Here is a 70,105-nt window from a genome sequence, read left to right as displayed (position 1 = left end):
TGCGTCTCAAAGACTTTCGAGAAGCAGAGCAGATCTATCCTAGACCGCTGCTGGCCCACCTGCGACTGGATAGGAGCTCAAAAAAATAAAAAAATGCTAACGATTCGGGTGCGATTGATATCTGCAGATATTCTGGCTCTGCTCTCGGGGAGTTCTGTGAAACTCCCGCGGCGTGGGGCCGTCTTACCTGCACGTCTTCTAAAGAATGAGGTATTCCGTGGATGGGGATAGAGTCCGTCAGTCCAGAATCTAGTCCGTGACCCCCCGGTAGGAGGACTTCCCTCCGGTACTCTCTACACAGCTGATGGGGCAGCCCGCGGTGCTGATGCAGCAGGCTGCTCTCCTGGCTCTGTCTCTGCCCCGGCCAGCCCGGGTGCTGTGGCTGAGGCTGGGCGTGCAGCGGGTTCAGGGAGTAGTGGTCGTTGACGTGCGAGTAAGGGTCCTGAGACTGGGGGTAGATCGGCTGGTACGGTGGGGGGAAATACGGAGGCTGGAAGTCGGAGTTGGGGGTGTGGGAGAGCGGCGGGGCGCTGGTGTAAGGCGACTGACCCACGCTCCCCAGCTGGGGTAGCCGCGCCGCCCCATTGCCGGTCCCGTCGTGACGATCCTGGAAGGAGACAGCGGTTAGAAACACGTTCTTGCGGGTTTTTGTTTTTCCTCCCTGTTCTTTCTTGCGCGATAAAGTACATCTCAACGGTCGTTTCTGGAACGAATGTCAATTGATAAAATTGCAGGAAAAAAAGAGAGAGAGAGAGGCTGAAAATAGAGAAAGACAGATTTCAGGTGCCTAACGTCCTGATTTGTTTTGACATTTTTGAAAAGCTGGATATTTTGGGCTGGTTATAGTGTATGAAAGACCTTTAAATTTCTCTTTTCCCCATATTAGAATATATACCCTATATAACACTAAAATATTTATATATCACGATTGGCAAATCACTCCTGAATATGAGATAGGCTTTGCATAGATTTTACGGTACCAGCGTTTTTCTGCTATTTTATTACTATTATTACTAGGCGTAGTAGTAACAGTCATAACAACACTACACTAAATAATCATCATAATCATAATAATAATAATACAAATAAAAAGATTGCAACAAATATCAGCAGAAGTGCGTGCGAAATTGCACTTTACAAATAAGCAAATAATATTTCTATATTTTTCTAAAAAAATCTTAAGTATTTTCTTTACAAAGGGGACGAGGCACTTCGAAACTGCCAAATACTGTATGAGAAAAGTAACAATTTCGATAGATCGGTTTTCTAAACAATTCTACAACCATTCGTAAATGCTAAAATGCGGTGAAGACGTTCGGAGTAAAAAAATCAGTTTCATTACAAAACACAATAATACAAAAGTTTTTTTTTTTTAAAAAGAGGCTAAATTCTAAAAAAAAGAGCCAACAAAAGGAGTCTAAATGCCAAACGAAGTCTTGGGATATATTCTTTAATGCAACTCACCATCGCTGAAAAACTGTGCACTAACATCTGCGAAGCGGTTCGAACAATTCAAGGTGTAAGAATTTCAGAAAAATACGAGATAAAGCAGTAAAAATAAATAGAACAAACAAAATAAGCCCAGATCAACACTACTGCAAGATCACAGCGCCAATGTTCATATATGCACCTCCGAAGCACAATAATCCATCAGAATTTGGTTAAATTCCTGCCGCCCTTCATTTGGGTTAGAAATGCAGTATTTTGTTTCCCTGCAGATTATTATTTAAAGTTTTCTTATATCCTTCTTCTGTCTTCCCGCTCTATCACTGAGCTGCTGCCTCACTTGAGCTCATATTAGCAGAGATCTGGTTCCTCTCTTGGATCCCTAATAGCAGATATTCATGACTATTAATATTACACGAATACTTAATAAGGGAAGAATGGTCGGAAATCGAGCGTGAAGCGAGGAAGCAACTCAAGGCAGAGTCTGTACTAAATGACGTCCATTGAATGAAGAATCAGTGTATCTAATCAGAGATGGAGAGAGAGAGAGAGGGGGAGAGAGAGGGAGAGAGACAAAAAGAGGGGACATTCTCTCGCGTCTGACGAATCACAGAGAAGGGGGAACATTTTAAAAGGTTCGAGGGCAAGCAAAAGTGAAAGAAATACAGAATGAGGGGAGAAAACAGGGAGAGAGGAAGAGGCAGGGAACAATGAGCACCTCTGAGTCTTGCGAAAATCCGGTAAATGCTAAGGGCACCTCGACTGGCACATTTTTAGTGCTTGGAGAGCGGCCGCCTGCGCTCTCTGTCCCCTTGGTTTTGAGATCAGCTTCAGACGGTCCGCGCCCTGTTGTTCTCCGGGCTTCACTGATGGATTCATCCATGGCTAGCCGCGTTGAAAACCAAACACGCCGGCACTGCTACAGATTTAGGCTCGGAGTTTAAAAACGCTCCGCAGATCTCGTTCGTCTCGGCTCACTTTTGCAACAACAACAACAGCCAAAAAAAAAAAAAAAAAGTCCACTCCCTTCCGAGCCTACTTGCGCGCTAGAAACGCTTGAACCGACTTGAAAAACACAGTCCGACAAACAGGTCTGCCTTTGAAAACACCGTTTACACAGCTTTTCGTCGAAAAAAGATCGAACTATTTCCCCGACAAAAAGAGAAAAAAACAGAATCCAAGCTGGGTAAAAGTGAAACCATCCAACATTTGTTTCTTCCAGCTCCTGGCGTATCGCGTCTTCTAGGCTCTAGCGTAAACCCGTTTGACTGGCTGTACAAGTCCTAAACAACTCCCAAATATTACATACTAAACTTTCCGTATCTGCTGACTGAATAGGGTTGTAATAACAGTCACTTAGACCTTACTGCTCACACAAAAACGCCACTCGTTAAAACTACAGCGATAATCCTGCGCTGGAAACGAAACAGAATAGGATTTAATTCAGCCGAGATGGACTTTGGAAATGGGAATAGCTTTTGTGTTTAAATAAACATTTTCAGTTTCAGTTGAGATGGCTATTCTTCGTAATTTTTATTATATAAAGAAACCAAAATGCCCGACAGAAAATCGCATGAGTGTTTAAAAATAAGGCAAAACGTGCAACATTTATTCGACCGAGAAAATGCCATATAAATGACTGAAATACGTTTTTCAAATGTTTGGGGAATTCGGAAATTTACGATGAAATTAAATTATTTTTGAACTGTTTTTCGAATCAGTGAATCTTCGTGTTTAACTTCGGGATCGTACAAATCACACATTCAGACATAAACTCAAGCCGGAGTGGAAGTCAAGAATTAATTTCGTGTTGTTATTAAACACCACTTCTTAATAGCTCTTGAAAATGATAATAATAATTGTAGACTCGTTTTGTTTAAAAGGTGTAAATAAAACATAAAATTCAACTAATTTGCTTCAACACAGTGTACACGAGAACGTTATGATCAATGTAATGACAACACATTCTTGATCAAGACGGATTTTTAATAGTTTTATAACGCGTCACATTTAACCAAAATATAAATGCTTCTTTATATATAGTCTGTTTCTGTTGTGTGCATATACAGTATATACCCGCAAACATACACAATCTTTTTTTCCATTTACAGAAGCCGGGATACGTGCGAAGTAAGATTATGATATCTAATTTTGTTTTGAACACAATTTCCCCAAAATGTGTTTTATACAAGAAACCTTGAAGTTTCTAACTAAACGCCAAACACAGTTAAACAAACACACACACGCCAAGAAACACGAACTCTTCTTATCTGCCTATAATACAAGCGTAATGTACTCAGTTTTTTGGAAGGATGAAGAAATATATATATATCACAATAAACGACCTCTTACCTCACAGTCTTCGTATTTAATATTATCCGTTAATTTCCAAAGCATTTTCATGGGTTGTATTAAGAGTTAAGATGGGGTTTTCCTTGTTTCACAAAGTAAATGCTGCTGCACAGCTGAAATTATTTGATACTCGAGCTCCTTGTCAGCGCTCAGAGATCTCCCTCTAATGGCCAATGTTAAGAGTCCAAGCTTCAGTCCTATAATAACCCGCGTTCCGTCATTACCATATCAACAACAGCTCGATTCTCACCCAGACGTCTCCAGTGGACACAGGTAGAACTCGGGCAAGATTCTCAAATCGAATTCAATCAAGTTAAAAAAAGTCCCCCTGCATCTTGATTCGTTTGTTCCGTCACCAATTATACAATTGCTTTTTTTTAAAAAAAAAAAAGGCTCTGGACTACATATTTAGCTATTTGTATCTGTATGCTATCCGCGTTAATAAAGATGAAGGCATTTTAAAGACAAAATAGCGGAATCTCTCATTGGGGGGTATTTTCTATGCTTATACATTGGTAAACAGGCTTATATTTAACATAAATGATAGGTTTACTTCGAGTTTTTCGTAGTTCTAAGTATGGAATATAGTGTTCATATTTCTCCTTTTTCCTTTTTTGTTATCTATGGGAGTTCGTTCAGAAACAACAGCCGAAAGCAAATTAAAGTACGGAAAGATAAATATAGTAAGGGGTCTTTGCCCTTTCTAAGACGCATACATTGATCAGTATGAGAGTTAAAACACTCGAACCATCGCCCATGAGATCAGGGAAGCCAAAGTCAATGATCGTGCGCGTATGTAAGGTTTTTAAGACGTTTTTCACGTTATTTTCTTCAGAGAGTGTGCCAACAGCAGCCTGAGCGAAACAAAAACACGAGATGTTGTCCCCTTTCAGACTACATGCCTGAATATTCTTCTCTTCTTTAAATGACAAGAGAGTTGTTTTAGTCCTATTGAGGATCAGGAATTAAGAAGCACCTTTCTCAGTGTCATGCAAAACAAGGAGACTATGTTAAAGTCGACACATAGGGTTGGAGTTTTAACTTCGAGACATTTGAAGTTTTTTTTGTTTTTAGATCATTTACACAACAAAATGGATTGTTCTAAATTTGAAAGCAGAACTGCGAATCACGGGTTCAGCTAAACGCATCTGTAGCAACACCCTGTGTTGTATACGCAGAAACAGGTAGTTAAGACTAAGGCGTTGACCCTAATAATCTTTATTACCATTTTTGGCGGAGCAGTATCTAAACTTCAAAACCTGTTGTCATTAATGAAGGGATGACAATACTACAGTGGTAAGGCCGCAATTAAGTAACCATGTGTTGGAAGAGGGGCGGGGGTGGGAGAAGGCTTGTTTTAATCTTTAAGTTAAAATTAAACTGTCACGAACAAGTGTTTTAAATAAACCACGACTGACTGTGATCAACTGTGTATGTGGCGGAGAATGGGACAAAGCCGCCAAAAGCCGCAGAAACATATATAGATCCGTACATAACATTACATGCCACACCGTGATGCCAACTCCTAAAATGCAAGGTATGGTGCAAACAGATATTGAATTAAAAAGCACATTCATTTTATCCGACATGCCCGATTGTCTTCACAAATTAAAACTAGCAGTATCGTTCGACACTATTCCCAAATCCATTTTCATATTTCAAAGTACGAGTTTTCGGCGTTTTAGTTAGTATTCTTTTGCATTTTGAAGACTAGAATGTAAAGTTTTTCTTGTATGTTCCACAGTTCACGACTTTCAACTTGAAGTGTCGATTTTCTTCCATTTCTGACCCCGTTTCATAATACTGCTAGAACTGCGAAACCTCGTTCAAGATGTATTTGACATATGTATTTGAATTTAGATCTGAATTAAAAAAAACCGAAATATAACTCCAGAACTCATTGTTCACCCTTTTGTAAGCACGTTATTGGCTATTTTGTTTCCCAAAATTAAAACGGAAAACGTTTGCTTTTCATCACAAAGATTACCAGCCCACCAAAGAGACTATAGTTGTACCTTATTAATATGATTTTGCGTGACTGCACATGAAACGGGCCTACATTACAATTACTGGGCAACAATTTAGATATATACTATTAAATTCATGCACGTTTAAAACTAAATATTTGTTTTACTGTACTTGTCATGGTTTCATAATCTTTTTGACCAATTCACTTCAGCCGGAAGGCTAACTTCTTTGTGTGCAAATGAAGGGGTTTAGAAGGAAATTTAGACAGAAAACGGTTAAAACGTTTCGGTTTATTTTTGAAAGTGCGCTTTAACTGGTCCCGACCACACGTGAATTTACATCCCAGTGTTTTGTTAGTGAAATCATAATATTGTGTCTGAAGACAGAGCATTTCACCTTCTCGAGCATCCAACAGAGCACATTCAAGAAACGTTCATACGAATTCGAGTACATACGCAATCCGCAATCCTTTTGAATTAAAAAAAAAATCATTAACTTTGTATCTGCTGCACTGGGTCACGACTTGCCGCCTCCCCAACAGGAAAAAGCGAAAAATGGAAAGTTACTGAAAGATTGCTATAAGATATCAAGAAGAAAAGACAGTTGTTTTAGAGTATAGTCATCGTATATATATAATATTTTGCTGACGCGCTGATGTATTCAAACAGTATTACACCTGTGCGCAACTATTCTCCAAGTGATCCGAAAGGCAATAACACCTACCTGCCAGTCTCCCATTTTTGCCATTACTGACATTATTTAGCCTTCTTATTCTATGTGGCGATCACGCAGCGTGGGATCTCCATGAACCTCTGATCTCAAAGACAATTTGTGCTTTCACCTGAACGGAAACATCTCACCTGGTCATAAAAAAAAAAGTTGGGTGCTACCTGGGTGGCGCATGCGCAGTCCGCCGGCCATGTAACTCTTTTCCCCCTCCCGAAGTATTAGAGAAAATATAACCAACTTTCTAGCTCGTCGGCCTCAAGGTCTCTGAACCACAACCGGTCACCTTAACGCAACTGCACTTTCGGGACCAGGGCAAAGGCAGATGTTGCCCACTTAGAAGACTCCGCAGTTCTGTCGGAGAGAGTAGCACGAGAAAAAGGGCCAAACCGCGTTCTCCCCAAATAATGAGGATTTCGGCCAATTAATTCACATGCGTGGTGTTTGTTTGTCAAGGGCACGCACGACAGAAGTGCTAAGCTTTTTTTGTTCTTCAGCGTTATACCTGCTGCTCGCGGTTTTATTTAGTTACGACTTGGTTTGGCAAATGGCTGCTTTCTCCCTTTTCCGTTTATTCCTTCAACAGCTGGATCTTTTTTTTTTAATAACCCGAAAAAAATGCGGTTTAAAGCTGAGTGTATTTGTTTAAATACTCTGAGTGTATTTGTTTAAAAAATACTCTTCCCAGAGAGTTTGGTGATATATTCGATTGGATTCTCCATCGATTTCAGTACTTTTGGATGCAATAATTACGACCACAATTCATTACATACATATAGCGCTTTTTATCCCTAAGAATCTCAAACCGATTATCTTGTTTTGTGGTGTGGTGGCGTGTTTTCACATATACTGAATTATTTAGTATTAACTAAATCTTTATTAACGAGAGAACAAAACTGTTTTTTTTTTAACATAAAGGTTCATTTATATAAAGTATGATAGGCTCTAGACCTACACTCTGCACTTTCGGGCTTTGAAATCTTTGAACTCGACGTTGTTCGATGAAACTTAGATGTTACAACTATTGCTTTGAAAACCTGTACGAAATCGAAACTGTACAGTATCGGTGGCTTTATAAATGTCTTAATTTCTCAGACGTCCCGCGAGGCCATTATAATTTGAAACACTTTTAGGCAAAAAAAAAACTATTTCATTTAATGGAGTAGATGGCTCCATTAAATGAAATAGTTTAAATGAAATAGATGGCTCCATTAAATGAATAGTTATAGGAAGTTGAGAAAAATGTAAAAAATCGGGTTGTTGATAACAATTTGATAAGAAGATTTATCGACAAAAATGTACATCAGCTCATCGTGTGGGCGGGATGATAAAGTTTTTCAGCAGGCAATACGGGGACTTTCAAGGGGTCCGAATAAGATGGTGGGGTTGTTTGGGGAGATTTTCGTTTTTTAAAATGAATCTCCACAGGACACGATTTACTGGGACGTGCTAATTGCCGGGATGGATTGCAGTTCGCATCATAATCATTTGAAAAGAAGATTATTCGCTGCGTTCACATAGAGCGTTCTTACCCAAATAAAGCTCTGCACTTGCGCCGGATCAATAGCCGCTGCAGACACGTCTAGTGCACCGCGAGTTTACAAGACATTCCCGTACTCTGGAGCCCAGAGGGAGGCGCTTACTTAGCGTAATGAAGCATGAAACGGGCGATTCACACTTCACCGAAGTACACTCGAGTAACTTTATACATCTAGATTCGAATTACACATTCTAAAACAGCTGTAAAAAAACAACCTATGTTTCCATCAATCACGTCCGATCAATCCATGCGCAGACTGCGGGTGGGTCGCATCGCTTAAAATCTGAACCTAATGAATTGCTGCTAATGAAATGGGAGCAGTCGGCACTTCACAAAAGTCCGTCACTGTAATAGAACACATACATACATGTGCAGATCAAATGTTCATCATTTAAACATGACAGAAGAGAGACACACTATTGCATATGTTCAAAACCTGAAGTGAAAGTAAATATTAGCACTCTTATTGCTAATTTTTGGAAGTTTTCCATGTTTTGGTGAACATGGCGTTGTTGTTAGGTTTTGATAAAATATATTACTAAATAACCAATTTTATTTATGCCAGGAGTGGGTGAGCTTACTTGTTTTACAAACCGCCCCTTTGGAGTAGGTATCGTTATAAATTCAAGTTAGAGCAACATAGTGAAACGGACCGCTTAATACCCAAGCTCTTGAAAACGACCATATACTGATACGCTATAATTTACACACCAAAGATCATTATTTTCTAACCGTGGTGCCGGCTTTTGTGCAAGTGTGGGCGCGCCTAAGCTGTTACAACTGACACAACTTTTTTGTACAACTGATGCGAAAGGTAAGCAACGGGCTGGGCTCGGAAGACGGCATTAAAAGTTATGTGGTATGTGAGAACAGACGTTATGAGGAACAGTGTGCTTGAAAGCGATCTGGTAGGCAGTGGAATTTTAATCCGCCCCGAAGTGAAACAATGAAACCCATACTGAAAAATGCTACAAATCTTATAGCGATCTTTGAATGGAGTATCTTGATACCTCAATGACAAACCATCTTGTCAAAGCCTTGCTTTCAAAGCAACCCTCAAGGCTCAGTTGCTGTGAAACCAGGAAGGCTGTTTGAAAAATACCAGCAGAGGACGGATAATGACCCTTTAAAAAAAACTAGTTGCGGTCGAATCTAGATGCGCATTAGGCATTAGTCAGAGGAAATTGATGACATACAAATATTACCCCCTCCCAAAGAATATCGAGAACACAGGCACAAGCACAAGCACCCCAGCACTTCCTAGGAGATACGATTTCTTTCAACGCGCACACTTTTCAGTTGTCTGTCTTTCCTTACAGTCAGAAGTCCAGAAGTGGGGCACATCTGTACCAGATAAGCAGCTGACGTCTGCGTTATGAATTCAAAATCTTTCTTATACCTCAAAGTAAAATGTAGACAGCATACTGTTTTCATGTGTGCCTATGTCCAAAAAGTGTCACATATCTTCTTAGTATACAGCATATCAGCGCGCATTGTATATTCTCGTATATGGAGATTAATTGCAGTTAATAGGTACCAAGGAAGTTAAAAAAATGATCACAGACGCTGTAACACGTAACTGCAACCTGATGGTTGTAAGGAAAGATTTTCAGAATTTTCTTTCCTCAAAACGTAGTCATAAACCTCTGCTTTCGTGAAACTATAGCTCTCGGGAAAAGGCGGTATCAACTAAATCTTGAAAAGCGAAGGGTAAGTTAGGTTCAAATGAGGCACTGGAGGTTTCCCCCCATAAATTAAAAATGCTGCGCTTAAACTTATAACAAAATATAAGTTGAAACCTCGTTAAATTATTTTTTGTTTAAAATTCTTTCATAACGATTTTTTAAAACAAAAGTTAAGCGATTTACCTGTTCAGTAGCAAAAAGGACAGCGATTAAAAGTTGCTGCGGTGCGATGTGCACTTGTTCTTTAATCCACAACAAACCCATTGACAAAGCAATGCACACACATTATATGTAATTATTATTTACGCAAATGAAGGCCTGGGGTTATTCTTTGCTTCGGATTATAATTATGACAGGTGGCGTTCATTAGGTTTTTACTAAATCCAGTATTCTTATGTGTGGTACCTGATTCGAATGAGCATTTTTGCATCGTTAACAGTATTTTTAGTCCTTTTAATACCAAAAACCCCACACCACGCAACGTCCTGAAAGTTGTAGACAAGCTACCTACTGAACGTTTGTTTCCCCTTCAGACCTTCTTCTGAACTTTTTTATTCTTTGATTTCATGAGTTTTACCTCTCTTGGTGCCCAAATTTGGATTTCACCTCTGAAGAAATTCCTTATTAGCTTTCGTATGGGTTCAGTAAACGTATGTATGGGAAGTGTTCGACTGAGTAACTTCACAAATGACGTTACGTGGTGCACGGAATCACAATATACTGTGTGATGATGCAATTATAATGAAAAGTTATGAGGAGTATGAAGTTTTGCACAATTTATATACAGTATACATATAAGCTCTGTGCACACTAGTGTCTACACGGCTCAGAAGTAACTGAAAGTACATCTTTGCCTGAGGTGTGGCTCCACTAGAAGATTATGGTGTGATTAGAATCACAGTCTGCTTCGTCCTCTAAGGAACTGTTTTCCGGCTCGTCTCTAAGACAGCACTGGGCAGCAATAGGCAACATGAATCAGTATTTCAGGCAGTTACAGCGTATTACTTGTCGTCTTGCGCCATCATCTGGTGGACCAACGCTACTGAACGTCGGTGTGGGATAACAGGGAACTATTTAAATTTATATTGATTTTTTTTAAAGGTAGATTAGTAAAGGTATATAAAATACGTGAGTTCTTCTACTGTTTCTATAGGCATTTTTTAATTTTATATTAACACATCGAATCATCAGGTCAACATGATACTGAAGCAACACTGAAAATGTCTTGGACCTGCAGCTTTATTTCATCCTGAAAGCCCATACAGGGTCACAGAGATTTGCCAGTTGACGCATCCTCCTCTCTGTTCCTCCTGAGTGGAGTCTGCATGTCTTCTAGTGCTCACATGGGTTTTCCACCATTTCCCCACACCTGGCCACGAGACCCTGGCTGGGTTAGGTCCGCTGGCGTCTCCAAATCGTCCCCGTGTGTTCGTGTGTGTGTGTGTGCTTGTGCACGTGTTTGTGTGCCTGCGTGTGTCCTGCAACGGACTGGTATCTATACAAAGCGTAGTTTCACCTTGTGCGCTATGCTTCTGGGACATGGAGAGAGGTTCCCGCTAAGCCACGACCCTTAGCAAGAATCAGAAACTTTACGACAGTGGGTGAATAAAAGCCTGTGCTGAAGATTCTTATGTGAAAATATGTTGCCTGTCTCCTGTTTCTTGCTGACCCCCGGTGTCCTATTCCATGGCTGAAATCACTTTATCGTCTGCATTCCTTATCTGTCAGACGGGTTTCTTGATAGTAACTGGGGCTGAGACTGCCTATTATAGCAGATGGGATATGGAGTTCAAAAGTTTCTTTTGTTGCTTTTGTAATTTTTTTTTTCAGAGCAGCACAAGTTGAAATAATCCTCCTGGGTATGTCGTAGTAAATTACACCTTTAAAGTACATACATATAATCGGAGAGGAGGATGTTGTTAAGATTAACTATGGAAAGAAAGAATGTACAGTAGTTTTGGATACACCTCCTTCAATACTGAAGCACCGTAAAAAGAATCCGGAATTACCGCCTAGTCGTGACAAGTCGTTTTTCGCTGGTCCTCTAGCGCCATCATGCGGACTGACCGGATATTTCAGTAATTCACCTTTAAGGAGCTCTGAAGTCTTGAGAGTGTGGAGGAGGCAGTGAGTGGGCCTACAATGGTCTACAATGCACTACACCCCACATTCGTAAAGACGACACATTTTGTCTGGATTTGTTCAGACTGTCAATCCCCATCCCCAGACCTGTAAGATAATCACAGACTCAGAACTTGATGCCAGGTTTCCATTTTGTGGGAGAAAAAAGACTCCATGAAATAAAAACCTGGGTTCAATTCTGGACCAGGGATGCTGTCTGGGTGGAGTTCACATGTTCTCCCTGTGTTCGTGTGGGTGTCCGTCCTCTGGGTGCTCTGGTTTCCTCCCACAGTCCAAAGACATACTGGTGGGTTAATTGGCTTTTGGCAAAATTGGCCCAGGTGTGTGTGTGTGTGTGTGTGTGTGTGTGTGTGTGTGTGTGTGTGTGTGTGTGTGTGTGTGTGTGTGTGTGTGTGTGTGTGTCTGGCCCGTAATGGACTGGTGTCCCTTCCGGGTTGTAGCCTGCCTTGTGCCCATAGCTTGACAGGACAGGTTCCGGTTCCCCTGTGACCCTGGATTGGTTAAAGCAGTGAGAAAATGAATGGATGGATAGTGTTTATTTCTGTCATTTTTGAAGCATTTTGAAGAGGTGTTTGGAAGGTGACTCGAAGCTTTAGAACCAAAAAGGCAAGCAAACGAGATCTCGTCTTGCCTGAGGATCTTGTCCAGGCGTCTTGGAAAGAATGTGAGTCATTTTTTTACAGCACGCCCGGGCAGCTTGTTCCAGACCTACACAACACTGTCACGGACGTCCAAAGGGACTAACCGTGGGGAGCAGGAGAGCGGAAAAGACCCATATGCGTAGCGGCGAGACGGGAAAAAGGCCCGGGCTCATCAGTGCAAAGAGTTCAGGAATGCCGTACAGAAACCTATGCCCTCAGGGAGCGGACGTGGGGCGCCCTGGTGCTAGGCGGGTCTCAGGACATCCGAACGTCAATGCTGAGCGAGGACAGAGTGCAAGACCCGGAAATATATAGCCCAAGGGAAAGAGAGGGACAGGAAGGACAGCAGACCGGAAACTAGGGACAGGACAAAGAAGGAGCGCCCTCTGGCTGCAGAGGGCGTGACAAACACTTTGTGTCCAGACAAGCCTCTTGCTTCCAATCTTAAATGCATTTACCTGCAGTTTCCTCTCGTGTTCTCGGGCTTATGTCTCCCTGCTGGACATCCTCAAGATGTCCAAATATGCTTTTGAATATACTTCTAATATTTTGGAATCTCTTTTTAACTTGAACAGTAGGACATTCTCTTCAGCCTGGTAATGTGTTTTGCTTACTGTTTTCTCCTCTCAATCCAGCCAGTTGTATCTTTTTTTAACATGGGAAATCATATGCAGCCAGCGAGGCAAGATTTAACTAGGTTTTAAATTCTTACACTCCTAAATATATATCCTGACATACTGTTTGTCTTTTTATTGCTTCCCCACATTGTCTAGGAAAGGAAAATCACTCAGCATGAATACCCTTTTCTTTTTCAGAGATAGTTTCTTCAAATTCAGTTTCCCATCCTCTACTCATAGTTTTAGGTTTGTAATCTGGACCTGCAATGGGGTTGATTGGGTACCATCTTTGGCTGAGAAACATGCTCCAGCAAAATACAATTTGCATTAGATCTCACTCTTGTTGACTTCAATCAGCTCATTACTGGCTTTATGAAACCGGTTTAAATGTTTTACCCAGCTCTTCGCTTGGTTCCTCTCTGAAGACACCAAGCAAACCCATAGACCAGGAATCTCTAGAAAAGTTGGAAATTGCTAGTCCAGCAGGTTGTGTAGGTCATTGCTTTCTAAAGAATCTGCAACTCACAACCGGCAGCCCCCTGAAGCTCAGCAGGTGTGAGCCTGGTCAGTACCTGGATGGGAAACTACGGTTGCTGCTGGAAGAGGTGTCAGTGGGGCCAGCAGGGGGCGCTCACCCTGCAGTCTGTGTGGGTCCTGATGCCCCAGTATAGTGTGATGGGACACAATACTGTAAAAAGGCGCCATCCCCTGGATGAGATGTAAAACCGAGGTCCTGACTCTCTGTGGTCATTAAAAAAATCCCAGGGCGTTTCTTGAAAAGAGTAGGGGTGTAACCCCAGCATCCTGGCCAAATTTCCCACTGGCCTTTACCAATCATGGCCTCCTAATAATCCCCATCTCTGAACTGGTTTCATCACTCTGTTCTCCTCCCCACTGAGAGCTGGTGTGTGGGGAGCGTACTGGCACATCATCCAGGTGGGGCTGCACACTGGTGGTGGTGGAGGGGAGTCCCCATTACCTGTAAAGCGCTTTGAGTGGAGTGTCCAGAAAAGCGCTATATAAGTGTAAGGAATTATTTGTAATAGTAGTAGTAGTAGTAGTATTTAAGATATGGAACAATTCCACTGTGACCAATTTAACAGGTGGTTTGTTATATTAAGTCATTTAAAGATCATCAAAGTCTGAAATCTGTTCTTCTGTGCTTATTAAAAAGTTCGCTTCCTTGATTCCTCAATAGCTCCCAGCTGTTGCCAGTCTTTTAAAAACAGGCCAGCTGGACTGGAGCTAACCAGGACCAGGGTCTCTTCTGGGTCCAGCCCTGGCTCCAGTGTTCACAGAAAGCATGCTCTAAACATGGAATAGTTAATAGGAAACGTGAAGAACCGGACTTCCCCAGTTCCTGGCCATGAGGCAGAAATACTGTGAATAATTGTTAATAATTAGTCAATCACACTTGGGGATTTTACAATACATTCAAAAAATAATTTAAGAGACTGCCAGAAACACGGCCAGTGTGTCATAAGTGTGGCTGATGGATTCATCGCCTTTTTGTTTTCCTTATTTGCCTCCATCCATCAAAATTCCCACTGCAGGCAGGGTGCTTGAGCAGAGAGCTGTTTTCTGATGACTGTGGTTCCTCTCTGGGCTGTGGACCGATCTTCACTGGACTCACACCTGCTGCACAGACACCTCCTTAGAGGTGTGTAAGACATGTAGACTTCACAGTGCCGTTGCAGGGCTGTAAGATAGGTGAAGAGCCCGTCTTCTGTGACGCAATAGGCATGTTTACATTGTTGAGGATCTATTGTGTATTTAGGGTGCTTAGATAAAATACACACAGACGCACACACATTGTAGCACTCTCGGGTTCACGTGGGTATGAGCCCCTCCCCACCTGCTGGGGACTCGAACCCGGGCCTCCGGCGTCACTCAACACGGACCCAGCCAGTTGAGCTAAAAAAAAAAACCTTTCATCAGCCCGACGGCTGCGGTCCCTGCTATTCACAGGGAAGGGCGGAGACGTCACCGCACTCCCACAACCTGCAATGTCGGCCGTATGCGTTACAATATGATAACGGTTCATCAGCCAGGCTCTTCACAGCTGGGCACTGCATAAAGTGAAACAGGTAAAGTGCATTTTTTTCATCATTTGTTAATGGGGTTTTGCTAGTGGCAAATGTAGGAATTTAAACGTATCCACTGCATGGAAGATCCCGGTTTGTGGCAGCAGGTGCCCCCCCCAGCACACATTAATAACCCCAAACGATCCAAGTGGATTCCTGCCTTTATTGATACGGTTTGTTCAAAATAATAGATCATTCTGGCGATTAAAGAGGGCAGCTGCTATCATCTCTCTTCTACTTTCATAACTACGAACTTGTATTGATCACACTCCCGTTACTTACTAACCCGCGGGCGCACACACACACAAAATACTGCCAAGGGAAGAGACGCACGCTGTCGGCCGCGGGACGTGCTGAGCTGCTTCACCCCTGACGAAGGCTGCACAGCCGAGGCGTCGTGTCGCTTTTCCACGGCAACGTCCCGGTGCCCCGAGGAAACCAGGACTTTCCCCCAAAATCTCTTACGGAGTTTTTTTCCCCTCCAAATTAAGACTTATTCTGCTTTGCTTGCGTGTTTTGCACGTCTGTGGGAGAAGCCAAAGACAAAGTTCCACAGCAGTGGACAATAAAGTATCCCTCTTTATCTCCACTTCGCTGCTGCACTGCCGTATTACTATTTCCTTTCAGCAAGACATCAACCTTTATCTAATCCTTTGCAGCCTACGCATGCTGATGCAGCTGCCTACTTCCAAAATACACACATAGACTTTCTTTTTTCAAAGCATTTTTACTAAAGGGAAGAGTATTTTTGCAAAGAAAAAACATAAGTAAACAGTATGCCCAGCACTGGGTTTCAAGACAGACTCTACAACCAGCATGTGTGCAGATGCAGAACAGGTTCATGTGTAAATGTCCCAGCAAAATCATTATTAATAATGTCATTAATAATGATGATTAATTATTATATCACTATGAGTTTGTTGGCTGAACTCACAGACATACATACAAGTGGAAGGCAAATCTCCTCCGAAACCTCCAGGACAGTTAGTACTCTTACTTCTTCAGGTCCCTTTGTGCCATTTTCTTTTTTGAGTAACGGTAGTTTACTCAAAAAACGTTTTGTATTATAGGAGGTATTGTTTCCTTCTGCTCTCGCGTGTGAAAGCGCACCTGTTCTCTCCAGTGACGTGTGCCTTTAAGGGTGTACGCAACAACAGTAGGTTTCTAACCACTGAGATTACATTTCTCAACTGTTCGTGAGTATACACTGCCTTCTCAACTTCCTCTGAGAGGATTTTTAGCACTGATTTTAGCTCAAACATGATTAACGGTTACAGAGGTTTCTTCTTACTGTTTTCAGTAAACAAGGGCCTCAGTACGGTCTCCAGGAAGCCATGTGCCACCGCCCAGTGGTGTGTGTGTACTGCATACAAGCATGTACAGTATATAATACAAATTTCATCTTTCCAGCCACGCCTTGAATACTATTCAAATAAGGCCACACCCGTTTGGAAAGCACTAAAATGAAACTTACAGGAGAAAATGAAAGTTATGTTTAAATGTTCTGTTTATTTCATTTGTTTACTGTGGTTTACATTTTAAAGTGTAAAATTAGTATTTTCTTTCATAACTGTGTTAATCACTAATAACAGATAAGAATCTATTAGATAAACAAAGGCTTCTGAAAATCTTCTAGGTCTACCTCTAAGCCAATATTTTAGAATAAACAAATTAAAAAGTTAATTTATCAAAAGAAAAGAATGCAGACCAGTAATATACGTAGCTCTGAAATGGGAAGCAACAAAAAAGGACACAAACGATGAAGAAACTGAAGGGAGTTGTCTCTTTGTAGGTAATATTTTAAATGTATCCTGTCCTTTAAACAATCAATATTAAATAGTTCCTGAGTATATCAGCCAGTAAAAGTGTAATCCTTTCAAGCATAGATTAAGACTCACCGTATATATCAGATACCACTGGACTTTGCCTGGGCTTGCTCAGCCCAAGTCTACCCTGTCATGTACACAATATGAGGATCACTGGGATAAATAAACCGCATTGACAAGTTTCTCATGCAGGTGCCAGTCGAGGCAGTCTTTTTATTTCTCAAGAAATTCTGAAAATAGTTTTTATTTATAAAGAAGGTAATAAGAAAATGAAAAGTCCTTATTGCCAATGTATCAAGTTATTAAGATGTCCAAAATAGTGCTTTGCAAAACATTATTCATACTTGTTCAGCTGGGTAGCTGCGTCAGCATGCGTAGGCTGCAAAGGAACAAGTAATAGGTTTATTCCATGCTGAAAAACAGAAGAAGAAAGAGAACACAACGTTTCGGCCGTGGAGCCTTCTTCAGGTGTGTGTTACTTGTTCCTTTGCATTATTCATACTTACCTTCAGTTACTGGCACCTTAAAACACTCTCACTTCGACTGGCTTACAGAAAGAAGATCTTAAGGAGTGAGCGATTTTAATGTAAATCATATATTGAATTTAACAACCATTATCCCTTTCTAAAATGCTTCTTTACAGAAACACAACATTACATTTCTAGGTTCAAGCCCTTAAGCACAAACACAGCATTTTTCTATAAATGTGCCAAAACCATGTCAAGAAGCCTGAAACATATTTATGGTATATCAGCATGTTATCATAAGCAAATAGTTTCTTTTTCGAATGCCAATGGTAAGCACAGTTTTGTTCTTGCACAGCAAACTCATTTCATCTGATGGGTGGTGCTAAAGTTCTAGTGTTCCATTTATCATTTCAGTTTGTAAAAAGAAACCTAACCTGGGACATTATTCACGAGAGAATCACAAAACCGCATGACTGCCTTCGAGAAACAGCACTACAAGCACTAGCTCAGAAGGTTACTTTTTAGCATAGAAAATGCTCAGACAGCTCCTGAACATTCGATTACTTTTCATTTTCACTCTTTGTGGTCTCGTCACTGTGCTCTGTTACTGGGGACAAACTGCCGATGACACCCAGAAGCCGAAGAAAGGCGAGTGGTCACAGGAGTCGGAGAGTTTGGAGAAAGCTTGCAATGCCATTGTGCGAGGATCAAAGCAAGAGACAGAATGCAATTTCCTGCGACCCCTTCACTTGAATATCTCGTGCAATAAATACATCGCCGACAATCACTTCATAACCAAAACATTGTCTTCGGAGGAAGCAGCATTTCCCTTGGCTTATATCTTCACCTTACATAAAGAGTACGAAACGTTCGAAAGGACATTCAGGGCTATTTATGCCCCTCAGAACGTGTACTGCATTCACATTGATGAGAAATCTCCTGTGGAATATAAGATGGCTGTTGAAGCTTTGGTAAATTGTTTTCCCAATGCTTTTCTTTCCTCTAAAATGGAGCCCGTTGTTTATGCTGGAATATCCAGGCTCCAGGCTGATGTCCACTGCTTGAAGGACCTGGTCTCGATGAATGGTCCATGGAAATATGTCCTTAACCTCTGTGGACAGGATTTCCCCTTGAAGACAAACCTTGAGATTATCCGACATTTAAAGACATATAAGAACAAAAACCTTACCCCGGGAATTCTCGACCCAGCCCACACCAATTACAGGACACAGTCCGTCTTCCGAGAACGCCTTGATGCTCACGGTTCTGGTGTTATCAGGACATCCAAAATGAAATCCCCTCCTCCTCACAACCTCACCATTTATTTTGGCACTGCCTACTACGCATTAACACAGGAGTTTGCCCGCTTCGTTGTGGAAGATAAAAGAGCGACAGATTTGTTGGAATGGTCGAAAGACACCTACAGTCCTGATGAACATTACTGGGTGACCTTAAACAGACTTCCAGGTAAGCACGTTCTGAAAAGCAGTTGATAACAGACAACGCTATCTGTATAAACTTCTTATTTCTTGAATGTAGAAATAAGAGATTACTGACAGAATGAAGCATGTGGCACTAGGCATGGAATGTTAACTGCAAAGTGCTATCCCCACCGCGATTGTGTTTCTTGTTTTCCAGAATAGTCTTTCCACCATTGCAATGGGGATACTACGGGTTCTGCTGAAGATGTGGTTTCTTCAATAGGCATTAAGAGTTTGTGAAGCAGATGAAAACACCGATTGGAATTTCCTGATACAAAGTGCTGTGTTACTTTTTAAATCTTTTATGTGTTTTTTTTAATCAAAGCGTTTCTGTGCTAGCAAGCGCTCATGAAGATTGAAAAACATTTTAAAAAATTATCTACAAAAGCGTGAAACCACATTTCTACTTATATTAATATCATATTATATACTAATATTTAATACCTTAATAAACTGCTCAACCAAATCAAACAATTTTGTAACTATCGTAGAAAAAAGAAAGTAGAAGTAGAGGTGTTCATACTTTTCTTTCTGAGCAAGGAATGGGCGATCGCTGGAGATGAACGCGAAAGAATCCATTTTGAAAAATCGTTATTATGAAAATATCTTTTAAGTTAACGTGTTAAACCAACACAATAACTTTCATTTAGTAAACAAATCACCTTTTAACCTCATGTCCAGACCCAGTTTAGCGTCCCAGTCATACTGTACTTTAGTGAAGCGTAACTCGTCTTTCATCCTAATTTCTCTCTGGAGAACACGCTGTGGCGGGATTGACTGCCCAGTTCACTGGCGAGCGGCAATGGGCAAGCTGGCACTGAAATGACGATAGATGCGGTTAATGATTCCTCAGAGAATATTTCTCAGGTTGAGAGAACACCTGACACAAAGGTTGACTGGCTCACAATAACGATAACTGCGAGCGCTGTAGCTGAACACGCCACCAAGCAATGTTGCAGGTACGGGTTCCCCATCCTTACCCTGGAACAACGGAGCGCCGCCAGTAGCTGAAAAAAAATTAGTATTTTAAAATGAAAACGCGTCTCTTCTATTTTTATACTTTCCTGTTCTGTTTAATTATGAAAAAAAAACAGTAATTCCCTGTCACAGTTACAGAGGTTTGTCAAGAGAAAATGGTTGCAGTAGTATTCTTACTACCGAAATATTATGAATGTTTCCGTATTGTCCTGTGTCATTATTCTGAGAAGAAGGAATCGCTTCCCAACATATCCTCCCCTTGACATTCGTTTGTTCTATGTTACAGTTCCGAGGGCTTTGCCCTGGTGTTTAAAGTCAGTGCCTCTAAGCCATTTCACTTTTCCTAGGCAAGTTATTGTGTGAAAATACCTGGAGGTTTTTGTTTTATAAAGGAAGGCTGGCTGTTTAAGAATATTTTTTTTTCTATTGAAAATCTGCTGCTCTTTCTTAGATCTTAGATCTTCAGAGAGAGAAATCAGCCGTTAATGATGTCCTGGACATGATGCTTGTTTTGAGCTTTTCACAACTTGAATCATATTTTCTTTCTACCGGTGTTGAGAAGTCATTTTTGGTGTAGACTGCAATCTGAATGGAATTTGTAATTCATTCAACGATAGTCTTCGTGTTTCACTTTGGACAAACGCCTCATAGCTCTGACAAGCCTATTAAAATGCCAGAAAAAAACCATAGAAAACAGTTAATCATCTTGTTTTTAAATCTGTTGTTTACAATCTATGATCTAACTTATAATGTTGATATTAGGGTAGCACTGAACAGCACAAAAGTCGCTATTCAAATTACATTCTGGTACCACTATGTCGATGCAATACAATTTACTGAGAATTACTCTCATGGGAACATTTTAAATGTTTCCTTTATAAAGGGGTTTAAATCAAATGAACTGAATATATCAGTCAGTTGTAGAAAAATAAATAAAACTTATATTTATTTTTTGTAGCTGCACCAACCTCTACATCACCATGCCTCCCCTTTTATGTAAATAGAAAAGATGATTCTTGTGAGAAACTAAAAAACATAAACAGAATTTCTCGCACTTCAAAGATGTGTAAAAGGTGTGCAATTGTGGTGTTGAAGAACTGTGGTATTTCCACATTATTGTTTTAATACAGGGGGAGTCAACATGCTTTCTAGGTCTGATTAACCTTTTAATGTTTCCTGTAAACCTGGGAGGATGTGACTCTCCTGCACCAAGGCTCCAGACCCCCGGATTAGGTCAATACATCCTCTCGTGGGTACTTTGATCAATTAGGATAAAAAGCAGAACTTAAAATGATCTAGGATCCCAACTTAAGTGCCATTCTCCTGTTTTGGCCTTCCTAGTCTATTTGAGGGAAACACGAAACAGCAGTTAGGGTCAGGAATTGTAAGGGTAATGCTGTGGGTTCAAATTGCAGGTTGCGTACTGCTGTTGCACTCTTGAGCAGGGTACGGTCCCTCACCAAGGCTGCTCTAGTAAAATGGTCTGCTGAAAAAATGAATACGAACCGGAGTTGCTTTGGCTAGTAGTATCAGCAAAGCACATGCAGCATTTGGAGTGGATGACGGGTGGCATGGTGGTACAATAGTCAGCACTGCTGCTTTGCACTGCTGGGGCCCTGAGTTCAATTCCTGGGGAGCTGTCTGTGTGGAGTTTGTATGTTCTCCCTGAGGTCAAGTAGATTTCCTCTGGGTGCTCTGGTTTCCTCTCACAGTCCAAAGACAGACTGGTATATTAATTGGCCCTGGTGTGGGTGTGTGTGCCCTGAGAGGGACTGCCATCCAGGATGTCCTGTGGCTTGACAGGATGGGTTCCGGCTAACGGGTGACCATGCATTGGATAAAGTGGTTCGAAAGCCAGCGTATGGGAGTTGATGATATTTGCAGGAATGTCCTCTTGATTATTTATATCTGTCCTCACAATGTCTCTTTTCTTGATTGCAGATGCTCCCAATTCTATGCCAAACGCTAAGTGGGAAGGATGTACAAAAGCCATTATGTGGTCAGATCAACAAGGGAGTGTTTGTCATGGTGAGGACTAAACCTCTGGCTGTGTTAGAATGTGCTGGGTGTAGAAATGAGCACGTAAAGGCTATTTGCACAATGAATTACGTGGGAAGTAGGAAGAAGGAACACAGAGCTTTGACTGTTGAGTTTTTACAGGTGTGTCACATTTGTTTACACCTGACACAGCTCCCCACTCAATCCCCTCTGATGTAGTATAGGACGTATTATTTAACCAGCAACAAAATAAACATCAGGTGAAATGGTCTGACCTTGATTTTCATATCAGTACAAAGAAAGTACTGTTTTCATCTTACTGTTTTAGTACTTATGAAGTATTACTTATCATTATTAGTTTGTTGGCTGAACTCACAGACATACATACAAGTGAAAGGCACTCAGCTGCACACCATTGTAGAGGGGAATACTAAATTGCTCTAAGTAATTAAAACTTGTGACATTTTATTTGCACTTCACTTTTTACACTGAAATGTCAAAGGAAAACCATAGTAGCACAAACATGTTAAAGAAACTTTAAATGAGATACAATATGAAATCACTAATAGACAATATTCCTTGCCAAAAGTTCCTGCAAGTCTTCACACATTTTAGTTGACTAAAATGCATGCAGACACCTTCACCCATGTTTTTCTTTCTGTATAGTATTTAACCCTGTCTTCACTGCTTAAAACATGCTGACAACAAAATGTACAACACTCCATATACAGTACATCACTGATGGAATGAAAAATGTGGTGTTGTATCAGCAAACCCTGGAACAGAATGTCAGACTATCATTTTGTCAGCTGTGGCTGAGCCGTAAGTGGGTCATGCTGCAAGACAACAATCCTAAAAATACAGTACAGTGCAAACAGATCTACAAATCAGACCCCACTGAAACGTATGGCAGGACATGCAGCCATCACCGACTGTAAGGAAGAATGAGACACAAATCCTAAAAGCTGATACAGTGTCAAATAATTACAGAAAATGTCTAGTTGGCATCGCTGCTGCTCAAGGAGGTGTCACCAATTATCTACGTGTTCACAGTCCTGTTCACACAAGGGGATTTACTGTTGGATCATTTTAAAGAAATAATCCAAATATATCTCATGTATTTGTTTTATACATGTATTGAAATTATCTTGACCCTTTATTAAGACTTTTGTGGAGGTCTACGTACATATTAGGTCTTAAATACTATATATGAGAGTAAGGAGCAGCCTTAGGAGCTCCTAAATGTTTTCTCTGCACTGTAAATCTCATGACTTTTCGACAGCGAGTGCAGAGGAACGCAGGCTGGCGCAGGCTGGTTGCTGAGGAAGGGTTCATCAGTGAGTGCCAGAACCCCGGTTGTTTTCTTTTTTCATGTGTCAGCCAGCAGGCACAGGGGTCCACCAGATCCAAGGTTGAGAACCCCCGTTCTACAGAATACGAAAAAGCATGCAGTACAGTATGTTCATAGCCTAGAGCCTTTGATTTACAGTATCAGAGCCACATTGCCTTACTCTAAAACCTTGTTATGTGTTGTTATTTCTTCTAGAATGAGTGTAAGCTGATGTGCTGAAGCAAAAGAAATGTTTGTCACAGTAGATTCATCGTGACTCTTCCCCTTCTTATGTTAAAGCTGTGTTGCACGATGAAAGACAGGTTTCAGAGATCGCTGAACTTCCCTTCTTTCATAACATCTGTTTCCTGAATTGTTGTCCTTGTCCTTAGCAGGATTTATGCCAAAGGGGGCTTCCTGGAAAGACTGTTTTTTTTTATTATTATGTTCCAGGGCGCTATCAGCGACAGATCTGCATCTATGGCACTGGAGATCTGAAGTGGCTGAGTGAACATGAGTGCATGTTTGCAAACAAATTTGAATTGAACGCTTACCCACCCACCCTGGAATGTCTGGAGCTGTGGTTGAGAAAGCGTGCCCTTAACCAGAGTGAAATTGCTGCTCACCCAAACTGGTATTTCTAAAATGTTATGTTACATGTAATCATCTGTGGTGGGTTTTTGTCACATTACATGCCTTTAACCTTGATGATGGCCAGTTCCGTTTGTCACTTGAAGCTTGCTTGTGCTTCACTAATGAAGACAGTGAGCAGCATCTCAGTTCTGCTGTTTAAAGATGTAGTGTATGTGCAGGAGGCATCACATTCATTTTCCAATTGATCATTGAGACGGTCAGTTCCTTAGGTAAAATGGTATTGTTTGCAAGAGAATAGGGATGTGTGATCACAACAATCGCATGATGCTGTAATTAAATACATCAAAGAAAAAAGAAATATTGAAATCATTAATAAGAGTCTGTGCAACTCTTCCCTCCTATATACTGACACTTGTGTTGCATCGTTGTAAACCATTACTTAGGTGCTAGCCTGCACATGTGAAGCTCAGGGGAACTGCTGTTGTTAATTTCTGACTACTAAGAAATTTATATTTTCATATATCCATGACTTTTATACTTAGAGGATAACTTCAGTGCTGGATCTAAAACATATTAAATATAACCAAAGGGTTTACCAAAATATGTTGGTGATGGGTTGCATGAGAATATCTGTTTCCAGGTTAAGTGACCAAAAGCTCAAATTGGTGATTGTTGGTGTAGGTTGGAAAAGAAATCTGCACTTTCTGTGTACAGTTTTCTGTTTTTCTACATGTCCATATAGTGTAGGTGATTTTAAGGTTACCTCATCAGATAGAAGGGAGTGTACCAATCACTGCAATGTACACTTTCTGATTGCTGACATTAAATAAATAAAGATTTTCTCTCCATTGTGTCTGCAAGATTTGACTATTTGTCATCACAGCTTAAATATTCTGCTACAGGTTGGTCAGGAGCAGCAGGTTCCAAACTCCTCATATATGTTTTGTTTGGTTATGCAACCAAAGCACACAGTAGTGGGAAGGTAGTTCATTCCCTAACTGTGTTCCCACTGGTTTGAATTACAGAAACCAATATAAAAAAGTAGCTAATACATTTGCAGAAAAGGAGGCAGCTCACACTTACATTTCTTTAATTATGCACTCTGGCAATAGCAACTATGAAGCCACCAGAAAGTCACACTGAAATCTCTCTCCATCCATCAATTTTCTAACGACTTTATTCAAGATGGAATCACAGGGGAGCTGGAGCCTATCCAGACAAGGCTAATCAGAGACTACAATAAGTTAAAGAGTAACAGGTATCTAGAAAATAAGGAGGTATAAAAGTCAATATGCAAATACATATAACTACAGCTACGGGTGAAAACAGATCAATTACTGATGTTGTATTTTGTACAAGAAAGATAAAACAGAAGGGACTGAGTTCAGTGTGGCTCTAATGAAGATCTTTGCCATGCATATCATTATTTGAGAATAAGTGACAAAGCAGTGATACTAGTGTCATGGGTATACTGTATATAGAGTAATCCCAATATGCAGAAAATGCAGGAAATATAGGTGACTTTGCCACCAATCAATTTTAAGGTGCTAGGACCCTTCTTCCCGCAACAGATTAATTATATCTTTCAGTGCACCCACAGGCCAGCACTAGACAATTATGCTGTATATGTTTGTTTTTTATTCCTCACAATTAAAATGGCTCTCATGGTCTACACAATACACAAAACACAGTAAGAAAAGTCTCCACAAGAGACATGCACAGAGAAAAACAAAAGCACTCCATAGTCTCTAGCAACCAAAACCTGCAGTCTAAGACAAACCGAGGGCACACTCTTGTGAATAAAGTCCTGTGCAGTTTCCTGGGGCAGCTCCTCTTGCTGAAGAAAGAGACGAGACTCTGCGCAGTCCCTCGATTGCCCATTGAATTCTGTCTTAGGCTCACCTGTCTATCTCCCCTTCCTGCCCGGAGCTGGCGGACTGGACTGGGGGCGAAGGAGTGCTCGCGGGGGGGGGGGGGGGGGGGGCTAATTAAGGAACCGCTGATTGGGTGAAAAATCTATGAATGTGTCGTTCAAACTTTGTTGCCCTACTGTCAGCACCGGTACGCTCCTGGCACCAGCGGTGGGTTTATGATACACAGTACCTGTGACCAGGTAAGAACAAAGTTGGAGCAGACCACTTGCTTGACTTGACACCCGCCAGTTACCCCACAGTGGGAAGATCGCTGACCTTGGTTACTGGGAGAAATCCCGAGAGAAAATAAAACACACCCGACCTGATGAAAGCACAGGACAGGACAGAAAGGCCATACAGAGAGTTGTGAGGTCCGCACAGAAAATCACTGGGACTGAGCTACCCTCCATCGACCGGATATATCTCAACCGCTGCCACGACCGGGCTCGAGCTATACTTCGGGACCCAATTCACCCTGGCCACGATCTGCTTTCATCCCAGGGTTCTGGTAGGAGGAGAATAGATTCAAAATCAGTTTCTTCCCCCAAGTAGTCCGCATCAGGAACAGCTCAAATTAGCACCTGCACTTTAAGGTACTGCACTGTTTGCACTATGTCCTGTCTTGACTGTATTATAATGTCTATTGTCTAAATTTATTGTCCATCTCTATTTGTCATTTGTGCCTATTTTTTTTTTCTCTAATGTTACTGGGTACAGCTGAACGAGAAAGCCTGTTGTATATGGCACATAAAGAAATCTTGAATCTTGAAACAGAAAGTGGAGGAAGCTGAAGGAGTATGAGAATGTAAGTAGTGAGGAGTAAGGGCTGCACTGAGACAGAAGTTCATTAAAAATTAATACAAATTTGGGAAGGACTTTGATTGTGAACTACTGATGTGAGGAGTCCTGGAATTCCATAGCAGCAATGGGAAACAGCAGCGTGCTGTACAATCTCTGCGAAGAAATTATAAATCACAACGAAAAGACGGATGTGTTTGAAGAATCACAGTTGTAAACGGTATTACAGTTAATTAATGATGTATGTCATAAGTGCTGTGCAGAAAGATCAAATATTGACTTGGAGTGTAAGAACAGAAGATAAGCGTTTTGGTACAAAAAAAATGTTTTCTTTGAGGAACAGAGAACAGTTCTGTTCACACTTTCTAAAAATGATTGTATAAGCAGTAGTCAAAGCAACTTCATTTTCAAATTCTCAGATGATACAGCTGTGCTTGGCTTAATGCATAGAGGTAGCAGCTCATCTGTGCACATGTCAGAAATCCAAAGGTTTGTGCAATGGTGTGACAACAATAGCCTAATTTTGAATGCTAAAAAAACAAAAGAGTTTTCAGTCCCAGAGCAGTTGGTGATCACTCACAGGTAGTAATCCACAACGAACTTATCACTCAGGTTGATTCATATAAGTACTTAGGTGGACACATAGACCATAACCTGTGCTGGTCTACTCATGTTGAGATTGTTTGCTCCAAAGTTCAGCAGTGCTTATATTTCCTGCGAAGACTAAGAGTGTTTGGGGTTCGACTGGAAGTAATGCTACTCTTTTACCGTGCTGTAAGTGAGAGCATGATCAGACATGGTATTTCAGTGTGGTTTGGTAATCTATCAGTTCATTTTAAATTGCAAATTAACCGCCTCATCCAGACAGCTTTGAAAGTCATGGGAGTGAAACAGCACCCCTCCCTGCAGACAATCTTTGAAAAATCCATAATCAAACAGGCAGTAAAAATTATATCAGATCCTTCCCACAACCTCAACTCTGAATATCAACTTCTTCCTTCAGGCAAACGCTTTAGGGTTCCCAAATGTAAGTCAAACGGATACAAACATTCCTGTGTTCCACTATCCATTAAAGCTGTCAATGCAAATGTCAAGGATAAACTCTTACACCCACTTGAGTGCGACATGTTTTGTGATGTGTTATAAATGTTACATGTTGCTATGTGTTATACTGTACATGTGCAATAGAGTGATGTGCAATGTTTTTCTTATGTGTTGTAATAGTATAATGTGCAATGTTTTTCTTTTCTTCTCTATTTTTGTATTCTATTTAAATGTACAGGAGTGCTCGGTGTCCATAAGAAAATTCCCCTTTAGAGCACAGCAAAAATCTTATCTTATCTAACATCACAAAGGTTATAATTAAACCAACCGTAAAACTGAAGAAAAATAGATCTTTATGTTAACTTGAGCATGGAGGTGAAACAGATGAACCCAGACTTCAAACAGAACCAGAAGGAACACGACTGTGTTTCTGGGATGTTAAACTGGCATTAGAGTTGTTGAAGAATATGCCTCTGAAGATGTGAACTAGTAGCATATGTTCTGAAAAACAGAAGCAGGCAGCTAAATAAGCTCGAGACATTAGGGAAAATAAGAGGCAGGGAAACAGGATGAGTGGAAGTGAGAGATAAGCTATGTCACACACACTGTACTCACACCGCCAGCTGTGAAGAGAGCAGGAAGGAAAGATCTTAACGACAGCCCAGGAGCGATACAGGCAGTAAGGAAAAAAATAGTAATCACAGTGCACACATTTTTAGCAAATGTACTAGAAATAACAAAATGGTTGAGATACAAACAGTACAGTATGTGCACAGATGGAATATAAGATTAAAGCCCAGGTTGACGTGACATTTCAGGAACGAAGACACGGGGTCCATTTTGCCCTAACCCATTTGTTAATGTTACTGTAAATCTGTAAATGTACCACACCTGATTTGAAGTTGCTGTACTTCACCACATTGCAACATCTGCCATTATGTCCAGGTTTAAACTGACAGAGCACAGTCTCATTTCTTCCTCACGGATAGCTAAATACACAACTGTCAATAAAACAGTTTTTGTCAATCGGCATTGCGCCATCACCAGCACGTCTGAGCCCCATTTATTCAAATAAGATGAATAAAATAATCTCTAGATTTATTAACCAATGCAGGATGTATTCCATAGGAATACAACTTCAATGTGCATTAGACTCTTAATGGGGAATTAAGCCCCCCCCCCCTCCTAAAACTTGCACATTAATAACACAACCCAGATCACAATAACAGATAGAACATCTTTACCGCTGTGTAACTGTTCACATTTTTCACAAATCGTGTTATAACAAGAGTTTCCGGACCCAACCAGTTTTTTCATTAACGCCTCTATGCTCTTACAGTGCATTTATAATGAAAATGGAGACTTTAAGCAAATAAACTAAAATTAAAGTTAAAAAAGTAATACTAACGTAGGTAAACACATCCTATGATGCTTACACTGCCATCGGACCTGTAGATTTGCAGAAATGGACAGAATTCAAGCGGCAGTCCTTGACTCCGGGTTTGAGCTGATGCTTGCGCCACCTGCTGGCCGATAGACAAAACACAGCGGGTCACCATGTGAACAGTTCCGTTCCATTGTCATATGCACAAGTGCAAATGAAATGCTTATTTGCATGTACAATACAAAGACATTAAAGAAACACCAAAAGCGTAAACACAGAACAGCAGCAGCAACAACACGTTAAATAACATAGAAACTTAAATAAAACAACACCAGTGTGAGCCAGTGGTAGGGGTACAGTTCAGTTACCTGACAGCTTGTGTCTCTGCATCTGGAAGTGTGTGCCTTTATGCTCCTATAGTGCTTACCAGAGGGAAGGTGGGGGAGGAAAATGAGAAACCAGGATGACTCATATCCTTAGAGATACCTCCAGGATTCCTGAGACAGCAAGTTGTAAAAATGTGCACAATAGAGGGAACTTGAATGATAGACTGGGCTGACCTGACCACCCCCTATAACGCCTTCCAGTCAGACAACACTGTAATCCCACAGTAGAGCACACTTTCAATGGCCCACCTGTAAAATGTGGTAAGAACAGACCAAATCTTTTCAACTGTCTGCAGAAGTAAAGGCACTGTTGTGCCTTCTCTATAGCTCGAGTTACATCCTGGGCCCACATGAAATCATTAGCGCTGAAGGTACCCAGGAACTTGAAGGTGGAGACTGATTGCTACAAGTGGGGAAATACCATGTGTTTTAGCATGTTACAGCCAGCAGCCATATCACCCTGCAACTCACAACTGGCAGCCCCACTGAAGCTCAACAGGTGTGAGCCTGGTCAGTACCTGGAAGGGAAAAGTTTCCCAGTTTCCCTTCTGGGAAAAACTAAGGGTGCTGCTGGAAGAGGGGTTAGTGGGGCCAGCAGGGGGTGCTCACCTTGTGGTCCATGTGGGTCCTAATGCCTCAGTATAGTGACGGGGACACTATACTGTAAACAGGTGCCGTCCTTCAGATGAGACGTAAAACCGAGGTCCTGACTCTGTGGTCATTTAAAATCCCAGGGTGTTTCTCGAAAAGAGTAGGGGTGTAACCCCGGCGTCCTGGCCCCACCTGGATGATGCACCATTACGCTCCTCACACACCAGCTCTCAGTGGGGAGAGAGAGATTGGTAAAGGCCAATGGGGAAATTTGGCCAGGACGCCTACTCTTTTCGAGAAACACCCTGGGATTTTTTAATGACCACAGAGAGTCAGGACCTCGGTTTTACGTCTCATCCGAAGGATGGCGCCTGTTTACAGTATAGTGTCCCTGTCACTATACTGGGGCATTAGGACCCACATGGACCGCAGGGTGAGCGCCCCCTGCTGGCCCCACTAACACCTCTTCCAGCAGCAACCTTAGTTTTTCCCAGGAGGTTGCCCATCCAGGTACTGACCAAGCTCACACCTGCTTAGCTTCAGTGGGCTGCCAGTTTTGAGTTGCAGGGTGATATGGCTTTGATAATGCATTTCAAAATATATTCTTACAGTTTGTTGTAATAGGAGCAGACATTAACCCATGATGGAAAAAAGAGACGATTCGAGACATCAGGTCGAATTATTAATCTCTTTACTTACACATCAATTTACATGAAATAAGGAAAATATTTACAAATGCAAAAACGGATGCAGTAAGCAGTTTTTTTTTTCTTCCAGAGAAGTACAATAATCTCCAATGGCTTTCGAAACTGGGACTTATTACGTGACGTATGAAAGAATTAGAATTCAAATAACACTTGGCCGTTTTTTTTTTTTAAATGATCCTTCCCCCCCCCCAAAGTACATCCATTTCTATGGCATCCATAGCATAATGCAGATTTCATTTACATACGCAATTCAGTACGACCTCACTAAGCCTGTATTTCTGAAACTGACATCCCCGATGTTCAGCAGAGCCCAGAAGATTCCCAAACGCAAACGAACGTATTTGAATTTCTAGGGCTTCCTGGGGATATTCAGATTACAAAAAGACATGCCACAAACACAGAAACAAAAGCAGGAGGTCATGTAAAAAATGTAAGGTGGAGGAGTGACTGAGCCAATAGCGAGAGGCGAGCTCTTCTCAACCGCTCAGCAATTGGCCACCGCCGGGATCTCGGACGTCACGCTGTCCAGCGGCTGCCAGTGACAGTTCATGAGCGAGTCGTACAGCTCTTCGCTGCGCTCCATGAACTGCCTGTTCAGCGTGTCGATATCCATGTGCAGCGCGGGATCTGTTGGGGGGAAAAAAAAAAAAAGACAGTGGTGCAAACCCATCAGTACTCCATCGCGCAGAGCAAGGTCACTTGGAGATAACGGGGAAAGTTATCTGCGTTATTTTCTGAACCCTCCAGTTACTTAGGATAAAAGTGCACAGTTGAAATCCAAAAAGATTTAGTCACTACTGAACGGTTTCTGACCCCAATATGTTTTAAATGAGCACACTACCTTCAACAGGCTCTTCTTCAGCATCTTCCGCGGATTTCTGAAATGACAACATGCAATTAACTGGCATGTAATCATCTTTTACAATCACCAAACACAGCGTTTGCCACTAGAAAGAATCGGAGCCAAGAGCCGCCAACAGCGGCCAGCGCACCGTGCCCACCCTCACCACAAGAGGGCGATAAACCACTCACTCACACCACCTTGCTCCCTGCAGCCTCACTGTTCCCACTGACACCCAGTTTACGAAGACGTCACCCTCTGTGGCCTTCCCACACACACGCGGGGACTCACCTCTGCCGAAGCCTGCGCGTCTGTGCCGACCGTGGTGCCGTCTGTGGACGCCAGAGGGGTGGCCATCCCGGGAGCAGAGGGCGCTGGGCCATACGGGCCGTAGCCATAGTTGTAACTACCATAGGGGTCATACCCCCACTGGGAGTAGTAGTTCTGGTACTGCTGGTAGTACTGCGTGTAGTAGTTTTGGTTGTGCTGGTAATTCATTTTATTGCTGAAACCAAAGCAGGCAGAGAACATCACAACTTCCTTCGAGCGGATTAGAAACCCAGAGGCAAGGCAAAATCAACACCCATGTTCAAAAACCTGGAAGACCACCATTATTTTTTTAAAAAAATGGCCCAACTGGTATTGAATGGACAAGACATTATGACCGAGGCTTCTCGTTCGCACCAGGATTTAAAGTTTACTTGGGATGCAAGTAAAATAAGAGCGATTTAAAGAATATGAACCATTGTAAGATTTTCTTCTAAAAACCGCCTGCTATCCACAAAACCGACATTCACCTGCGATTCTGGAGAGCCGTCTCGGTTTCTGGTTTTCAATCCAACCTAACCATTTAGAGGCCGTTTCAAGATTTTCTTTCAGCTCCTAAAAGGTTTTAAGGGTTCTGCAATGGCAAGCCCCCCCTGCACCAGTTTGAGAATGGCCCTCACTCACACAAGTCATCTGAAAACCAACCAAACGGACTCGAGCAGAAGGAAACAAACTGTTCATTATGGAAGTGGTGGATACACTCTCACTGCCTCCAGTTCATTCGCCATTTACTCATCACCTGTGCTGAACACAGGGAAAACAATTACTTTATACTTCAATAATACATATTTAAAGATATTTTTACAAAACTTAGGACTGATTTGGGAAAAACATCAAAATAAGCAAGCATGTCTTAAGTCAAATTAAAGATTGCCATAAGGTCTTCAACAGCACAGTACATGACTACATTCCACAGCACTTCATCAAGGCAATTAAAGTGAAGTGAAACACAAAAAAAAGTGAAAAAGAAAAAAATAGATCAGTTACCATTCCTGTTGATGGTGGATTTTGACTTAAGTGTGCCCTAACAAAGATGAGAATAACCAGGCTTCCGGGCTTGTTTCAGTTTTTGGTTTTATACCACAGTTGTGTTCACTTTGAACAGAACTTTAGTGTGCAAAACCAAACCAAACCAGTGTTGCACACCTAACCTTCTTAACCGTTTGCTAGCAGCTAATTGAGACTGATCCCAGCTGCAAGAACACCTGCAGTAATAACGATTGAGACACGGGGAAGGAGCAGTGATCTGACTGATCTGATTGCAGCCACCTAACCATCTAAATTAAATTAAATAGGCAAAAGACGCATGATCATTCCCGCTGCCCTTCAAATGCAGCTGGCTAAGCCATCTAAACAACCACCAGCTGCCACTCATTCATCACCCTTTCCTCTTATAGATAGTGGGCTGTGTCTTATAATAGGCTACATGTGTGGCATGCATCAGTTGCAAAACGCTTTGCTTTCAATTAGCTCGGATCAATTTACTTCTCAGATGAAGGACTGTGAATAAAAAAATACTTTATAATTAGCTTGCAAAGCTGCACATTTTCTTTAGTCCGAATACAAAACGGTCCAATGGAATTTTCTCTCACACCTCGCTCAGGAGTGTATAACATATCGTGCATGTTGTGCATTTTAAAGACGATTGTTTTTTGGCGGCTGAGCTGTCTCCAGCAGCTTATTATCCATGCAGTACTACCCAGTAATGAGAGACAGCAGTGTCCGAGCCTTTCCACAGACTCGGGGCAAGCTCCCTTCTCAGTCAGCAACGGACATAAAACATTAAACCAGACATGATGGCCTTGGTGCTCAGCCCTCACACACGGTCCACGGTCCACACAGTCGGTAAAAGACACGTCTGCCCCCCGGAATAAACAATTGGTTAGCAAAGGAAAGAGCCCCCGGGGCCGTGCCAGGCCTCCTACCTCTTGGCGACGGCTATGCTGATCCTAATAGGCTTCCCGCCAAGGCCAGTAGCATTCTGACACTCTTCCATAGCTTTCCTCTGCTCCTTCTCGTCGCTGAACTTAACAAATCCATAGCCCCTGCGTGGACACAGCACTCACACGCGTTAGCAGCCCTCCTAACACAGCCCTCAAGCTGGCATGCAAGCTAGATATAATAGGCAAATAATATATATATATTAATGGAAAAAAACGGAAAATGTTTTATTACTTTTAACATGAAGTAGCATCACTTCAACTGTTTGTAGCTCTTGCTTATCCTATATGGGGAAAACAATAGTTAAATAATAACATTTATGCTTCACAACAGCAGATTTACCTTAACTGGCAAAGAAGCAACTGACATCACCATTAATCACAAAACTATTTCATTACAAAAGGTAAATGTTTATCAACTGCAGAGTTAAGGTAGTAATGAGACTGTGGGGGATACAGATGTTACCTAAGTGACTCCATGCAATTTGGTGCGTTTTGTCTACTCACAATAGGTACCTGATAGAAAGGAATGGGATACTTTGAGAATTCAAAAAGAAATTGCAGCCTTCCATCTAAAATGACTTTCTACAGTATTTCTACAACATTTATTTAGGTCCTCAAAGAAAACACTGACAAGTGGCTTGAAATGCTAGTTAATGCACACCAACATGAAACCAGAGTTATCGCTGAAAACCTCTCCTCTCCAAAAATGTTATAACAGTCTGAGAGCATTTTCTACATACTGTTAATTCAATCCTGGATCTGCAGGCAAATACAATGGCTACACTGACTCATATATTACTCAGATGAATGACACACTTTGTCAAAGGCCTAGGTCCTGCGAGTATATAATGAGATCTTGCCACACTGCTTCTGTACCTTGAGTTCCCAAACTGATCCGTTACCACTTTTCCCCCCTTGCAGGAGGGATATTTCTTCACAAAGAACTCGTAGAGCTGAAAGTCATCAATTTCCGGAGTGAGATCTCCAACAAAAACAGAATATTCAGGGCTGGAGAAGAAAAAAAAAAGACAGCAAAAATAAAATATTTTTAGTAGATATTAAATAACGGCTTGAGACAATGTGCCATAAAATGTGCAACATAAAACAAACGTTATTATGTGTAATGGACAAATACTTGGGTGGTATAATAATGCATCGGTTGAAAGTTTATATTCAATTCAAATATATTCAACTCAATATTACAGTTTGATGGTCATAATTTGTATGGAAACACTACATTTTATTTTTAAAGTGGTACACAATGATCAAGCAAGTTGCATGATTAAATAAGAGTACTCACCCAGTGTCTGGCCTTTTCCCATACGTAGCATAATTTAACTTAAATTTTCTGGGCTATAAAGAGAAAAGACATGAACAATACAGGTTACATTATTCATTACTCAAAACGAAGAGGTATACCAGATCACACTGCTTTAAAAACCCAATGTGCCTCTACTGAAAGGAGAGAACCGTTCATTCAATTGGACCCATTTATCAGTACTGGACTGGTCAGTCATTCCGGAGCCGGGACGTGCTCCAGGAGAGAGCTGTAATTCCGCCTGACGACACCAGAGGGACTCACAACCCCTCTCGAAAACTTCACAAGTTCCTTCAGGAATTTCCATGTGTGGAATTTGAACAAGGAGAAGAGTCGTGTGGGTTTCCCGATTAAACAAAGGTGCTCCGGGTCTAAACCGAACAGCACAAACCTGCAGCTCTTACAGGAGAAGACCCTTACCGTGTGAAAATAAACAGCAGCTTATAACAGCAGACGTGTAAGACATTATCGGGGGAGATATTTTACAGACCGTGGTGGCAAAAGAGAGCACCGGGTTTAGACAGCCATGAAAAAGCTCCGTCCTATAGCATTAGATGATGTGAAATTTGCTAGTCTGCCCCAGAGGATCAGCCGGCTCTTCCACAACTCCTCAACGGGGTTTATACCGCAGCTTCACGCCGTTACGGTTTTACAACGCAATGCGAGATAGCGCCAGCTTCTCCTATGTTATGAGTGGTTATGTGCACAGGGTGTGTTACCGTTAGACGAAGAGCCGGGCCTGCCTGGAGTTAGAAAACCCTCATCTCTCTTGGAAGGGATTTCAAATCGTTAAGTGGGTTAATTGCCATTTTACCGGCAGAATGAATGAGAGTGAGGAAATGCAGTCGTTTGCCCCACCGGAATGGGCTCGGCGGTGGGGCAGGTCAAACAGGGCGCCTTCAGATCCAGTACTTACAGGGTTTGACCCTGGAACCAGCTTCCCGTTGAGCTTCAGGACACAGCGGTCCACACTGGCCTCGTCCGCCAGCTCCACAAAGCAATACCCCGCGGAGCCACTAAGGGAAGAGGGGTTAAAACGCATCATATAGGTGTATACACCCGCAGAAGGCTCCACAGCCGAAACGTTGCGTTTCCTTTCTTTCGTTTTCAGCATGGAATAAACCCGTTACCTGTTTCTTAGGAGTATACAGTGCGTACGTGTACGTATTCAGTACCCAATATATATATATACAGAAATCTCCATTAGGATTATAAAGTATACTCCATATTCCAAAACAAAAAAGTTTTAAGCCATGTTTGGTGCCGACGGGATCAAAATCCTTCCGTTTTCATTTCACCGCTGTATCCTTAGAGGGCATGGGACACTCTGGCCCCAAGTTCACTGAGTTTTATCCCTGCATTTTTACAGGGATATTACAACAAGCAAAAGCTGCACAAAATAAACGACACAACAACGGCTTAATTACTACCTAGACGAGAAGTCCTCAGCTTGCCTGTCTAACATTACTCAGTCCCAGATTGGTGATTATTAGACGGTAAAACCCCTGGAAAACGTCTTCACCTTTTAAAATCTAACAAAGCGATACGATCACTCACCCCGTGACTCTGTGACAGATAATTTTAACGCCATAAGCTGTCTCTCCCATCGTACTGAAGGCTTGCTTGATAAAATTCTCATCCATATACGGGTCCAACTAATAAGAAGAGATCATGTTAGTGCATCGCAAAGACATCCAAATCTGCACATTGGAAGATCAAAACACATTTGCTAGAGCTGGTTTCTGAAGCAAACCCTCCGATTACAGCGCTACAGCCGGCGCCTGGCTTGTCAAGTTTGTAACAAGTTGTCAGCCTTTCAAAACGTCCACATTACGTTACCTGGAGCGAGTACACAGCTAGTTACAGTCACTCCCGAAGTACACAACAACACGTATTTCGTGAAAACAATCAAGACCATACATTACGGACTTTTGTACACGGTAGGGTGCTGTTGAAACGCGAACTGGACTAAGCGAAGGCATATTTCATTAAATCCCTCAGAAATCAATCTACATTGTGAAATACAGTTGTCTCTTCATTTCAGTAAATAATACAATGAACTAACATCACCCATCCACAGGCTTGCCATCCTGTTAAACATTTCGCTGTTGTTTTATTTCCCTCTGGAATTATTCTTTAACAAAACATATAGCCGTGCAAATGATCATTAACGGCAATCTTCAGAAACAGTACAGTACACTATCTGGTAAAGGCTACAATGTTTTTATTAAGAAGGCCTGAAACTTTACTGTCGGCAGTCTTCGCTATCATTGCCGGTAAATTTAGTCTTTTTTATATTTTTCTTCCTTCGTTTAGACTCTCTTCAGATATAGAAAAACCCGTAATGAATATATAAATTAAAAATGACAGATGGATGACGGTTTAATTTAAGTGTTTAATTTTCTCGTGTCTATAATGAAACAGGCAGCACTTCGGTCGCTTGCTCGGCGTAGCTGCTGGGAAGGACCCAGACAGGGCGCACACGTGGGCTGTTCACCATGGATCCTGCTGTGGTGTTGGTAGCTGGGTGCTACGAGCAAATTACTTTTGGATATCGAGTGGAGACAACTAAAGAGGTATCAAATATTGATATTTTTTCATATGCCTTTCCATGTGGGTTATAGGAATGATCACTGAGCTATTGTTTTAGAGCACTTCAGTTCTGTAGCTCTTAGGTTTAACACATGCAATGGAGCCATGCCAACTAGATTTTGTAGTATACATAATTATATATTCATCCTACAGGTGCTTTTCAAAAGGCTCGAAGCATTGTACGGTAGTTTTCTGTTAGCTTGGTTTTACAGTTCACTCAAACCTGTGAACAAAATAACTCACCGGATGTCTAGAGCATTTTTCATCTCTAAGGAACTCAAATCGGTTTACATCCAGGTTGCGCTACACAGCAGATGAGGTGGAGACCTGATCACTTGATTCACCAGTTAGGTTTAGGGTGTCTGTGGTGTGCAAGTCCGTGATGGATTTTAGACGGGACACCAGGATCAACACGATTAACCTAATGACATCGTTAGTCAGGGTCTCGGGTTTTTTTTTTTGTCATGTAAAGGAAGGTCCCTCTTGCAGCCCAGTGTCCCCCGACACAATACACTGGGGTGCTGGTTCGGAAATTCCGTACCAGAGGTAAGAGTTACCTTACTCAGAGGTCTTCTGTCCCAGTCATGACCGGGCCGGCTTCGTTTCAGCTCTGAAATCTGACAAGATCAGGCTACAGGATGGTAGACGATCCAGATTGGACCAAAAGCCTTACAGGGTGACAATTGCTGTCTAGAGGCAAATGTTTAACTATATCCTTTTCTCTAGGCCCCTATGATGCGAAAAGGTTTTCATGTGTTAACCTTTCTTTTTTTTCCCCCTTTTCTTCAAAAGTTGCCCAAGTCTGTTATGGGGTGATTTAAACCCCTGTTCAGGGAGGATATAAACTGATGCCCTCCCAAATGAACGTGCAAGGCATTTCTGTTGCACTCCATTGAACATTTGAATCTGCTCTTGCTTTGCAGAAGTGGACGACAGTGGCTGATTTCACACACCACGCTCACTCTGCGTCTTTATCTGTGGTGGCGACAAATGAAAAGTTTATTGCCACAGGTAGCCGGGATGAAACCATTTGTCTGTATGACATGAAAAAGAGGACAGAACATGGAGCTTTGCTGCACCATGATGGTACTGAATCCCTCACTGTTATCTTTGTGGTTTAACATGTTTTTTCATGACAGTCCATGTGCAGAAAGTTAGGATGGTGAAACACTGTTTGTGAATACTGCAGGGAATGTTGTAAACAAATCCTGCTTCTGTCTGTTATGTCGTAATACCTAATTTCATCCAGGCACTAAAAAAATCACTGTACACACTTACAGTGTATAGTGAGTGAATATATTGAAGTAGTACTGGTTGGTATTAATAGATTGCTATTTGTATTTTTACAGAAGGTTGGGTTTGTCAGTTAAACAATGATTAGATCTCAAGGTAAATGTTTGATTTGTCAAAGGAAATAAGTCTGCATTGACGTTTGTCAAAGAACCTCATTTTTGTTTTAAAATTCCCAAAGGCACCATCACTTGTCTAGAGTTTTATGGCAGTTCCCACTTACTGAGCGGTGGAGAGGATGGACTCATTTGTATCTGGAGCACTAAGAAGTGGGAATGCTTACAGTCTATTAAAGCTCACAAGTAAGTTTCTGAAGGGTGTGTCACTGTCATCTGTTTTCACAGTGTAAGGATACTGAATCTGAATTGCCTGTCAAGTAATTCAGTTTTGAGAACTTCTCTCGTGTTCTAATACAAGTATATCTTGAGTAAAAACATCACGTTTTGTCTTCTGACCTCATCTATCAGCACTTTTGGACGTCAGAAGAGAAAATGTTGTGCAGCATAGCAGCACACAAGAACACTCAGCGACAGTTTTTCCTGCTGCAGTGTTTCATATTCCTGGATCTGGAGTACCTTTCTGCCTTCTTTTTCTTTTTGTCCCAAATCAGTTCTTAATTAGTTAAACAATACAGAATCCTTTATTTAATTTAATGTATTCTGCCTCCGTGCCTTAGTTTTCAAAATAATCTTCTAAATGTACAATTTTTAATAGAATGAAGAAGATTTCCTGACTTGGTCCAAAACTGTTGCCCTCCTATTGTTTTCTGAACTGCTTCTAATGAATCAGTTACTGGTGTACAGAAACAGGTGCGAATGACACTGTAATAGCAGGTGTTACTATAGTCGCTGGTTTCATCCCACTTGGTCATTGAAGGACTAATATTAATTGAGGGGAGTTCTTGAAGAAGCCGAAGAGGTGGAGCAGAGATCGCGCCGATTTCTGTTATTCTACTACTGTTCTGAAACTACATAAAATTCACATGTCTATGCATATCAAACAAAAACAAATCCATCGGCAATATAATATTATTAATAATTAATACAATAATAATAATAATTCCTGTAATATTAAATAAGTCAGAATTCTGGCTAGTAACCGACGCAGTCATGTAATATGCGATAGAGAGGTCTGAGGTATGTTTATGTTAATAAAACTGTATGTACTGTATTTGGATAAATATTTTGGGACGAGAAACAGGCTGAAATTAAGGCGTACACCTATAAGCAGTGGATTCCTGTGAGCTGATTACATGGTTATGAAAACGTGCAAATGCCAAGACTTACTGGATGTGTCCTTATTCCAGGGGACAAGTATCGTCATTTTCAGTTCATCCTTCTGGGAAACTTGCTCTGTCAGTGGGGACAGACAAAACTCTCAGGTATGTCTCTTCCTTCTGTTCCATCAGAATGACTTTGAGTATTGCCTTTTATTTTGCCCATGCTGTTTTTTTTTTATTTCCAGAACGTGGAATCTAATAGATGGCCGATCAGCTTTCATCAAAAACATAAAAGAAAGTAAGTGTTTCTGCATATTCAGTTTGGAATTCACTCTGCTCTTACCTGATGAGTAGTACTTGCTCAAGAGCGTACTCACGCTGGAAAGGAAAATGGAGATATGTTCCAGTCGGTTAATGCAGATGTGTTCAGACAGCTGGATCTCGGTTGTTCATTCTGAATTATGCTTATGTATAAAGGTTCATTTACAGCTGTGTTGGGCTGAAGTCTCCGATATGTTCAAGAACAGATTGAGCTGTTCGGTGAAGCTGTCACACCTGCTGTGCGGTTTTCTTACTTGCATTAACTAGTGTGATGGACTGTCTTCCAGATGCTCACATTGTTCTGTGGTCACCGGCTGGAGACAAGTACGTGGTGGTGGCAGATAATAAAATAGATGTTTACAGCCTGGAGACGGCAACAGTAGCGAGAGCAATCTTAAATCAAAAGAGGATCTCCTCGGTTAAGTTTGTGACAGTAAGTAGTAAGAAGTGCTGTGTTTTGAGGGAAATGTATTTTTCTAGTTGTGCAGAATGGCTGTGTCTGTGTGCCCACAGGGACCATCCTCCCTGTCCAGGCGGCACTTCCTGGACAGGCTCCAGGCTGCTGTAGCCCCTACCAGAAATCAGCAGCTTTCTAATAACAGATAATTTGGGTGTCCTGGTGAAATATCATAAATATTGGAAAGATCGTCAGGGGAACAAAAGAATAAGCGTGTTAATGTAGTTAGAAGGCTGTGTCATTTTACATTCTGATTTATTTGAAAAATTCATCTTGACGTTGCCCTGAATTTATTTTTTAAGTTAATTCCTAATAGTTTAACCCCAGGTCTGATGGGGTCATGAATCAATCTTAAAGATTTAATGCTGTTCATGTAACAATGTGCTGTTGTCTGTCCCCCAGAATTCCATTGTTGCAGTTGCTGGGGATGAGGAGTGTTTGAGGCTGTATGACACGGACTCTGGAGTGTGTCTCAGCGAGTTTAAGGCCCATGAGAACAGGTATAGTAACGTTTCTCTTGTAACATTTCACACACCTTCATTTGTATTGTTTCATAAGATGAACAAACAAATCTTTTAAGACCTTTCAACAGATAAGTAGAAACTGAATAGTGTTAGCAGTTAAGCTGTGCATTTTGATGAGGCAGAAGACTTCTGCATACAGATCAAATATTTTGAAAGTTCCCCACTTTTTCCTTCCAAATCCATGCAATCTATAAACCAGACCGCTCCTCATGGTGCCTGCGAAACTAAACCGCAGAGTTCAGGACTTCTTTGTCATTGTTTCATGTTCAACATCTGCTTTTGTCTACCTTTTTTGATTGATTCATTTTATTGTGAATTGTCCTTTTGTAGGTATCGTAAAGCACTTTGAGATAGTTGCTTTTATAGTTGTTACTTAAAACAGACATTGCTTATTATTATGATGAACCTGTTTCTGTATATTTAAAGAAATGGAAACAATAAAACTTTTTGGTTTTGCTTTGTCTTCAGAGTAAAAGCCCTGTCCAGTTTTACAGTAGATGACCGTCATATCCTTGCATCTGCATCCAATGATGGGTACATAAAAATGTGGAAACTTAACCTTGAACAGGTAAGGCAATTGTTATCTATAGATGCTGGTTTTGCAGTCTTTCTGAAATTTATGTCAGTGAACTGTAAATCTACTCCTGTCAAAACAAGTACCAGTGGCGGTATGACCCAGGGTCCTTTCATATGGCCTGGCTGTTAGAACTGCAACTTCTGCACGTCCTGGGAGTCTGGGTTCGACTACAGCCATGGGCATCTGTCTGCCTAGGTTTTGTCTGGCTTCTCTAAACTGTCACTTTCTTTGTGGGCCTGTTGGGTTGGCATCCCATCACCGAGATAAGCCTCTATCTGATAAGGAATTGGTGAGGATGTGGCTGAAACAACACTTGATTGAAGAGCCCTTTCATTGGCACAATCATGGAGCCAGGCGTCCCGTCTCTTGCAGATGAAGGATCCCCCAGTACTGCTGGGTGAAGTGAACACCACCGCTAGGCTGGCGTGTCTGGATGTGTGGCAGTGCAGCTCGCAGAAAAGGACTTTGAATCGGGAAGAAGCGACTGCTTCCTCTCCAGGTATTGCTGGTTTTTTTTTTTTGCAGTTTTACCGCAGGTGCCAAAGATGAATCCGACTTTTAAGTAAAACAATTTAATTTCTTGATAATGAGAACAATAATGCTGCATTACCAGGGTCTAGTCCGTCTAGGTCCTTTCCAGTTGCGCCTGCCACTCGGCCGCTGCTCCTCCAGATCGGGAGGAGCAAGATCTCGTTTCGGATGCCCCCCCCCGGTCGGCTCCCGCAGGAGCTGGTCCGGGCACGTCCCGCTGGGCGGAGACCCCCTGGCAGACACAGGACATGCCGGAGGGGTTCTCTCTCTCGGCTGGCTCCCAGGAGGAGCTGGAATCTGGTGCCGGAGACAGGGAAGTCTGGGCTGATCTGCTCGGCCTGCTGCGGCCACCACCCTCACCAGGGAAAGCGGAGTGAAAACGGGCGAATGGATAATAGTACAGAACAATCTTGTGTGATGACGACATCCTCGCGGGGGGGCTGTTCTAACCAGCTGGGGGTCTCGGGTTTTATTTACAGTGACGGAAAAAGAAGACACACCTGCCAAGACAAAGAAGGGGAGGCCGGCGTGCCCTGGAGAAGTGGTTGAAGTTGAAGACGGTGACGGTCCTGCCAAGAAGAGAAAGACGGATGGCTCCAAAAGGAAGAAGAAGCAGGAACATCCATAAAATTCAACTTTGTCGTTTTTGTGATGATTGAGCAGAGCTTCTGTAAAGCTCCAGCATTTGCTCATTTCTGCCCTAATGCTAAGACAGCGGTGTCCAGTCGTGAGTTCTGGAGAGTCTGGAGAGTGTCTGGATGTCTTCATTCCAGCTCTGCTCATAGTAACCTCACCATATTATTGGCTTAATTGGCCCAATTTACTCGCTTCTCCCATTTTTAGGAACTGTTCAGAGAGGCTTAGGACCCTCCAGGACCAAGACTGGACACCCCCTGTTCTAAGCGCTTTTGTCAGAAAAACAAGATGGAAAACTAGATTTTTAAGAGAGTTATTTTTGTAAATTGTAAAACTCGCATGAAGTAAACTTTTCATTGATGAATAGCAAGCATGTCGTTCTCATGTTGGCTTTTAATTACACCACGAGTGTCTGTACATTGTGTGTTTTTGACATGTCCCCTTATTCATTACAGACTTGTTCATTTATTGGTATTTAAATTAAAATCAATGACTTTATAAGTGTGAATCTTTTTTTCAATTGGGTAATTAACCTAATTAACGCCTTTGCACACATCCCTTAAAAATATAGTTAGATGAAATCAAGAAATTGAAACGTGGTATTCCGGTTCTTGTTACAACTTTAAAAGCTTCTGGATTTCCAGAGCCGTGAACGCTGAGGGTGCCAAAGTTACTGTTATTACACGGAGAGACCGGAAGTATAGAAGCACGTGTTCGCCCGTCCATAGCAACTCCGCGTGTTTGGCAACACTATCTGGCTGAAGCCGTTTCCGGGTTTCATATCTAGTTGGACAACCGAAACAACTCGCAGAGTTTGAAGCGTCAACTACGCTTTTGTGGTGGGCGGCGTGTTTTGGGGCACAGAGAAAAAAAAATATCACAAAAGGTTCAGTACGTTTATCTGTTTGCATGGCTCAGCATTTTTGGGAACTAAGTTATCTGTACGGCACACCCGGTCGACACATAACGTTTTGTCAGCAGACCTATTTCGACTCCGTGTTACTTTCGGCAGCTCCTTTTCTGTTGTGCCGTGTTGCCCTGCTCCCTGCAGAAGGTTAGTACTAAATAGGTCTTCACGTCTTATGTCATGTAACTTGTATAAAGGTGGAGTACCAAAAAAAAAGCGTTATTCGAATAGATTCAATTCAAGCTTCTGAAATGTTTTATTTATTCCTGTTGTTCGGTAACCTAATCAAGGTGTTTTTCGAGGTTAATCCTAAAGAAAAAAAATCGAGGGCAGTAGTTGTGTAATTTCCTCTACGCAAGACGAAATAACGCAGTTTCGTTAAAATAATCGGTGTCCATGTACCATTGTCGATTTACTATTACTCATTTTTCAAAGAGCAAAATGTGAATTTTCTGTTGGCTTTTTAATTGGCAAAAACGCTTTGCATTTACAGCAGTCCCAGTATCAAATAAAGCCTGGCAACACATTGCCTCTCCAGTCGAAAGGAGTAGCAGTAAATGGCGAGATTATATATGCAGCAGCGCATTGAAACTGCACAGAGGTGAAAAGACAAGACAGTGTGTTCTCCTCTGTCGCTAGTTCAAGCCAGAACAGACATATATCGGGTAACTGAGTCGCGTATGTATATATACTGTATGTGAAAGTGCGCCGATGAAGGTAACTGCTTTTTCTTTTCCATGCCCGCATCATGAGCGCTGGTGTGTTTTTTCCAGGCTAGTTTAATTCATCATGTCTGTCGATTGGATTGGATTTGGATACGCTGCCCTTGTAACTTCGGGAGGAATCATCGGTTATGTGAAAGCAGGTGAAGTGATGATTGGATGTATGAACCTATTATATACAGTACGGATGTGCATGTAGTTAAACTAGCTTATCTCTTAGTGAAGTGTTTTCAAGTTCGGAAATATCGGACTGGGGTGCTGACAACGTACAGTAACGTAGGTTACTGAGCTCTTTTCAGCAGAAGAGTTATACGGATAATAGAAAAAAAAACAGTCTGTACTGCTGCAGTGAACAAGGAGGAAACTAACTGGCGCAGTCTGGACACAGAGCTGCAGGGGGACGTTATTAAAGACGCCAGGCTGCTTTAGAATAGGAGCTCATAGAACTGGTTCGTTTTGTGCCATTGGCCAAAATGGGTGCATATAGGCTGTTAAGTTTTTTTTAAAAAATCAATGTTTAATGTAATTCTTAAACTTTAGCATGATATATGAACATATTTATATAATCGATTGCTACATCATTTTAATTATTAACATCATTTTAAGTAAAGGAGTCTGTTGCCTCAAATGCATCAGTTAGGCACTTTGAAATGTCAATCAATAAAATAGTAAATAATCGATTGTGTCTATGTGTGGCAGGCCCTGCTTCTTGACATGGCACATTTTAAACGCACAACTTTAAATCATCACTCAGTAGAGGCCTGAAACACATGTACTGCTCCAACAGCTTATCGATTCATTTACATAATTAAGAACTCAGCAGGAACTAAAGGCCTCGTCTTCAGAGGCTTGTCGGTAGATCTCGCACAACTGTCTCACAACCCCTTGAAGAAATAGGGATATAAATAGCAAAATTGCCTGGTCGGTCAAGACTTTGCTGAGATGGTGGAGAGCTGAGAGACACTGGGTACATTTCCCGTGACAGTGCCTGTCTCTCCAGGCAGCGTTCCTTCCTTGGCTGCTGGTCTGGTCTTCGGAGGCCTGGCAGGGCTGGGGGCATACCAGATGTCACACAATCCAAAGAATGTCTGGATTTCTCTAGGTAAGAAACATCGGCCTACGTCTGCTTTTTATGGAATTGGGAACTGATCTTAAAAACACTACTTCTTCGTGCAAAAGCACCAACGCATTTATTTTTGCGCTGTCCGTTAGGATTCATTTTTGAGTCAACTTTTGGTGAATACACATGCCTGATACAAAGGTTAATATTCCGAGAAGCATTAAAAATGTAGTGTTTGCATTCTTACACCAAAAGACGTCTTCTGTATTTGAACAATTATGTCTATTAAAAGGTGAGTAAGAAGATTTGCAAAATATATACCCTTTTGAGTATATAAATGGTACCCAAATCTGGTTTATTTACCATACTTTACGTAGTTGGTTACACAATATTCCCTTAAATTTACACGTCTTTACAAAGTTACAGATTAAATGTATATGCAGTGTGAAACCATCAGGATCCTGCTCTTCAGGGAGAGATCTTATTTCCCCTATTCACAGGAATTTAATCTCTTTAAAAAAATCAACCTGTTTGAGACAACAGTAAAACTGGGAATTAAGGACGTAGTATTTTTGGAGTTTTTCCTTATTTAAACTTTAGGTTCTTCTAATCTGGTCATAGGGTGCCAGAAAGTCCTTAAGTGGATCAATTGTCATTTTAAATAAACATGATTATTGTGCTTTAGCCATTGATCAAAGGTGTGTCTAGGACTGGGGTGGCCGATTGCTGCACCACATGCTGACAGTGTCTTAGAAAAATCTTATGGATAAAGTCTGGTTTGCAGTGAAATGTGCAAGCAGTGACAAGGCAGCGCTACTGCTTCAGTAATGAAGCTCTTCTGTATTCTTGCTTGATAGCTGCATCAGGGACCTTGGCAGGAGTGATGGGGATGAGATTTTACAATTCTGGGAAGTTCATGCCTGCTGGGCTCATTGCAGGGGCAAGGTGAGTCATTGCAGTATAGCAATTGCTATTAATCAACATCGCTAATGCATTGATCGTGGACAAAGGAAAGGGAAGTGTTAGCTCTATGAAGTCTGCATCTGTTCTGCAACTATAGTTGGATCTTTACTGTGACAGTAGAACATTATTTTTAAGTTGACTTGCTTCACTTTGCTTCTCTTAGTGGAGGTGTAGCTGCACGTGCGAAAATAAAACATGTTTCTCACACAAACGCTGGGCAGCGCACTGTGGGAGATTGCACTGTGCCAGTGCTGTGCCTTTTATTCTGTAGCTCTGAAACATGTTTCTGTTCCACAAATCAGACGAGACTTTAGCCTGCTCTACGATCGAAAGTGTCACCCATAAAGTCCGGAAAGTCACAGACACATAGATAAGAGCATATCGCTTGAACGCAGCTTTCAGCTACCTTGTAGAGTGTTAACAGTTAATGCAGGGTTCCCCGGTCCAGCTCCTGGTAGTTTGTGTTCCTACCCAGCTCCGAGTATCACAATTGAACCCCCGTGGATTTAGTTATAGGACTGATATGAGCTGTTTGACTTGGCCACCCCACATGTTGAATGTTGCATTTTAAATATTTCATGTCTTAAGATAAAATCACCTGCAAATATTCCAAAAAAGCAACTTGTTAGTTCAGTGGAGGCTTCCGTCTGATAACTAAGTTTAGCGGGAGTGAAAATCGGGAGGTGTGTAAGCCTCTGAGACCAGGATTGGGCCTCCCTGAGCTGACGGTAGTGATGTGTTTGTGAACAAGATGCGGTTTATGCAGTAGTACAAGTTTTCGTCCAGTCTGAAGGCGATGCAAGTTCATATACAGTATATTCAGAAGGATGAGTATATATTCTCAATATTCTGAAATATTTTTTTTTCCTTCTACAGTCTTCTAATGCTGGGGAGAATTGGTATGAAGATGTTGCAGAAACCTCATGAACCGTAGTGACAGTTCCAGTTACAGGCAGACATTAAAAATGTATAAATGTGCATTTGTTTTTTTTTTAAAAAAAAGTAAAATCGTGGTTGGCTGGGTCCGGTTCAGACACTGTGAAGACAAATGAACTTTGTAAAAATGTTGAATAAAAAGCTCAAGGTTGCCCAGTTTCTTATCAGTGAAATCTCTGGAAGGAGGGGTACCAGAGCTCCTGGTTTGCTCTGTTGTCATGCGCGGTACACACTGACTTGTTTTTTGCAGTCGCATTTGTACCCCGTTAATTAAAGGTAGGACGTCCAAGAGGCAAGAGAAAGCCATAATTCTTTGGTGTCAATTCAAGCCATACTGTATAAAGAGCAGTGATGTTAGATACGGTCTCATTTTATATTTGTTGACAGATATATGAATCAGTATTTTTCGTTCATCCTGAGTTGTCGGGACTTCCGAACTGCTCCAGATTGTAGTTTGTTTTTTTTACAGCTCCTATCACGACGGGCCTTTGAAGAAATTAAAATGTTTCATATTTAAAATGTATGAATATGTGAAGGGTACAAGCTTTCTGAAGGTGGGAAGACATCAGTGATGAAAACTTGAAAACTAGATTCCACCTTTGCCTATACTACTGCTTTTCATTCAGCTCATACCGATTAAAACGAACTCTGTGATTATCACAAGTTACACGCTGTGCTTAGTTCATCATGGAGGTGTCAGTCCTGACTCAGTTGGCACTGTAAGTGTATTAGACATTGTATTGTATATTATTTTGCAAAACTGAGAATGAGAACCACTTTGGCACACAGAACAAAACAGGCTTTGTTGTCAAAGCCAATATCAGTGTTTCTTTCAGGCTGGATAATATCCGTGAAGAAGTTACCTACTGTCCTACTCCAAAGGACCTGTATAGGCTGAATGGCCTTCTCTCATTTACAAACATTCATGTACTCTTGGGCAGTACAGGAACTGTTAAAACACAATTACTAAAATGCATCTCCTCTTACCATATGAATATTGTTTCAAAAGATTTGGTGAAAATTCTTAAAACAAATGCTAGTTTATTTACCAGTAGGTTTTGTACACAGTGCTTAGTAACATGAACAATATTTTAATGAAAATATATATTCGAAAATAGCATTCTGTATGAATCATATAATGAACAATTGTCATTTTTATTACTATAGAAAGAAATAAAAAGAATACACCTTAAAGATCAATAGTAGCTATGTATAAACAAAACATGGCATTTTTAATTAAAAAAACTAATACAGTTTTAAGGTTTTCCATGCACAGCTATACACCTTTTCTTAATGTATGAAGTTTACAATACATTTCAGTTAAACTGACAGAATAGATAAAAATAGGGATCTAGTACAATAAAAATGTCTACCTTTAGTCTCATAGAGTCTCACATTCTGTTCCATATTCGTTCATTTTCCCATGAACAAAGAGAAGGATGCAGTACAGTAAATGTGGTCTTACCATCTGCCTTACAGCCCCTCACTCTCCACCCCACAAAAACAACAGGTGTTTCAGTGCAACATGGACAAATGAATAAAATCATGTGAAACAGCAGGGGTCAGAGTGAGAACCTAATCAAGAATAATAAAAGCACATAAAAGAACCTCTTCTTATGGTGTTATCTGGCATTTAATTAAACATTTAATGTAAAGTTTTCTCACTGTTTTATTATAGAACTTACATCAAAGTTCAACAGAGGTCTGTTAAAAACCTTTTTAAGATTGTTTGAAAATGTGTAGAGAAGTGTGTTACTAAGGTATATGCAAACAAAACTTAAAGGAAAGTACTGTTACTTTCATTTGCATCTAAGAGTGCAGGAGTGTCATTATCAAATACTGTAATAGTCCAAACAATTTTTTTCCTAAATCAGTGGCAAAATTTAAAAATGAGTAATGTGTAATTCATTAACCCTTGACTCGGCAGCACACATCTAAAACAGGGTGTTCTTGACACTCAGATCAAGACTACATGTAATTTAAAGAAATCTCCCTGATGTGAAAGACGAGTGCAGTATACATAGTACAGTCCATGACAGAATCCAAATAAGAATAGACAAAAATCATTTATTCCAACTTTCATACAATTTGGTGACGTGAATGCAATTGTAAAGGCTTAATCCCTTTATGCCTCCTGCTGGACCATTCGGGCCCTCATGGCGCAGTCTCGGGTCAAGCACAACAGTCACGTAGCTCAGCTGAAACCCTGTGCTACCGATGGCCTCCATATTTGGCTGCCCAGTCCACCCTGCCATGCACTGGCTGAACAGCGGGTGCACGAGCCAGAAGACTACCGGAATTCTTTCCCGGTGTGTGGAAGCTTGATCCGGACATTTGTGATCTAGCTGCTTTGCTCTTCCATCCTTCATAATCTGCAAAATGAAGGGGAAAACTTAAATATATATACGGGCACGTGCTGTACGTGAGTTGAGTTTAATGACACCAAAGGAAACACAACGGACTCGTGCTGTTTGCAAAGTACGGTCATCAAAAAGAAATCTTTTGATTCCCAAAGTGCAGCAGACATCACAACACCAGGGATAAGATGGGACAATAAACTGGGAGTACAGGAATAAATGGGAGTTTCTGGGAAAGGGAACTGAAGTCAAATTTGCTTCTGCATGTATAATGCCAACTGCTTTGTGCGCTAAATGATGGGAGACCGTTGTCCGTATTCCCCAATCACTGTCTTTTAAAGAACAGTGCTTATTATACTTGCAGTGTCTTTCTTGGTGCTTGAGAGGGGAAACAAAAAGTTGAAGTGGGAAGTTAAATTGGGTCATGGATGGAGGAACAAGTGAATGTTAATTCCACACTGAAAAGTAAAATGTTTTAAATGAACATTTTTCTGGATCTGAAACATGGGATGTATTGTTTTCTACTTTTTAGCATGGAATTAACCCATTTGGTCCAAAAATAGTTTCTTTGGTGTTTTACCTTCATTAGCTTCAATCACGGCTTTAGTGGAAGAAGGCTTTAGCTTGGGGTTTTTCAGTTTATCATTCTTACTATCGGCAGTGGTAGAAAGGTCTACTAGCAGTAGGAGAAAAGATGGAAAAATAGCAGTGGAGCAAGCATGAAAATACAGAAAGGACTTCTGAATGGAAATACAGACAGGAAATGTAAATTTAATGGAGATAACAGAGTGTATGTCTCAGGGGTCTGTTTATTTGGGAATTTTTTTATTATAAATCTCCTGAATGTGTTTGATACCAGTCAAAAGCTTTTCAAATGTAAATCTTAACCGTTCCTTTTTACTTTAAAGCATACAGTCATGTTCTAAAAGAATAGAGATCTCTGATTCTTGTGTTCATAAAAATAACATAAATCATGAATGTCAAGGTTCCAAGTGATGGAGCAGAAATATATACTATTCAGAAGCACCAAGCCATATCACAAGTTAATGTGACCAAAGATGTAACATTCTTGAAAATTTAGCAACATTCCCATTTTTCAGTTCTTAAGTATCAAATTAACATAATACTTACTTGCTGATGGACCTCCTATGGGTTCCAGCTGAATCCTTTGCCCTGCAGATCCGACTTCCTTTTTCTGGAATGTCGGTATGTAAACTCCACCAGGGTTATAGTTGGAACCTATAAATGTTCCTGAAGGGTACAACAGAATCATTGGAATTTTCTCCACATAGAACAAGTCAAGTTTCCCAAATGGTGCATTACTACAGTGTAATCTAAACATTAGCTCAGTGGCAAACTCAGGTAGCTCTGGTAATCTTTCAAGTTGTTTTCTTGACATAATATTTAAATTCAAAGATCACTCTCCTTTTTAGATTGCACAGTTAGATGCTATTATGTTTATTCCCATCCATCTTTAACTCAAAGCAGAATACTTCAGACTCCGCAAAAACAACAATTTTCCCCTAAAACAGAGGAAAAATTCTTGTAGGTAACATATTTTGCACATTTGTTAAAGCATAAGGAAAATTCAGTTCTTTGTATATTACACATGTAGGCCAGTCTTATATGAATTAATGAGAGGGGAGTTAGGTGTTTATTTCTAAAAGTTTTGACTCAATAAACTTGACATACATACTGTATTAAACTGCTTTTTCCTACAAGAAAAGGCTGGTAATCTCAGTAATATTAGTAAAATTCCTAGTTTGTGTCATGTGAAAATAATATAAGGATAGTTTTTTGTTCATCAGCTGAAAGTTTGTGTGTTGAAAGTCATCTTTATTTCATATGCATATGGGAGTCTTGCTCTTGTACGCAAGACTCAAAAGACAGCACTTACTGTGCTCTTTTATACAGTGAAATAAACGATACAAGATACACTCCCACATGAATTTCTGCTTGCATTGTGGCTACATATGGTCATTCTAGAAAGCTGACCAGTACCTATATTTTCTTTACTGCTGGCTTGTGTGACAAGCAGCCCCTTTGGCTTGTACCTGAATAGACCATTTGTTCCAGGAGAGGTCACTCGGTCATTTCCCTGAGAACTATGCCAGCTATACATAAGGATACAGTGTGGCTATATTATCTTTTGATCATGTTTAAAAATGGATAAGGCCGGGGGGGGGGGGGGGGGGGAATCATTGCATTTCAGGCAAAACAAGTACCTTTGTGTTCCTCTAATTTTTCAAGGGTCTTTTCTTTTAGAGATGCTTTATCAGTGGGTTTAGACAGACTATCTTCTGTTCAGGCAATGAGAAGTTCAAGAGAGAATACAGAATGACAGAGATAGGAATGAAGAACATAAGGTAAACAAATGACAAAAAACAAACTAGAAAAGGTTAATGATTTTTCAGTAGAGAACATAGTAAAGCAAAGGAGATTAAAAAAGTTGACATGAGAAATATGCAGTTGTGGAAAATAGTGTTCACACACTTTGCAGTAAATTATGTTCTAATTCATACAAGTCTGGATTTATTATACTGTGTTAAAATTCTTATCGTATCAGCACATATTAATTTAGTCAAATATAACTTCAATTTCATAAGTAATTTACTGTATGCAAATAATGATATACATACATATGCATGCTCATTCAATACTGTCTGAAGACTATTATGGAATCATGGCCAAGTTCATATGTTAAGACCAACATTAAGTTTGCAAAATATGGATGGTTAAAAAAAGTAGAAAAGGAAAGGAGGGAAAAGGAGGTAACAGGAAAAAATAATATATAATCAGCGTGGTCTACACCAATTAATTTTACATCAGGTTCGTGTTGTAAATTTTAGGATAATTTGCAGCAACACAAAATTAAAATGTTGTATTTACAGCTCCTAGTGTTTTTAAGCTAGTAGTGCTGAAAAAAGGCTTTGACAACATATACTGTATAAAGACACATACTGTATGCAACGCATCATTTTATTAGCAATGGCAATATGTTGCAACTAAGGTAGCAATTAACACAAGAGGTCTTCTGGCAACATTCTCTACTGTTGCACTAATGATGTGTGTGATATTTAACAACACTGAATAGAATTTCATAGTCACTTTTAGGAACCTGAAATATGTTCTCAAAACACATTACCTGCATTGACTCTGGTGATGGACAGGCCTGATCCAATAGGCCCCAGTGGTTTATTTATTAAAGAAGAAGCATTGCCCCACAAATCTCTGGATGGATCCTTATTTGCAATTAAAGATGTATTCTTAGGATTTACCCCTGAAACACAAGAGCATCACAGTACAAAAAATAAGAAAAAAATGTCAACGTGCAAAATAAAATACTCAACCTAGCTGTGAATGCTGACAAAATGTACACAAGCATCAATACTGAAATACTGTTTCAGTGATACACCGCGAGATCGTTTGCCAGCCAGCAGCCACAATAGTACATAATTGCATAGCTCTCAAGTCTCGGGCATTGGGAGCAAATCGCACGGTCTAGAAATCTCATGTGTCTACATCAAGTCAAGGTTGATTAAAAATATTAAGAATCGACTTGCGATTCCATTAATGAATACTAACGTGAAGTTTAATATATGTAAATATATATATGAATAATATACTGAGCATCTTATATTGCTTGTCACTGCTAAAGCTTAAAGTTATCAGGAAAATAATATTTTTTACTAGATGCAGTAACATTTTACTGAGGGACAGGTAAATTTCTAAGATTCTGTCCCATTGACTGGACAAGTGTGTGTCTGTTCACTGGTCTATCCTATTGACTAGATGTCTTCCCAGCTCATTCCTCAAATGCTGACTGCAGCTCAAGGTCTGTCAAGTAGCCATCCATGGCTCGAATAAGCTACTGTTACAGAAGCAGCATAAAGATGTCTGTTGTCTCCATAGAACTCTGGCCATAGGAAGGGCAGCAATAAGGTTCCAGAATTTAATCAATGTACTGTAGCTCCATGTACTCAGGTAGGAATTAATCACTACAGGTTGGCTGTGTAGTGACTAGACACCCCTGCCCACTCCATTAGGGTGGTCTACACAAAGCCTTGATTCTTTGCTGAAGAGGACTTAGCTCCAATTCTGGCAAGTCCACCTGAGGTGACTTCTTCTAGCCTCCCAACAAAATGATACCACAACGGAAGGTCTCTACTGAGGTGGTTCATTGCTGAACAAAGTCACGATCCACAGTCACACAATTCAGTTGGTTGTGAATGATCAGTTCATTAAATTACACCGAAAACATTTAATCAATATCTAAAATCCATATTTTTTAGTCTTCTAAAACATAAACCCATGAAAAAGAGTGATAAGCTTCTTTTGGTGCTCTATATATTCTAGTAATGCGGAGCGCTCAGCATTGCATTTATAATTTAAATGGGATGCCCTTCAGCTTCAACTGTGACTCGTACGTAAACATCAGGAGGAATGTGAAATTATTGACTCACAAAAGTATTTGTCTGGACAGAAAAAAGAATCAAGAGCCTAAGAATATTCAGTATATCTGTTCAATTTTAGGTATTTTTGTTTTAGTTACATAAAATGCACACACAATTTTAAAAGTAGTCTTTACCAGGAAGATATCTGGACTGGCGTAAGTAGTGCTGTCTTGCTGAAGCTGAGTTTGAAAGTCCTGTGTCAATCCGATTTACCATGGTATTGGAAGGTATTCTGTTTGCGGCACCATATGTATTGACAGGCTTTTGTTCTGTAGACCTGTAAAGTATGATTAAGAGGGGGGAAAAGCAATGGGTCTGATATGAGATACATTGACAAATGCTAGAAGTTTTTTGAAATTGTCAACATTTTAAAAGACAGAGCAAGCAGAGCAAACTTCTCATCTTAAAGGCAAATCAACAAAATAATGACATTCGACATGTTTTTTTTTCTATTACCAGGATATAAATTACAATACCAAAAAGGCCTATTTATGTTTTGTATCTATTTGTACTGTTTCTAAAAGTGTTTTTGTATTTTTTGGTGAATCAAGAGATAAAAAGAAAGCGAGATATACAAACGTGCGATGTAAAGAACCTTTAAATGAAACTGAGTAAACACCCTGAATAAACCATTATGCAAATTAAAGAATTATGAAAAATAAGGATTTCACATCAATTCAAATTCGAACTGAAGGAAAACTGGATAGGTTACTAAAATAAATGTTCCTGAGTTCACCACTACAGCACAGCAGTGCACGTACACTGGAAAAGTAAGTCTTGCAGACAGTGAACCTGCGGGGAATCAAATATTAAAATTATCAATACGATCATTGGTTGAAAGATTTCACTCACCGAAAGAAGGAGTCGTCATTCTGTTTTTCCTTTATCGATCCTATGCTGGGCTTCTTGGAGAAAGAGACACCAATGTCCGAGTCATCGAAATCATCCCAGCTGTCTGAGGCTTTTAAGGCAGTCTGGCCCCATCGTCTTCGCCCACTCTTGATTCCCATTAGATTGGAGTTTTCATTCCCCACAGCGGGTGGTTTCTAATATAGGATGTAAAAACCTCACAATCACAAAAATTTCATCAACACGCTTTGCACACACCTGCACTATTCGCCTTGTTTGCCGAATTTCACGATCTGCGTAGAAAATCTCCATTTTCTTTCAGATAACCCCGATAACGATAAACAGGTATCAAATGGAATAATTATACTAACACTAGACACAATGTATATAAATATGCAAAGGAACAAGTAATAGGTTTATTCCATGCTGAAAAAAAGAAGAAAGAGAACACAACGTTTTGGCCGTGGAGCCTTCTTCAGGTGTGATGCAGCTACCCACCTGAACTATGTATATAAATATGCCTAATAACATACTAATACTTGGCAGATAGGTGATACTAATAACAAGGTTAGACTTTAACAGGACAGTATTGTCATACTAATGCAAATTCTAACATTGCCTGTCCTGGAAAGGGCAGTGCGCTCCTGGTAGCTCACCGGCGGGGAGCTGTGGTTGACCGTGGGCAGATATGGTGGGTCCTGTCTGGAAGTGTCCTTCGGCAGCCCCGTCTTGCTGGGTGCCGGCTGTGGAAGCTGGTTCTGCTGCAGGGGCTGGAGGCTGGCCCTGCTCTGGGCCTGTGCCCGGGGGGCAGGCTCTGGAGAGGACTGCAGGTCAGCTTTGGCCGGGGCCTTCGCCTTGGGCTCTGTGGGCTGTGCTGGCTTGCTCTGGGCCTTCTGCTGCTCCGCGCCCTGTGGAGGAGGTCCCAATGCCTGGCCCACTTGGAAGTAAGGGTATCGGAGAGCCTAGGAGGTGGAAACAAACCTTAGTCTTCAGAAGTGGTTACTAACCACAAATATGCTTTAAAAATGTGACATTTAAAAAAATGTAATCCTATATCTCCCGCTTCCTCTTATTTTACAGTTGTTTTAACATACGCTACCAGTGTATGAGAGCTCATTTAAAAAAACTCAAATACTGTATATTTGAGAAAATTAAAGGAAAATGTTTTGGTACTGCTATAACAGCATTGCTGTTCTGAATGTGCGTAACTCTGAAGTTTTGATTTTGGTTTACTGACAGAAGATTTTAAACATTGAAGTAGTATAAATTATTGCTAAGACAGCAGGCTTTCCCAGGTGTCCCTTTATTTGCTTTTCAGTGCCAGTTCTGTGTGCAGCACAAAACTATAGTCATTATTCTAGTATTGTTTTTCCTCTAGTCAATGACATCATTTATCCCTCCTGTGAACAGCTTTATGAATGAGAAGTAATTCCCGTCATTTAATATGCCAAGACTGTTCATGCTTCTTTCCCAAGCTCCTTGGTAAAAAGGCTAAGCTACGTTAGACAAACTTGCTATTATGAGGATTACTAATATTATTATTACTCTGATAGTTACAGCTTAGTTTAGCTGTAATGGTGCAGTTTGCGCAAAACGTCTGAAAAGTAATCCCCCAAAAAAGAGAAAATACAAAATGTATTCTTATTTTTTATTACTTGCAGAACACATTCTTCTGCATCCCTGTCATAGATCACATTCTGTGTTCAAACACCTGAACTACAGTAAGTGCAATAAAGGCTACAGTTATTTAATTTGCTTTACCTGGACAGCAGTCGGCCTCTTTTGGGGATCCCACTGCAGCATGTCTTTCATCAGAGCGATGGCTTCGCTGCTGGCATTGGGAATGAGCGTTTTCAGGTGGGTGGGTACACACTGCGGGAAGCGGAAATTCATCGCTGCAGCAAGCTGGTACCCTTCAGGCCAGTCAGTCTGTAACAGAGAAACAAAACATTTTAATACAGTACCACTCAAACGTCCTATACAGGCAGACACCAAATCTGTAACAGAGGTAGATTTAACCAAAGTAAATCAGCAAACATTAAAGTTTATACTTGGCACTTTGATACTATGTTTAAGACTTAATACTAAGCCAACTTAAAAGCTAAAAATGCAGTAAATGCAATCAGTAAAAAGTTCTCAAGTGTTACATCAAATGCTTGATCAATTGGAAAGCGATTATACAATAATGTCTACGCAACAAAATGTTTCTGAATATTTATTGATTAGCAGTAACAAACAGAGCATATTGTTGTTGGCACTAGTAACATGTCCTGTTCTTCAGTTTTCTTATGGGTTGAATAACTAGTCACTACTGACCTTTTTAACGGTTCCTAGAACTTGGCAAATCTTAAAAATCTCATCGACTTCGCTGTTCCCCGGGAAAAGAGGTCTAAGAGTGTAAAGCTCAGCCATGATACAGCCCACTGCCCATAAGTCAATGGGAGAGCTGTACACTGAAGACCTCAGCAACACCTCTGGAGCTCGGTACCTGCAGGAATCAGAGCATTTACTGTCTGTATTTCAGGGCACAATTCATTTCCCCCGGTGCCTTCAAACCCAGTCTGCTTTAGCCACACCGAAAGAGAGTGATGTTAGAAAGTCAACCACAATTTCATGCCAGATAAAGAAGCTTTCCAAGGTAACAGAGTGAAGTTTACACATAAAAATTAGATTGTAAATACCAATTAAATCAATTTAAAACTTTGTGTCCTGCCCTTTAGCAAATAATATAGAACAAAAAATATCATCTATAAATATGATATATAGTATATATATAAATATTAAAATAATGCAATACCATTAAATCACTAATCTTCACAAATAAAGCATGCTTTGGAGTATTTAAAGCCTTCTGATTTTTACAAAAAGTGTAAAACATTAGGGGTCTGCTAAGGGGTGGAAAAAAATATCATAAGCACAATTCACTATGGTCAGAATTAAAACATTCTGCACTTACACTAAAAAAAATAACCGGAGACAGATGTTAGAAAGCAAAGAATTAATACATTGATTATAATACATATCTTATTTATTGACATACTTAGTGGAGCCACTGCGGGTACATTTCAAGCAACACTCAGAAGCATAAAATGTTATAAAAAAAATCCATTTTAGACAATTGGAGGCCTACACCTTAAGGCAGCTGTGAATACTAGGAGTCTGAATTGTTTCTGTATGACAAGCTTACTAAACACTTATTTTTCATTTTAGTTACCATCTAAGCACACTTACCATCTAGTGGACACATAGTCTGTGTATGGAGGACGTGACCGGATTTCCCTTGCTAATCCAAAGTCTGCAATCTTTACCAGCTCGGGGCCCATACAAAGCAAGTTTTCAGGTTTCATATCACGATGGAAAAATCCTGTAGAATTGTCATAAGAAGAAGCTTTTTAAACAAATGTGTGTTGCTATTTCAACTACTGTATGTATACTGAACGAAAAGCAATTCAATGCCCACCCTCAAAAATAAATGTGTCCATAAATAGTTAAAAGAACTAGTATATGTGGTGCATGTCACTATATCCAAGTGATAATGATCAAATCTTTGTAAAATAGTTTTTCAAGTCGGCACAATGGTTCTTTGCAGGTTTAAACAGCTTTAATACTCCATGTTAAAAAACTACGTGTTAACATAGGGCACGTAGGAGGTGATTAATTCAAAAACACGTTATTTTCAGACTAAAACAACTACAGCATGTGACTAGACAAAGATGATTACTAAAAATGAGAACTATATTGTCAAAGAAAATGTCAAAAGATCTTTACGCACAACAAACTGGGCAAGAGAAGAAAAGGGAAATAGAAAGCAGAGAAAGAACCTTACCATGCTTGTGCACAAAGGCTAAACCAGAGAGCACTTGGAACGTTATGTTCCTTATTTCGTTTTCAGTAAACATCTTATTTTCACTGGCAGCAAATAAGCAGAAGACAGGAAAAGAACAAAGATAAGAAAATAATGCACCTATGAAAACATGCTCTCTGAAGGGATTGTGATACCACAGGCATGGGCAGTAATGACACTTAATAATCTACAGCTCTCTCAGCTTCCAGTCAAACAGCGACCCCTGTGACTTTCTGCGCCCCTGCAGGCTTCCTGCTAACTCAGAGTGTGGCTAAAGATGAATGGATCGCAGACCACATGGGTCTGCCCTTCTGTATCCTCCCAGGCTCCCTGTGCTGACACATGGGGCTGTTGCTGCGAGCTGAGACAATTGTTCATTCCCAGGTGGGCAACTGGCATTATTCTGAACTTTTGAAGAGAAACACATTTTGGATGAGGTGTTTCGATGTTTTTTTGGATATGGTACAATGCATTTACTGCAGCAGCATGGTATCACAAACCAACCCTCCCAGAAAAAGAACAAGAATCACAGTGGCTGTCAACAGTGTTTCCTCTAAGGCTTGACATTGGAATGCATGTCAAATGTTTTGTCTTTATAAAATGTATTTCATGTTTGTTTGATTTTATTTTTAAATTATTGTACTATTGTATTGAAACAAGCAGATTTTATCCACTACATAAAATTTGTCAACTGGGTGATAGATATGTAGGTAATACATTTCCTAGGCAATAAGTTTAGATTGCCTTTAGTTTTTAAAAAATCAGGCAGATAAAAAGAAAACTAGACATTTGTAATAACATCCAAAAAACAGAGATATATTAGCATGTTTTTTGTTTTTGGTGTTCTAAGTAGCTTGTTAACACTCTGGTTTTCTTGTTCTTTGCATGGGAAGATAGCAGATGGTCCTGAAAGAAAAACCTACCATGCTTATGGATAAAAGACAGCCCTTGTAATATCTGATATATTATATTTCTGATGACAGACTCGGGGAACAACTTGTTTCTGAAAACAAATAAAAATGTACGTGATGACTGGGAATGAAATGTGAAAACCCAACAGCTATACACAAATAGTCAACAACATCATTCATGGCTTTAATTAAATTAGGACTTAATTTTAATGTAATTTCTTCTGTACTTTAAATTCTGATATCTGGAAGAATTATTATATTAATTGATACATCAGACAGAGGGACATTTAAAACTTTTAAGAAATTACTAAAAGAGAAAAAATATTTATAGATTACCCCTGTAAAAAAGCAATTTAATAAGAAACTCCAAGATATTTGGAGTCTCATTTTTTACAAATCATTCACACCTGCAAACCTTTCCAAAGGGACTAACGATTCTTTACAATCATGCACAAGTGTACTTTCAGCCATAACAGATTTTTCAGATTCCTGCGATCTGCCTACAGTGTTCATTCAAGAAGAGTCTGTGCATAAATGATTGCACAGACAAATAAATGATCAATAAGCGATTGTGTTCTGCACAATTCTTTTCAGGAATCATGCACATTGTGTGAATCGGTGGACCATGGGGAGTTTTATTTCACTAGAATGAACTGTACTAGATAGTATACTTCTAGATCACAGCATTTAATGCATGTTTTATTGTGGAGTGAAGCTGAATGAAACACTCTTGATACTTAAAACTGGATTCAGTTCCTTGTGATAACAGTACATCAAAATACTTACCGGTCCTTCATAAGCTGATACAGATTTTCTTTCATATATTCAAAAACAAAGTACAAATGGTCATTTTCCCTGATCACCTCCTTTAATTTAATGACATTTGCATGATTCAGCTTCTTCAGTGACTGTAATACAGGAGGTTAAATGCAATACTGAGTAAGTGCAACACACAATGGAAACATTTTTATGAAAGTGTACATAGAGAATAAAACATTAACATAATTTACACATAAAGTACTTAAAAAGTGAGGAAACACCATATCCAACAAGGCTAGGGAGAACAATGACATTACTGTATAATACAAGAATACTGTATAGGACAAAACATTCTGTGAATGAGATCAGAGTATTTTATGCTGAAGCCAGATAAAAGAAAATCGAAATTGTTAGGTTGGCCGGCTGTTAACTGAAAGAACCTGCTGAATAAGACACAGCTGCACTGAAAGAGTAATTAGTACTCTGAGGGAGTGAAATTCCATGTGAGGGGAGGTTGCTGGTGGGACAGGCTCTGAGTGCAATTGGTCACAGTGACCTGTGGGACTCTGTGAGCAAGCCATGGCAGAGCACGTACAGTTATATCTGTACAGGGCGGCACCAAAGTTATTGGACAGGTGGCTGCTGGGTAGTCTGTCAGGCTCAATAAGGTCTCAGAGCGTGCAGGATGAGAAAACAGCAAAACAGGCTGCTGCTGCGCCAGGGAGATTAAGTTTGATTATAGGGCAGTGCTCCTGGCCAAACAGGATCAGCTACGAAAGTAAGGGATTGGAAAAGTCAGTAGGTCCTAGTGGAGATGTGGTGTTTGGTGAAGAGAGACACAGAGCAGTTGCAGTGTTTATTAAAATGCAGAGAATTGTGCAACGTGGAGTCTGTGGCTGGGTTCCAGTCTGGAAGGAAAGAGAATGACAGCTGTACAGGGGGAGTTCTTATTAGTAACAGACTGAGCTGGCTTACAGATTTCTGGGACTCTGCGAGGGATCCTTAAGAAAAAAAAAAACAGCTTAGGACTAATTTAAGTACTAATTTAAGACAGGCGGGCGTTTGGCAGATCATTCCTCAGACTCAATGAGGATGAAGTGTGCTGCCGAGGAGCAGGGTGGCGTCCAAACCCTGTGGAGTGGGATATCGCTTATCGGCACAGTTAATAGTTTCCTCCTATAGGCGGAAAAGAGAAAAGGGCTAGATGACAGGCTGAGATCAGAATCTTCCCCAGGTCTTAATATCAGCAGAGTGGTACAGGGTGGAAAGTCATGTTGTGAATAACGGGAGGATAGAAAATTGGGCTGGCCGAGTTCAAGGTCTCGTGTTAAAGTGACTATTTTAGTGAAAAACGGGTGACAGTGAGTCCAGCTGCTTAAGACAGAAAGTGAAGCTGCAGAGAATAAGAAGCTGGGAGTAACTAAGTGAATGCAAAACCAAATGTCAGCTGTGAGTGGTGGAACTAAGTGACAAACAATCAAGAAAGAAGGAGACCGTACGGTCTTCTTTGAGAGAGGACCGATGTGTTTGTTCTAGAATCCCGAGAGGGTCTGAAAGACAAGGACAGACCACTTAAAACACAAAATACTACTGACGTGCTGGCAGTGTCACTCTTCAGGTGCTGGGTGCGCTGGCATCCTCACAGAGACACACTTTGTAGTAATCCGTGGCCTACTTCAGTGCACCTCTTGTGTGAAGACCTGCTACTCAGGGAGCTGCTGTTTCCTTAACGCTGTCACTTACCTTGACTTCTCGCAGGTTCATGCACTCCTCCCACGAGTAAAACTTTCTCTTCATCCTGCCAAGGGTAACAACACGGTTTTACTGTATACTGGAAAATTATATTCAGCATTAAACTAGATTTTACACATATACTTTATTTTACCACTAGATTAATTCATATTGTTGGCTTTAAACAATTACAGACACTTTTCACATTTCAACAATCCACACAAATCTATGAAGATCTTATAGTAATACTTATTTTCATATTTCCTACTTTATTTACAGATAAGGCAAAATTTGAATTCTGTAATTAATCTGTAGCTGCCAGGTGACTAAAACAAAAAGAATCTGATATCTACTGTAAAATCATCAATAAATTATAGGCGACATTGGCGGGAGCCGGTTTGGAGGCTACCACAAGACCAACAACCAAAACATGCATCATGGCAGGCAAAATAATTCAAAAGCAGCGATTGCAAGACGCTATGTGAAATCGAAGAAGAAATGGCCACCCACATTGCTAACACTCTTTGAGATGTTAAGCCAAGGTCCTGACTGGTGGCCATTAAAGATCCCTCAGCGCTGTTCAACAGAGGAGGGAAGACAACCCAGGAGCTAAACGGCACCCTGAGCCTGGGCTCGTACAACCTGGCCTCCCTGCCGGCCTAGTGTTCCCCCTCGAGTCAGCTGGTGAGGCGATCTTCACTTCTCCACCTGAGCTGCAGTGCACTGGGGCTGCACTTCCAGTGGCTGACGAAGCAGGTCCCTTGCCAGGTGTCAATGATTTTTCCAATGATATATAAAAATGCAATAAATTGTTATCGTAACTTATATTAACTGGGCTGGTCAGTCTCAATACGAGAGTGTAAGACTTGCACAACCCTGGTCTACAACTTCCCCCACCCACTTGACACGCCTCATGCTTCAGTCTCTTTTAATCAACACTGGATCACAGGCAGCAGAAAGAAAAACGAACTGCTTTTGCATTTTGGAAGGTAGGAGTCATAGATATCGAATGTGATGTAAAGGCTTGCTATCAGGAGGATCCAGCAGGGAACAGGAGGCTCCTGTCTGGCCACATACCAGGTGCGCACTATGATGTGAAATTAAAACGCTGAGTCATGTGTAAATCAGACTTATGTTGGGAAGAGAAACAAAAAAAATGAAGCGATTTCAATGGAAAACTGCTCAACAGTCTAAGAAATATAATTTCTATGGTAGGCCTACAAAACGCACTCTTTTGCAAGCAGATTTTATAGAATTCTAAGAAAAAACGAAGACACTAAGAGATTACTGAAGGCATTTGGCATTCCACCTCCTGTGAATGTGACAGCGTGGCAACACTACACTGTAAACTTTCACTCCTTTCTCCATCATCAAGGGTATCAATTTGCACGATAACCTTTCATTTACAAACACTGCCAGCTAAACTCAAGGTTCTATTTATTATTAACAATCCTTGCTGAAAGCCAGATTTGTAAACCTGTATCTCATAACAAAGGTAATGTGAAGACACACATTGCCTCAGCTTATTCACTATGAAGGGCCCAATGGCACAGCATGTTTTAGAGACAATATACAATTAGAGATATTTATTCAAATACAAATTCAGTTTAGAGACACCAAGTAACCCAGCCAGCACATCTTTGGCAGACAGGAGGAAAACAAAAGCACTCAGTGGAAACTAAAAACCCAATAAACTAGTTTTATACACAATGGCACACAACACGGCTATATTCTCAATGTGCCCCGTGACATGCCAGTGGTGCAGAGACTGTTACATTTAAAGGTTACATTTTGGTGGGGCCATTCACTCTAGATACTCTCAATCACCTTCAGCACACTGGTAATGATGCCCTTGATAAAGTCACAAAAACGTTTGGAAATAAATGGATAATGTCTTTTTAATCCTCATGCCACACAGTAATCAATAATGGATTTTTGTACTACAATATTATAGGATATGGAAATGTCATGAACAAATAAAAAGACTAATCGTGTAAAACTGTTTTCACATCCAGATGAAAAGAAATATTCTCTCTTTGAGGAATATTTCATCTACTGAAAATCACTATTACTGTAATATACTCAGCATCCCAGTGGCATTTATTGGAACATTTCAAGTAGTAGACACTATTTCCAGTGGACATGTTACACTTAGGATTGGCCTGGGTGACCACATTACCATGTGACCATACACTTGGATTAGAGATTCTTATTGCACATGACACCAGGGAGATAATTCTTAAATTATATGGTAACAGGCTTTGTTTCAACCAGTCATTTTCTATTTGAAAGTAATATTAGCATCTTTGCATCTCTATGCACATTAGCAGAAGTACAGATTGAGTTTGCAACGCACCTGATTTATTTTACATACAGAGACCGTTTAAATAGCACTTCCATTAAAATGTCAACATTAGACTATTGTTACAAGCAGCTAAAACGATCCACAGAAAATATTTTTCAAATTAGTCTACAACCAAGATTTGCAAATGGTTACAGTTCTCACACATTGGGGAATTGATTAAAAAGTTTGATTCCATTCTGATTTTTGAAAATGTTTTAGCTTTCTTTTTCACTGTAAGTGCCCTTCAATATAATAATTAACTCAAGCCTATGTTAGTACACTTCCCTAACAACCCGCCCTGATTGCTGGTTGTCACTGTATACAACAGTGTTGCCGCAAACAGTACCAAATGGTTCCTGAATGAACGCAGGGCTTCAGTTGTTATGTAAACATCTAAACAGAACACCACAGCCACAGCCAACAGGTTTTGAAATATCTAAGTTGTTTTCTAATTCGTTTTCCTTCAGTCCTGCTGAAATATAATCAGTCTTGATGAACACTCCCGCAGACATATTTTGCATATAATAAGTTGTTGGTACCCGTTTTTGATTCCTTTTGTGAAAAACAAAGGTGGTTCACAGAGGTGACTGATAAGAATGATTTATATGCTACTTGACTAATACCAGTGACTTTGTCCCACTTGGTTTCTGAATATGCACAGTCTAACCATCCTCCTTGACTAAATGGTCACAGAAATATATTTCCCTTAATTCATTAATATTTTTTTTGGGCTTCAAATGATCTAATCTGTCAATTTATCCATGGTATCCAAGAGCATCTGAAAATGAAACCTGGAGAAGCACTCTTTATTTATTGCATTTTTTTATTCTGGTTTCTCATTTGGAAAACCCTGTATATGGACAGAAAATCTTGTCAGAGCTGAAACCTTGTATGGAAAAGGAATTCTTAAGGGGGGGGGAAGTTAATGTAGAATAAAGGAAAGGTAAATTACACCGTGGGGTTATAATAACACTAACAATCAGTTATTTCCTTTAAAAACACCGATATTATCTGCAAAAAGGGGAAATTAAATACCGAAAGTGGACCTACCTCTTGATAGCAACCAGCTCTCCAGAATCGTTGCTCTTGCCCATGAGCACGCTACCATACGTACCATCTCCCAGCTGCTTCAGGGCTGTGTAGCGATTCATGGCTTGACACAAACAACCCCTGATCAGTGTCCAGATACCCAGTTGGCCAGAGCAGAAGGCCTTGGAAGTGTCATAAATCAAAGACAACGACTGCCACACTTCACACGAAGATGCGATGCCAGCTGCCGGGGTGTCCTCTTGGAGAAGGGGCCATTTCTCTCAATTATGCAATCCCAAGAGCGTGCACGTTTAATGCAGAACAACGTTCCATGTTGATACCTCTGCAACACAAAAAAGGAAGAGTCAGAGAAAGCCTCAGGAAAAGCATCATGAGATATTGAAGTGGCTTCACAGACTCTTTGGGAAATCCCATCTTATTCTCGTGATCTGTTTCTGTTACAAAACAATCGTATTGCATAATAGTTAATACGATCGGATTTTTACACAATGGCTCTAAAATGTGGTTAGAAATGAATCCTTTCAACTGCTGATTTCTCATGTCAGTTTGGTTATGTCACGTTTCCTGCTATCCATCTGGGGCCGTGAACTGCAGCCTTCATGTCCCTGTGAACAAAACTGCTAATAATCTTTCCTAGTGAGTTGCTGGTTATTTGGTCCTTCTGCATTTTGTACACTACGTTTCTTTTCCTCCCTTGTCCATTAATAGATAAAAAATGTTTAAGGGAATTATTGGATTTATTATTTTTCCTTAGTTTGCGGCACTTTTCCATGATGCAAGATGCTCATTGGTCCCAATACAACGGTATTGTCTGGAAGTTTGCTTTCCCCCTTTGTCTAGTTTGTGTACACATGCACCCTAATTGTACGTTAGAGAAAAACACTTCTTTTCACATCAAAAATGCAAAAATATATTCATATATTCTTCACGTACATTTAGCCATTTTCTCCACTAGTTCTGAGGGTGAGCCAGCTGCACTGTGTGTAATCAAAGTCTTGCCACAGATTGGATTCTGTTGGATTCAAGTCAGGGCATTAACTGGGCCCTTAATCCTTGTGTGTGTGTTCAGTTTGACCATCCAAGTTTTGATTATAAATGTTCACTTTAAAAAAGGATTAGACATCATTTGTAATTTTATTAATTGGGACATCATTGCAGGGGAGAGAATACTCTTGCAGGGTACGTTATGTGAAATTAAGCATCCTTAGAAACGGCAAGACCCTTACAAGGAATTAGTGACATAAATTCTAACATGAGAGTTTAATGTACATTATCTCAGACTGCAAAAACCCTGAAAGAACACAGCCAGCAGGTATTTTAATCTGGATTATTGTTCTTTTACCATCTGATCCTCATTAGCATTAGTGCCAGCAAAACAGAAAAAAACCCTGTTCGCAGCATGTTCTACTGTACATTCATGCAAAATACTAAAAAAAAATCTTAATAGCATGTTCAGGCATGTATCTTGACATTTGCATGGAAAGGTTCCTGTGGATAACTAGAGTTATCCTATCATCATCTGAAAGTAGGCATGCTTGGTGCATATCCTTCTAAGAAAGCTGCTTTTTAAAGGTGAAGATCAATCTGTTGCACATTTGAGGAGTTTCTTTGAAGAGTATACCACCACAGCGTACTGCAGACAGGTGAATGTCAACAACATTGACCCTGAAAAGGAAAAGTTCCTGAGACAAATAAAAGTTACATACAGAAGTAACAACTTCTACAGTAGGGTGAAGAACACCCCACACAGAATTATCAAGCGCACAGTGCACAAAACCACGCACACAGACAAATGGGCACAGAGACAGAGGCTGTCCGCGTTGCTACACAGTGAGTGAGACCACGAACAGATTGCTTCCTAGCAGTGCACTAAGCTTTTGTGAAACGCAATCTGCCGGGACAGGATTTAAGAAGAATTAGAATTAAGGATGAGCAGAGAGGCTAATGACGTACATAGAGAATCTACCTAGAGAATCCCAAGGTCACTGCAATCATATAGCGAATTCTGTAAGTGGGCCAGTGTACGTTTCATGCTGCAAAGGTGCTTGTCCCAGTGTCTCCTAGTCTTGATAGTCTTCATGGGTCAGTCGTTCATTCGTTCAAGACAGTAATTGAATTAAGAAATGGAATTAAAAATGTTTGTTTGTTTTTTAAAAAAGAAAACCTCTTGGCTTCTATTATTGACAAGTGATCGCGAAAATCACAACAGAAGCAAAACAGGCTGCAATGAAGCTGAAGGCTGCACTTCACACTGGAAAATAAAAACTGTCACATTCTCAGTGTTGTTTACGTTTAATTGTACATTTAAAATAAAATAAAACCTCTCACATTAGTTAACCAGTTTCTGCTACCCAACCTGCCATCCTAGACTGTATGAGCTAGTATGAATTTGTGAAGCAGAGACGCTGGGACACAACTTCAAAAGGCGTGTTTCAGCCCTGAAAGGATGGGTGAGACAACACAGCTATGAATGGAGCCCCAGATATCTACGAAACAATGAGACACACGTCAGACACTGAACACAGGTAGCGCAGGAAGGCTCTGAACACAGTAATACACCGAACATATGCCAGACAGGAAGGCACTGAACACACCCAACACAGGCACTGAACACAGTAAGAATATATAATTATATATATAGAGAGAGAGAGTATATTTTAGAATAACACGGGCTGTCTGAACAGAGATGCCCAGCAGCTACACTATACCACATTACAGGTGAAAGCAGGCTAAGGAAAAGAGTTGCAATGCAAGGGCTGGCAGCCTGCCCAATCCTTCTAAGTAGATCCTTTAATGTATAAAGGGTAAACGGCTGCACATATTTTGCCTTTCCTGCTCTTTCGGACTCACCGTGCGCCCGGTTCTGGCTCCCAGTGCCTGTGCAGCCAGGCAGCGGCGACGTTTGTTGTGATCGCGCGGCTGCTCCTCGCCCCGTGCCTGTCTGTGACACTGCCTTCTCCTTGGCAACGGGGGACTCCGCGCACACGAGCGCCTGGGGTCAGGGCTGGCGCGGTGCCTTGTGGGATTTGAGGTCACTGCAGGCGAAGTGACCCGGAAGGCGTTGGTGTGTGTGTATGCGTATGCTAACCTGCTGCTGCGTGGATGATGCTGTACAAGTGAAAATGATTAGATCTCTTATTCATTGAAGGATGAAGATGGCAGTGTATATGTGACACTGTACACACTCTGAATATGATTTGGGCGTTCTGAAAACGCTGAAAGCCGATATGATTATCAACGAGGTGGTGCTTTTCCGCCGAGAGAATATGCACAGAGCGAACTGTAAAAATAGTCAAACCATATGACGGTTTTAACGTAATTTCATGGTTAGTTTTTCGGAAACCATCACACCTGAAGAAGGCTCCACGGCCGAAACGTTGTGTTTTCTTTCTTCTCTTTTCAGCATGGAATAAACCAATGACTTGTTCCTTTAACTATTATTGGCCCATTGTGCATTAGGTCATCATTAGAGAGAAGGAACCTGTGGATTTCTTCTGCGTACATAATGAAATAGTCACTGAGTGTTCTTATTGGGGGAGATTTCCCATACTTGTGGAAATATATTACCAGCAGAGGGAGCAACAACATTAGCAATAGCTCAGAACTTCACCTGCATGAGCAAATGGAACATACCTAATAAGCAGATAAACACAGCCTCTGCAATGTCTGTATGGTTCATACAAAGGCATACTAGTGTATCTATAGAGTACTTATACTTTCTAATTCTGTCAGCAGTCTGAGCATTTTATATTTTGGTATGAAATTAAGACGAGTAAAGGTCATCCATTTTCATATAATACACAATGTGTTTAATGTTATTATATAATTATAATTGGTTTCACGTAGAACTGTTCATGCTAAAGGATCACAAGTGGGTTTATAATAAAGGAGGTGACCCAGTTCATCCACTGTTGAAACCGCACTGCACAGCAGGTCATGTGAAG

At 40.7% G+C, this 70,105-nt stretch overlaps 6 protein-coding genes across 16 annotated transcripts in view; 3 read left to right on the top strand and 3 right to left on the bottom strand.

Moving 5' to 3' along the window:
- tfap2a (transcription factor AP-2 alpha) overlaps positions 1-6,626 on the bottom strand; it is a 15,311-nt gene extending 8,685 nt beyond the window's left edge. The window contains exons 1-2 of one of the 4 annotated variants that reach the window (XM_088644123.1): positions 6,490-6,626; positions 188-607 (exon numbers count right to left, since the gene is read on the bottom strand). In XM_088644123.1, coding sequence (XP_088500249.1) covers positions 188-607; positions 6,490-6,522 — 453 coding nt within the window. In that variant the 5' untranslated portion in view covers positions 6,523-6,626. Of the gene's footprint in view, positions 1-187; positions 608-1,464; positions 2,105-2,164; positions 2,726-3,798; positions 3,993-6,489 lie in introns of those variants that run through there. The other 3 variants (XM_088644122.1, XM_088644121.1, XM_088644124.1) reach the window with 3 other exon arrangements.
- A 10,400-nt stretch (positions 6,627-17,026) lies between these two features.
- Positions 17,027-24,723, top strand: LOC148657619 (N-acetyllactosaminide beta-1,6-N-acetylglucosaminyl-transferase-like). The gene is made up of 3 exons (XM_088644120.1): positions 17,027-18,961; positions 21,895-21,981; positions 23,735-24,723. The coding sequence occupies exons 1-3, from the start codon at positions 18,028-18,030 to the stop codon at positions 23,923-23,925; spliced, it is 1,212 nt and encodes a 403-aa protein (XP_088500246.1). The 5' UTR covers positions 17,027-18,027; the 3' UTR covers positions 23,926-24,723.
- Positions 24,724-30,665: 5,942 nt separating this feature from the next.
- trnau1apb (tRNA selenocysteine 1 associated protein 1b) lies at positions 30,666-37,393 on the bottom strand. Its single transcript, XM_088644119.1, has 9 exons — positions 37,193-37,393; positions 36,685-36,782; positions 36,044-36,143; positions 35,110-35,162; positions 34,686-34,817; positions 33,792-33,911; positions 31,831-32,044; positions 31,540-31,576; positions 30,666-31,325 (listed from the first exon to the last, which is right to left on the bottom strand). The coding sequence occupies exons 1-9, from the start codon at positions 37,226-37,228 to the stop codon at positions 31,183-31,185; spliced, it is 933 nt and encodes a 310-aa protein (XP_088500245.1). The 5' UTR covers positions 37,229-37,393; the 3' UTR covers positions 30,666-31,182.
- Positions 37,394-37,563: 170 nt separating this feature from the next.
- pak1ip1 (PAK1 interacting protein 1) lies at positions 37,564-43,775 on the top strand. Its single transcript, XM_088644118.1, has 10 exons — positions 37,564-37,703; positions 38,643-38,805; positions 39,191-39,311; positions 40,316-40,390; positions 40,474-40,526; positions 40,837-40,982; positions 41,409-41,506; positions 41,999-42,098; positions 42,480-42,606; positions 43,118-43,775. The coding sequence occupies exons 1-10, from the start codon at positions 37,626-37,628 to the stop codon at positions 43,264-43,266; spliced, it is 1,110 nt and encodes a 369-aa protein (XP_088500244.1). The 5' UTR covers positions 37,564-37,625; the 3' UTR covers positions 43,267-43,775.
- Positions 43,776-44,172: 397 nt separating this feature from the next.
- tmem14ca (transmembrane protein 14Ca) lies at positions 44,173-48,014 on the top strand. Of its 2 annotated transcripts, none has more exons than XM_088644116.1 (5): positions 44,173-44,328; positions 44,955-45,046; positions 45,904-46,005; positions 46,821-46,908; positions 47,803-48,014. In XM_088644116.1, the coding sequence occupies exons 2-5, from the start codon at positions 44,971-44,973 to the stop codon at positions 47,858-47,860; spliced, it is 324 nt and encodes a 107-aa protein (XP_088500242.1). In that variant the 5' UTR covers positions 44,173-44,328; positions 44,955-44,970; the 3' UTR covers positions 47,861-48,014. The 2 variants fall into 2 exon arrangements, with proteins under 2 accessions (XP_088500242.1, XP_088500243.1); XM_088644117.1 differs by having other exon boundaries at positions 44,186-44,378.
- Positions 48,015-48,883: 869 nt separating this feature from the next.
- mak (male germ cell-associated kinase) lies at positions 48,884-69,171 on the bottom strand. 7 transcript variants are annotated; one of them, XM_088644108.1, is made up of 16 exons: positions 69,012-69,171; positions 66,162-66,483; positions 62,780-62,834; positions 61,064-61,185; positions 59,349-59,431; positions 58,754-58,886; positions 57,839-58,010; positions 57,284-57,451; positions 56,179-56,484; positions 55,526-55,719; positions 54,808-54,950; positions 53,365-53,499; positions 52,445-52,519; positions 51,351-51,470; positions 50,800-50,895; positions 48,884-50,234 (listed from the first exon to the last, which is right to left on the bottom strand). In XM_088644108.1, the coding sequence occupies exons 2-16, from the start codon at positions 66,260-66,262 to the stop codon at positions 50,074-50,076; spliced, it is 2,064 nt and encodes a 687-aa protein (XP_088500234.1). In that variant the 5' UTR covers positions 66,263-66,483; positions 69,012-69,171; the 3' UTR covers positions 48,884-50,073. The 7 variants fall into 7 exon arrangements, with proteins under 7 accessions (XP_088500234.1, XP_088500236.1, XP_088500235.1 ...); XM_088644110.1 differs by having other exon boundaries at positions 52,445-52,516; XM_088644109.1 differs by lacking the exon at positions 59,349-59,431 and adding an exon at positions 60,290-60,369 and having other exon boundaries at positions 69,012-69,169.
- Between the last annotated feature and the right edge of the window lie 934 nt (positions 69,172-70,105).

Source organism: Lepisosteus platostomus, chromosome 8, assembly GCF_059453375.1.
Source record: "Lepisosteus platostomus isolate fLepPlt1 chromosome 8, fLepPlt1.hap1, whole genome shotgun sequence".
Lineage (NCBI taxonomy): Eukaryota > Metazoa > Chordata > Actinopteri > Semionotiformes > Lepisosteidae > Lepisosteus > Lepisosteus platostomus.
Note: the sequence above shows the minus strand (reverse complement) of the source record. Positions and strands in the feature narration are given on the sequence as shown.

Excerpts from the sequence above, each read along its gene's own strand:
- LOC148657619 (XM_088644120.1), top strand. The coding sequence starts at position 18,028 with ATGCTCAGACAGCTCCTGAACATTCGATTACTTTTCATTTTCACTCTT. Across the intron at positions 18,962-21,894 it reads GACCTTAAACAGACTTCCAG|ATGCTCCCAATTCTATGCCA; the intron begins GTAAGCACGTTC and ends TCTTGATTGCAG. Across the intron at positions 21,982-23,734 it reads ACAAGGGAGTGTTTGTCATG|GGCGCTATCAGCGACAGATC; the intron begins GTGAGGACTAAA and ends ATTATGTTCCAG.
- trnau1apb (XM_088644119.1), bottom strand. The coding sequence starts at position 37,228 with ATGTTTAACAGGATGGCAAGCCTGTGGATGGGTGAT. Across the intron at positions 36,144-36,684 it reads ATCTGTCACAGAGTCACGGG|TGGCTCCGCGGGGTATTGCT; the intron begins GTGAGTGATCGT and ends CTCTTCCCTTAG. Across the intron at positions 33,912-34,685 it reads GATCAGTTTGGGAACTCAAG|GGGCTATGGATTTGTTAAGT; the intron begins GTACAGAAGCAG and ends GTGTCCACGCAG.
- pak1ip1 (XM_088644118.1), top strand. The coding sequence starts at position 37,626 with ATGGATCCTGCTGTGGTGTTGGTAGCTGGGTGCTACGAGCAAATTACT. Across the intron at positions 40,391-40,473 it reads GGGACAGACAAAACTCTCAG|AACGTGGAATCTAATAGATG; the intron begins GTATGTCTCTTC and ends TTTTATTTCCAG. Across the intron at positions 41,507-41,998 it reads TTTAAGGCCCATGAGAACAG|AGTAAAAGCCCTGTCCAGTT; the intron begins GTATAGTAACGT and ends CTTTGTCTTCAG.
- tmem14ca (XM_088644116.1), top strand. The coding sequence starts at position 44,971 with ATGTCTGTCGATTGGATTGGATTTGGATACGCTGCCCTTGTAACTTCG. Across the intron at positions 46,006-46,820 it reads GAATGTCTGGATTTCTCTAG|CTGCATCAGGGACCTTGGCA; the intron begins GTAAGAAACATC and ends CTTGCTTGATAG. Across the intron at positions 46,909-47,802 it reads GGGCTCATTGCAGGGGCAAG|TCTTCTAATGCTGGGGAGAA; the intron begins GTGAGTCATTGC and ends TTCCTTCTACAG.
- mak (XM_088644108.1), bottom strand. The coding sequence starts at position 66,262 with ATGAATCGCTACACAGCCCTGAAGCAGCTGGGAGATGGTACGTATGGT. Across the intron at positions 55,720-56,178 it reads TCAACCACAGCTCCCCGCCG|AAACCACCCGCTGTGGGGAA; the intron begins GTGAGCTACCAG and ends ATCCTATATTAG. Across the intron at positions 53,500-54,807 it reads CCAGTCCAGATATCTTCCTG|GGGTAAATCCTAAGAATACA; the intron begins GTAAAGACTACT and ends CTTGTGTTTCAG.